This window comes from Ambystoma mexicanum, chromosome 3p (genome assembly GCF_040938575.1).
Source record: "Ambystoma mexicanum isolate Mex_15411 chromosome 3p, UKY_AmexF1_1, whole genome shotgun sequence".
Taxonomy (NCBI): Eukaryota; Metazoa; Chordata; class Amphibia; order Caudata; family Ambystomatidae; genus Ambystoma; species Ambystoma mexicanum.
Window position 1 is genome coordinate 103,899,174 of NC_090925.1, and position 70,093 is coordinate 103,969,266.

The window sequence follows — 70,093 nt, forward strand, 5'->3', positions numbered from 1 at the left end:
GCCTAAACTTCTTGAGTCCCCACAAAATAGCAAAGCATTCTCTTTCGATTGTTGCCCACCTTGTCTCAGGATCCTTCAGCTTACGGCTGATGAAGCAAATGGGGTGCTCCCTACCCTTCTCATCCAGTTAGCTTAGAACTGAACCTATACCTACATTGGAAGCATCCGTTTGTACAATTAAAGTTTGGTGGTAGTCAGGAGCTCTCAGTACTGGAGGTTAACAAAGATCTTTCTTCAGTTTTTCAAAGGCCTGATTGCACTCCTCATTCCATTTGACCTTTTTAGGGAATTTTGGAGAGGAGATTACATTCAGTGGAGAAGCTATGGTCCCATAGTTCTCAATGAAATTCCTGTAATACCCAGTGAGGCCTAGGAAGGCTCTCACTTGGATTTGAGTAGTAGGTGTTGTGCAATTTTGCACAGCTTCAATCTTGCTGAGCAAAGGCCTTATTTCTCCACCTCCTACCTCATGCCCAAGGTAGACCACCTTGCTTTGACCTATCTGGCATTTACTTGCCTTGATAGTCAAATTGGCCTGTCCAAGAGCCTGCAAAACATGTCCTAAGTGGTTCACATGGTCCTCCCAGGAGTGGCTGAAGACTGCAATGTCATCCAAGTATGCCATGCAGAAGTCCTCCATCCCAGCTAGAACTTGGTTCACCAATCTTTGGAATGTAGCAGGTGCATTTCTTAATCCAAAAGGCATGACCTTAAACTGGTACAAGCCAACTGGGGTGGAAAAAGCAGTTTTCTCCTTGGCATGGTCTGTCAAGGCTATTTGCCAATAGCCTGACGTAAGGTCAAATGTGCTGAGGTACTTGGCTGCACCAAGTTTATCCACCAACTCATCTGTCCTTGGTAAACGATGAGCATCAGTCTTTGTGACTGCATTAAGAGCTCTATAGTCCACACAGAATCTCAAGTCTATGGATCCTGCCTTTGGTACTAGCACAACTGGGCTAGACCATGGACTAGTAGAGGGTTCTATTACCCCGAGATCAAGCATCTTCTTGACCTCCCCCTTGATATGGGTTCTCACATTTTCTGACATTCTGTATCCTCTGCTATTGACTGGCAGACAGTCACCAGTGAGTATTTTGTGCTGTCCCCAAGGGGTCAAGCCTGGTGAGAGTGAGAACAGGGAGAAAAACTGATTTAACATAGATTTGCACTCCTCTTGTTGCTCAGGTGTCAGATCTGAAGAGAGATTGACTCCTTCAATTTTCTCATCTAAAGGTACACCTCTGAGGAGATCAGGGAGAGACTCACTCTCTTCTTCCTCTGCTGCTGAAGCTAGGAGCAAGGCTCCTACTTCAGGTCTGGAGACGTACGCTTTCAGTCGGTTGGTGTGGAAGACTCTAGGAGCTTCCCTGGGTCTGCCCAGATCCACCATGTCAGAACCACCACAGCCTCAGCTGTGTCCAGTGTGGGGATTGGGTCTTGTAGGAGCCATAAACTACCGTATTTTAGAACACTGTTGTGTCCACGTTGCAGAACACTGGCTGCGGATGGCAGAAAATGCCATCCGGTAGCCGGAACTACAAGGCTAGTAGAACTGTAGGCTGAGGGCTCCTGCAGGCTGCGACCCGCGGGGCCATTCCCCTCCTGTGATCTCTGCAGGCCCCGCCCCTCCGGCAAGATAAGTGCATTTCCCTTGCTATTTGCAAACTGTTTGTTCACAGAACAAGACAGTAGTGCATGCAACGTTGTGGGAAAAGCCCCCACAACTTTCTAAGCTAATGCGGGCGCCGGACTGAGGAAAGTTCCGGCGATATTTGTTAAGGCCAAGTGGCCGACTCGTAACTCAGTTTAACCACTTCGTCGCCGTGTGAAGCAACATGGCAGTTAACCATTTCGTCGCCGTGTGAAGCAACACAGCCTTTGTAGATTCTTTGGCGAATCATAACCCAGCTTAAACCATTTCGTTGCCGTGTGAAGCAACACGGCCCTTGTTGATTCTTGGGGGAACTCATCAGCTTGTGTGTGCAATGTGATGGGCCCAGTCCGCGACCCAAGCTCATTCTTGTTTCTGATTCCCTTGTAGCGGCATCCCGCTGTATCAGCAGCCTGAACCCGCTGCGCCGTCGTAGTCTAACGGCAAGAACTCTGGCAGTCGCCTGGCACGCAACCCGGTATCATCAAACGAAGCTAAGTGCTCCTTGGGTTATTTCTAAAGGTGTTGGGTGCTAATGATAATGCTAACCTTGTGGGTTGGTAGTGATGAAACTACCAAATCTATGTCAGAAGCTGTAGCGTGTCCATAACGTTTTTTCCTATGGTGTTAAGTCCTAAATGCTGTTGGTGAACCTTGCTTTTATGTCACAGTGTTTTGGGGCAAGTTAGTTAGGAGTGTGGAAGCGTGCATGGGCGGAGTACCGTCGATCTCAGGAGCCGCAGGCAGAACACATCAGGGCGGACCTTTCCTAAATCCCTTCTTATCCATAACCCTTTCCTACCCTTCCTCCCCTTTACCCCGTTGCCCTAACTACCCCCTACCTATCCAATTCAATGGATCCTAACCCTCCTTCCCCGGCGGGTCGCGGTGGCCTGTGTTGTCTACCTAGCCAGGTGCCAAGACCCAACGGGGAGGTAGGTGTACGTGCTACCCCTGCGCAAGATTGAGAACCTGACAGTAGCGCAAGCCCAAGGATCGTGAAGCGCCTGGGTAGCACGACACCATGGAGGTGGTACTAGCGGCCTTGCGAGATTTAAAAGGGGAATTACAGGCTACCCGCCAAGATTATGTAAATCTGGCAGGGCAGGTGCATACACTTACTCTACAAAGTACCGCCCAAGCTACCCCCTTGCCCAGGGATCCTGCTCCACCCACCCCAGTTCAAGTACATGTGTCAACGGAACCTCCTTTACCTTTGGCAGCTCCTGAAAGGTATCATGGGGACCCTCAACGATATAACCAGTTCATTATGCAGTGTCAATTGCATTTTATCACCAAGCCAAACATTTTTCGCAATGCCCAGTCTCGGACTGCGTTTGTGATATCGTATCTGGGAGGAGACGCAGCGTCTTGGGCCACCCCCCTTGTGTCTAAGGATAGTTGGGACACCTTTCTTGAGGAATTTGGAAAAATCTTTAACCGCAAAGCTGCAACCTTAATCAAGGATAGGGAGTTGCTTTCTCTGCGCCAGGGAGGAAAGGATCTGGTTACTTATGTAACCACGTTTTACCGGTTAGCTGTGGAAACAGATTGGCCGGAAGAAAAACGTTTAGCTCTATTTTATCAAGGGTTACGTGATGAGATGAAAGATCTCATTGTACAAGTGGACCCACAGCCAGATAATTGTTCCTCTATGATAGATCTTGCGTTGCGACTGGATCAAAGGCAAAGCGAAAGGAGGCAGGACAAGAGAAAATGGGATGTAAGGCCTGTAGCTAGGTTAGATCAGCAACCCAAGGCAATAAAATCCGAGAAATCAGCTGAAGAACCTATGCAAATAGGAACAGTACGTGGACCTCTAACCAAAGAGGAAAAAGACAAGAGGCGCAGAGAAAAGCTCTGTCTGTATTGCGGTAAGGGGGGACACTTTGTTAAAGAATGTCCAAACAAACCCAAGAAGGATATGCCGGGAAACGAGAGAGCTCGCCAGTGAGGGTGGCCCGGGCGAGCCAACTAGAAAACACCCCGAGACTTTTGGCAAATACCCATCATGTGCTGGTAACTCATGTGACACTTTCAGGTCAGGTTAGTTGGGCAAACCAACAAGTGCCCGTAACCTTAATGGTGGATTCCGGAGCGACAGGCAATTTTATTGATCAAGACTTAGCATCAGAATTACGAATACCTCTTTGCAACAAGGAGTGTCAGGAGGAAGTCAAATCGGTGGACGGATCGCCGCTCACGTCAGGTCTTATAACCAAGCAGACCAGGTGGGTACACTTAGAATGCACCTCTGGACATCATGAGGACATAAGATTCGATGTAATTGCGGCACCACAGTTTGGATTGATTTTAGGATTACCCTGGTTAAGAACTCATAATCCGGAAGTGCCCTGGACTCAGGGCTCCGTGCGTTTTACATCCAGTTATTGTTCAGAACATTGCTGTCGATATTCCGCCGGAATCCCGGAAATCCAACCTGTGTCAAAACAAGGGCATGTGGTTGGGAGCATGGAAGCCCTACCAAAAGTCTATCAAGCCTACAAGGATGTTTTCAGTAAGGCCGCTGCAGAAACCCTACCGCCTCATCGGACGTTTGACTGCAGGATTGATTTAGAGCCTGGAGCAGCGTTGCCATGTAGTCGAATCTATGCTTTAACGGAGGTTGAAAACGAACACCTCCGGAATTACATTGAGACTAATCTGGCTAATGGGTTTATACGACACTCAATGTCACCGGTTTTGTCACCCTTGTTCTTCGTCCCAAAAAAGACCGGGGACTTGAGGACTTGTATAGATAGGGCAATCAACAAAATAACGATTAAGAACCGGTACCCTCTGCCCTTAATACCCACCTTATTAGACCAGGTGCGGAATGCAAAGATTTATACCAAGCTTGACCTAAGAGGGGCTTACCACTTGGTGCGGGTGCGTGAGGGGGACGAATGGAAGACTGCCTTTAGAACCAAGTATGGGCTCTACGAATATCAGGTCATGCCATTCGGCCTCTGTAACGCACCCGCCGCCTTTCAGCATTTCCTGGATGAGGTTCTGCGGGGTTATTTGGACATCTTTGCTATCGTCTACATCGATGATATACTCATCTACTCCCGGAATCTGGAAGAGCATCAAGATCATGTAAAAGCCGTACTACAACGCTTGAGGGAACACAAATTATATGCAAAACTTGAGAAGTGCGTTTTTCATCAAACAACGGTGGAATTCCTAGGATTTATCCTTTCACCAGAAGGAGTAACCATGGACCAAAACAAAGTACGGGCTATAGTTGATTGGCCGTCACCAGCATCAGTTAAGGATGTGCAGACTGTACTGGGGTTTGCAAATTTTTATCGCCGGTTTATTGATGGGTTCGCGAGTAAAGTAAAACCAATTACTCGCCTGTTGAAGAATGGAGTAGTGTTCCAATGGGATACGGCTGCAGAAACGAGTTTTCAAGCTTTGAAGAAGGCATTCACTACAGCCCCAATTTTATTACATGCGGACCCTACTCGCCCCTATGTCATCGAAACCGACGCTTCCAGTTACGCTCTTGGGGCTATTCTGTCCCAACGAGATACCACCGGCCAATTGCACCCAATGGCGTATTACTCTTGCACCCTCTTACCAGCAGAACGTAATTATGTCATAGCGGATAGAGAATTACTAGCCATTAAAGCGGCATTCAGTGAGTGGCGTCACTATCTGATGGGGGCCCAACACACTATAACAATGCTGACTGATCACAGAAATCTGCAATTCCTGAAATCCGCCAAGGCGCTTAGTCCCCGACAATTACGATGGGCCATGTACTTCGCGGACTTCGATTTTGTAGTTACATTCCGCCCTGGAGTGGAAAACAGGAAGGCTGATGTTTTGTCTCGCTACCCAGAACAAGACTCGAAAACCGATCAACCGGAGGAGCCAAAGCCTATTGTACCACCAACTCGCATAATTGGAACTATAGTGGTTGATGACATGTTCACAGAAATCAGGAAAGCACTAACCGCACAAGAATTGGCCCAGTGGAACGACCCAAGCAAGAAGAAAACCGTAAAGGATGGGTTACCCTTATATCTACCCACGCCAGTTATCAGTCAACAAGCCATCAAGTGGTGTCACGATTCTCCTTTTGTGGGGCACCCTGGCAATGCCAAAACTAGTGAATTGTTAACTCGACATTTTTGGTGGCCAGGTCTCAAGCAAGATGTTCAACAATATATACGTACATGTGAATGTTGTTTGAGGAACAAAGCAGACCATCGAAAACCAGCTGGACACTTACGCCCTTTACCCACTCCACCAGTACCCTGGCACACCATATCATTAGATTTCATAGTGGACCTGCCATTAAGTCAAGGATACACCACTATACTAGTAATAGCGGATCCTTTGACCAAATTGGCTCATTTCATACCCTGCAAAGGAATTCCTACGGCTCAGGCTTTGGTTCACCTTTTCCTTCAAAATATTGTCCGCTTACATGGCATACCATTACATGTTGTTTCGGATCGAGGAGCGCAGTTCACTTCACGCTTCTGGCAGGCCTTTTGTGCCACTGTTGGCATGCAGTTGAAACTATCCACAAGTTATCACCCCGAAACAGACGGGCAAACAGAAAGGGTGAACCAGACCTTAGAACAGTACATCCGCTGCATGACATACAATAATGAATCCACGTGGGCGGATGTTCTTTGGCTGGCGGAACTAGCGTATAATAACGTTGTACATAGTTAAACTAAGGTGACACCTTTTTATGGGACCTATGGTTTTCATCCCCGTTTCCAACCGGTGTCTCATTTGCCCAATATTGATGTACCTGCTGTGACCCAGCTCAAAACACATTTAGAGAATGTCTGGCGTGGTATAGTAATCAATCTGGACATGGCTAAAGCTTCCTATAAGAAATATGCAGATATACACAGGGAACCCGCTCCAACATATAGGGTCGGGGACAAGGTATGGCTAAACATGCATAACCTGCATTTGATAGGCCCACGCAAGTTCCAACCCAGGTTTGTAGGCCCGTTCCCTGTAGAAAAAGTCATTAATCCATTAGCAGTCCGTCTCACCTTACCAACACAAATGAAAATCCACCCTGTGTTCCATGTGGCACTACTCAAACCCGCCCCGGCGTCCATACGTTCCAAAAGACCTCCCCCGATAACTGCGAATGGGGTTCCTGAGTTCGAGGTGAAGGCGATTTTAGATTCACGGTTTCGTCTGGGACAATTGTATTATCTGGTGGACTGGTTGGGTTATGGGCCCGAAGAACGCTCGTGGGAACCAGCGTTAAATGTTCATGCACCCCGACTAGTGTGCTTGTTTCATAGAAACAATCCTGCAAAAGCTGGACCTGTTGGGAGGGGGAGTACTGTCAGAACCACCACAGCCTCAGCTGTGTCCAGTGTGGGGATTGGGTCTTGTAGGAGCCATAAACTACCTACTCAATAAACTATTTTAGAACACTGTTGTGTCCACGTTGCAGAACACTGGCTGCGGATGGCAGAAAACGCCATCCGGTAGCCGGAACTACAAGTCCCAGCAAGCTTGCGTGCTCGCGAGCAGAAGAACTACACGGGACAACGCCCGACGGTCCGCGCATGCGCGCGACGAGTACACGGATCCCCACTTGCGCTAACAGACACGGACTGGAGAGGACGTGTAGGCTGAGGGCTCCTGCAGGCTGCGACCCGCGGGGCCATTCCCCGCCTGTGATCTCTGCAGGCCCCGCGCCTCCGGCAAGATAAGTGCATTTCCCTTGCTATTTGCAAACCGTTTGTTCACAGAACAAGACAGTAGTGCATGCAACGTTGTGGGAAAAGCCCCCACAACGTTCTAAGCTAATGCGGGCGCCGGACTGAGGAAAGTTCCGGCGATATTTGTTAAGGCCAAGTGGCCGACTCGTAACTCAGTTTAACCATTTCGTCGCCGTGTGAAGCAACACGGCAGTTAACCATTTCGTCGCCGTGTGAAGCAACACGGCCTTTGTAGATTCTTGGGGCGAATCGTAACCCAGCTTAAACCATTTTGTTGCCGTGTGAAGCAACACGGCCCTTGTTGATTCTTGGGGGAACTCATCAGCGTGTGTGTGCAATGTGATGGGCCCAGTCCGCGACCCGAGCTCATTCTTGTTTCTGATTCCCTTGTAGCGGCATCCCACTGTATCAGCAGCCTGAACCCGCTGCGCCGCCATAGTCTAACGGCAAGAACTCTGGCAGTCGCCTGGCACGCAACCCGGTATCATCAAACGAAGCTAAGTGCTCCTTGGGTTATTTCTAAAGGTGTTGGGTGCTAATGATAATGCTAACCTTGTGGGTTGGTAGTGATGAAACTACCAAATCTATGTCAGAAGCTGTAGCGTGTCCATAACGTTTTTTCCTATGGTGTTATGTCCTAAATGCTGTTGGTGAACCTTGCTTTTATGTCACAGTGTTTTGAGGCAAGTTAGTTAGGAGTGTGGAAGCGTGCATGGGCGGAGTACCGTCGATCTCAGGAGCCCCAGGCAGAACACATCAAGGCGGACCTTTCCTAAATCCCTTCTTATCCATAACCCTTTCCTACCCTTCCTCCCCTTTACCCGGTTGCCCTAACTACCCCCTACCTATCCAATTCAACGGATCCTAACCCTCTTTCCCCGGCGGGTCGCGGTGGCCTGTGTTGTCTACCTAGCCAGGTGCCAAGACCCAACGGGGAGGTAGGTGTACGTGCTCCCCCTACGCAAGATTGAGAACCTGACACACCAGATAGTTGACCTCTCCAAGTTTTCCCACAACTTTGAAGGGTCCCATCCATTTGTCTTGCAAGGCCCTCTGCCTTGTTGGGAGCATAACGAGAACTAGCTGGTCTTGAGTGAACTCAACCATGTTAGCCTTTTGATCATGCCAATACTTGACCAAAGCTTGTCCAGCTTTCAGGTTATCACTAGCTTCTGCCATCATGTGTGACATTCTCCTTCGGAGACCTATCACATAGTCAGTCACTCTGACTGGCTTGAGGGGAGGAGCACCTTCCAATCCCTCCTTAATCAGGGCCAATGGACCTCTGACTGGATGGCCATAGAGAAGTTCAAAGGGAGAATAACCTACTCCCTCCTGAGGGACTTCTCTATAAGCAAAGAGAAGGCATGGCAGTAGAAGGTCCCACTTTCTTTTCAGAGGTTTCTCTAAAGCACCTATCATGCTCTTCATGATTCTGTTAAACCTTTCTACCAATCCATTGGTCTGGGGGTGGTATGCAGTTGAGAACTTGTAAGTAACTCCACAGGTTTTCCACATGGCTTTCATGTAGTGGGACATACAGTTTGACCCCCTGTCGGATAATACTTCCTTAGGAAACCCAACCCTGGTAAAAATACCAAGGAGGGCCTTAGCCACAGCCAGAGCTGTAACAGTCCTCCCAGGAATTGCCTCAGGGTATCTAGTAGCATGGTCTACTACAACAAGGATAAACCTGTTGCCTGAGGAGGTTGGGGGATCAAGGGGACCAACAATGTCAATCCCTACCCTCTCAAATGGGACTCCCATAACTGGGAGAGGCACTAAAGGTGCCACATTCTTGGAGCCAACCTTACTAGAAGTTTGGCAGGTATGGCAGCTCTTGCAAAACTTATCTACTTCTGCTCCCATGTTTGGTCAATAGAAGTAGAGTGAGAGCCTTTCCTTGGTCTTCTTGAAACTCAAGTGACCAGCCAAAGGAATCTCGTGGGCTAAGTGCAAGAACTGTTGTCTGTTTTCTTGAGGTACTACAAGGCGTTTGCAGTCTCCAGGTTCAGCCTCAGTTGGTTCACTGTAGAAGAGGCCATCTTCCCAGTGCAACCTATACTTCAGAGGCTCTTGCCCATCAGCCTGAGCAGCTGCCTGGTAGTGGAGACCCTCCAGAGTTGGACATTCTCTTTGTCCCTTACGGAAAGCTGCCCTGCTGGGCCCACCTTCTGCAGTAAAGACTGCAGCTCAGGATGGTCCTCAGGGTCTAGATCTCCAATAAGTTCTTGGCCTCCCACTAGCTCCTCTTCAGAGTCTAGTTCAACCACACAGGGTTGCACCTCCCTCTCAGCCTCAGCTGGAGGTGGAGTTACAGGTGTAACTGTTGGAAGCACTGGAGTGCTTGCTGCTGACTTTTTCCTAGGAGTCTTGGGTTGCCCCTTTGCTCCTGATCTGGTAGTTACTTCAGTGAGTTGCTCCAGTGGTAAAGGAGTGATCTCTGTCATCATCTCCTGAGATAACCCTCGCAGGGTTTTCTCCCTTACAGGTTTTGTGAGCTCCTGTAACCTTTTACTAGGTGGTCTGGGGGTATGTGACACAACTCCAAGAGCTTTCAGGTCATTACCCAACAGAACCCTACCTGGTACTTCACATTGTACACTGACAGGTATCTTTACAGCCATATCATTACACTGGATGAGAACTGGTAACTGGGGACATATCTACACAGGCCCTCCAGCTAACTTGGTGAGGCATTTGGGTGCCTTAGCAACATCCTCTGCCTTGAAAAATGATTCATCCACCACAGTTATGCTGGCCCCAGTGTCTCTAATGGCAGGAGTCTCCTGACCATTCACCTGGACACTGTCTTTATAATACTCTGTAGTATTATCTGGGGTAGAATTATACACATTTAAGTTCTGTTGTTCTCACAACCCCAGAGAGACTAAAGAAACACTGGCTGAGACACCAATGGGTTCATCAGCCAGCAGTAGAAAGTTTCCACTTGCCATTGGGACTTCCTCTTCTGGAGCGAAGGCTAAGGAGGCAAGTTGGATCCCTGAAGGTTTACCCTTGCATCTGGGATCTCCTTTCACATGGTCAGTAGAGCCACAAACAAAGCATTTACCAAATGCCTACTGGAATGGGGGCTTGTTCTGACCTCCCTCTGGTTTGGCACCAGAGGAGACACTATTCTGCTGTGGTTTCCTTGGTGGCTTACCCTTCTGGTTTTGTTTGGGGCCCTCTTTGGAATTTGCATTATTAGAATTCTCTTTGGAGTCCTTTTTAGGCTGTTTCCCCTCATCCTTTTTCTGAGTTACCCCAGAATCCTTGTGAGTGGCCCTGTTGGCAACCCACAAGTCAGCAGCCTTAGCTTGTTTTCGGGAATCTAATTCCTTTGAATCAGCCAAGTGTTGTCTCAGCTCAGGAGAGCAGGCATCATAAATTGACTCCAACATAAACATCTAAACCTCTTAAGATACTGGGAAGAGGTCTTCCCAAATCTAGCTATCAGAGCTAGTTTCACACATTCATACTCTTTCCTATCCTCCTCCCCCAACTCCATTACCACATCAGTTGCAACAGGGGGAAGCCTAGAGAACAACCAGGTGAGTAAGTCATTTCCTGTGATGTTCTGGAGCCCATGATTATATTCAAACAGAGACAACCAATCCAACACATCCAACTTAGGCCCATGCATACCAACCAATTCTTTAGGCATCCGGGGTCTTTTAGGACTGGAACTTCTAGAGGAGCCAGAGAGAGAAGCATTTTCAACAGATAATTTCTTCATTTCTAGCTCATGCTTGAGCTCCATTTCCCTTAGCCTTAGTTCTTGATTCAGTTCCTGGTGTCTCTGTTCAGCCTGAGTATTCAGTCTCTTGAACTCTAGTTCAAGTTTCATTTTCTCTAATTCAAGATATTGAGGACTAAGTGTGGGACTTGGCAAAAGTCCAGTAGGTACAGCAGGTAGAGCAGGCAGAGGCCTAGGGGGGACAGTCACAGCAGCCTCACCTTTCCTCTTCTGACTCTTCCTCAAGATTGTCACTATTTTGATCAAATATCAATCTCTATACTGTTATCTACATTTTCTGGCATGGTAGGTTCCTCTGAACCATCATCCAGACTTTGGTTAGCTAACAACCTTTCTATCAATTCCATTTTCTTGCCTTTAGTCAGGAGATTCTTATGCTTACATAGAACTCTTAAACAATCAGCAGTTTTTGTAGCAAGGGACTCGTGACTATAATTTTCCATAGTTGACATGTTAGAAAGATTACTTTTTCAGTGCTAAGCTTTGTGGTTAGTTGTACTAAGGTATCCTAAAGCACTCTAAAATGTATACTCAATACACATCCCACCGCTGTACACCAGTGTTAGGCAGAAACCTGTGCAGTTCCCTTGGGGACCACTGCAAAAGATTTAGGACTACAGGTGTTAGCAGTAAACCCATTTGGTAGCAGTCTGTACCACCCAGTTTTACCTGGTAGCTGTGGCCGAGCAGTCAGACTTCTCTCAAGAAGAGTTAGGCAGTATGCAAAGTATACACAATAGGCATTCAGACACACCAATACAAGCAAACACTGACCAGAGCTTTGGTATCAAAGTATATCATTATTTATTTAAAAACACACTGTTTGAAACACTCCAGCACTCTTGTTGTAAAATATGCTAAACACAGTTACTATTGTAATATATACACCCCTTTTTCCTTATCAGATAAGTCTCAGTAAAACACCACTTATTTTAACACAGAGGTGAGCGCTTAACTAGATGGCACTCCAATATGTTTGTGAAAAAGGGAGGGAAAAAGACAGAATATGGAAAGGTACACCACTCTAAGATTCAGGAACACTGTTAGCAAGGCAGAAGAGCAAAAGTCACTGGTGAGCCAAAGTCCAAAGGCTGGGCCCACTCTTAGAGAGAGCAGAGCACAAATGCGCCCAAGATCACACAGTTAGACTAGGCTTAGAAAGTCTTGCAGAGAGTCAGAGAGTTCAAAAAGAGTTTAGAGAGGCTTAGGAAAGTTTAGCCAGGGTGTCCCAGGCTAACCCAGGTTCGAAAGCCGGGGGCTAAATCTACCCTGTACAGTCGGTAGCAAGGGAAGGCAGGTGGGACATGGTACCTTAAGTGGGATGGATCCTCCAGCAGTGGCAGTTGTTCCTGGCAGTGGGTGCAAGTTGCGTTGTCGTCCAGGGGAAGAGAAGATCTCGACTTGGAGGAAAGATGAAGGTCGTTGCACTGCCAGGGAAGAAACCAGCCACAGAGTTTTCCGGTTAAAGGTGGTACCTTTTGTTCGCGGTCGTGGTAAAACGTGGTATCCCGGTTGCCGGGGTGCTTGGCACAGGCAAGGCGGCCACGACGTATGTCGGGAAGGCAAAAAGATGGTGAATCTGGTTATCCCCACCAGTCAAAGGAAGAAGACTCTCTGGGGGGAGATCTCCTCTGTCATTGGGAAAAGTGCTGAGACGGTCCAGCAGGGCTCCACCGGTGGTGTCGTCGTGGCAGGTCAGCTCAGCTTCTCCCTCGTCGGATTCTTAGGTCCTGTGGCGACTTCCGAAGTTCCAGTCCCCAAAGCCCTGCTTGTATGCAGAAAACCCCCATTCACTCAGCCTAGCTGTCACTCAAACATGCTAAGTGGTGAGCCGGCCGGCTTAATCAGGACGGAGTGCGACTTGAGTTGCCTAGGCAGCTCAGTCCAGGGTGCCTAAATCCCCTCCACCCCTCCTAAGTACCCCAGACAGAGTGGCACTACTTTGGAGGGCTTCTGTGGAGAAGCCCGCCAAAAAGTGGAACAAAGGGCTCGACTTGGGTTGGAGTCACAGAAGAGAACACAAATGCCATTTTAGAATCAAGTTTTGGCAAAAAATACCAACCAGAGAATTAATATTAATTAAATAAACCGGCGGTATGTTCGACGCTACCGTAAATAATTAAATAAAGATAGTAGCCTAAAACAATGGGAAATCCCATAGGAAAATATTCGCGGTTGAATATAAAAAGTAGTATCCACTGCCACCAGCCAAAACTCAATCAGGGGGGACGGAGACGTGCCCCCTCGACTAACAGACCCTGGGGCAATTGAATTGCCCCAGCCAGTACGTCCACAATATGATGGTTTTTACTGGTTCTGTTCAGAATTTAAGACTAGTAAAGTCAATAGTGACTTTACATGCCCTGGGAGACAGTAGTCAGTCCCAGGGTATGGAGTCTATACTGGGGGGTCACTATGAAAACCGTGTGTTACTGCACTGAGGATGCTGTGTAACACACATCACAAAAACACATGAAGCCCTACGGGGTAAAAGACCCCATAGCCCATTAAACACATCTAGATTCAACGAAACACACTCAAATCATGCCCAAGAGTGAGGGTAAAAACCCCAAAAATCCAGCAAAGCTGCTGGGGGACTCACTAGGTTAGGAAATTCAGCCTAAACAGAGAATTCTCCCTAACAATCGGTACGCCCTGCTCCAGTTTAGCTGGACAGCCTCTAGTGGCCTATAGTGATCTGCTGGTCGTTGCATCGGGCCACCCCACTCCAGTTTAGCTGGACATCAGTCCGCACTGCTCAAGTTTAGCTGGACAGCCTCTAGTGATCTGCTGGTCGTTGCATCGGGCCACCCTGCTCCAGTTTAGCTGGACATCGGTCCGCCCTGCTCCAGATTAGCTGGACAGCCTCTAGTGGCCTCTGGTGATCTGCTGGTCGTTGCATCGGTCCACCGTGCTCCAGTTTAGCTGGACAGCCTCTGGTGATCTGCTGGTCGTTGCATCGGGCAGCTCTGCTCCAGTTCAGCTGGGCGTTGCATCGGTCCGCCCTGCTCCATTTTAGCTGGACAGCCTCTAGTGATCTTCTGGTCGTTGCATCGGGCCGCCCTGCTCCAGTTTAGCTGGACAGCCTGTAGTGATCTACTGGTCGTTGCATCGGGCCGCTCTGCTCCAGTTCAACTGGGCGTTGCATCGGTCTGTCGTTCTCCAGTTTAGCTGGACAGCCTCAAGTGATCTGCTGGTTGTTGCATCGAGCCGCGCTGCTCCAGTCTAGCTGGACAGCCTCTAGTGATCTGCTGGTCGTTGCATCGGGCCGCCCTGCTCCAATTTAGCTGGACATCAGTCCACCCTGCTCCAGCTTAGCTGGACAGCCTCTAGTGATCTGCTGGTCGTTGCATCAAGCCGCCCTGATCCACTTTAGCTGGACATAGGTCTGTCCTGCTCCAATTTAGCTGGACAGCCTCTGGTGATCTGCTGGGCGTTGCATCGGGCCGCCCTGCTCCAGTTTAGCTGGACAGCCTCTAGTGATCTGCTGTCATTGCATCGGGCCGCCCTGCTCTAGTTTAGAGGGACATCGGTCCGCCCTGCTCCAGTTTAGCTGGACAGCCTCTAGTGGCCTCTAGTGATCTGCTGGTTGTTGCATCGGGCCGCCACGCTCCAGTTTAGCTGGACAACCTCTAGTGATCTGCTGGTCATTGCATCGGGCCGCCCTGCTCCAGTTTAGCTGGACAGCCTCTACTGGCCTCTAGTGATCTGCTGGTCGCTGCATCGGGCCGCCCCTCTCCAGTGTAGCTGGGCAGCCTCTAGTGATTTGCTGGGCGTTGCATCGGTCCGTCCTGCTCCAGTGTAGCTGGACAGCCTCTAATGATCTGTTGGGGATTGCATCGGTCCGTCCTGCTCCAGTTTAGCTAGACAGCCTCTAGTGATCTGCTGGTCATTGCATCGGGCCACTCTGCTCCAGTGTAGCTGGACAGCCTCTAGTGATCTGCTGGGTGTTGCATTTGTCGACCCTGCTCCAGTGTAGCTGGATAGTCTCTAGTGATCTGCTGGGCGTTGCATCTGTCCGCTGTGCTCCAGTTTAGCTGGACAGCCTCTAGTGATCTGCTGGTCGTTGCATCGGGCCGCCCTGCTCCAGTTTAGCTGGACAGCCTCTAGTGATCTGCTGGTCGTTGCATCGGGCCGCCCCACTCCAGTTTAGCTGGACATCGGTCCGCCCTGCTCCAGTTTAGCTGGACAGACTCTAGTGGCCTCTAGTGATCTGCTGGTCATTGCATCGGTCCACCGTGCTCCAGTTTAGCGGGACAGCCTCTGGTGATCTGCTGGTCGTTGCATCGGGCCGCTCTGCTCCAGTTCAGCTGACCATTGCATTGTTCCGCCGGCTCCAATTTAGCTGGACAGCTTCTAGAGATCTGCTGGTTGCTGCATCGGGCCACCCTCCTCCAGTTTAGCTGGACAGCCTCTAGGGATCTGTTGGTCGTTGCATCAGGCCGCTCCACTCCAGTTTAGCTGGACATCGGTCCGCCCTGCTCCAGTTTAGCTGGACAGCCTCTAGTGGCCTCTAGTAATCTGCTGATCGCTGCATCGGGCCGCCCCTCTCCAGTGTAGCTGGGCAGCCTCTAGTGATTTTCTGGGCGTTGCATTGGTCCGTCCTGCTCCAGTTTAGCTGGACAGCCTCTAGTGATCTGCTGGTCATTGCTTTGGGCCACTCTGCTCCAGTGTAGCTGGACAGCCTCTAGTGATCTGCTGGGCGTTGCATCGGTCCGCCCTGCTCCAGTGTAGCTGGACAGCCTCTAGTGAACTGCTGGGCATTGCATCGGTCCGCTGTGCTCCAGTTTAGCTGGACAGCCTCTAGTGTTATGCTGGTCGTTGCATCGGGCCGCCCCGCTCCAGTTTAGCTGGACATCGGTCCGCCCTGCTCCAGTTTAGCTGGACAGCCTCTAGTGATCTGCTGGTCGTTGCATCAGTCCGCCACGCTCCAGTTTAGCTTGACAGCCTCTGGTGATCTGCTGGTCGTTGCATCGGGACGCTTTGCTCCAGTTCAGCTGGGCGTTGCATCGGTCCACCCTGCTCCAGTTTAGTTGGACAGCCTCTAGTGATCTGCTGGTCATTGCATCTGTTCGCCCTGCTCCAGTTTAGCTGGACAGCCTCTGGTGATCTGCTGGGCGTTGCATCGGGCCGCCCTGCTCCAGTTTAGCTGGACAGCCTCTAGTGATCTGCTGTCATTGCATCGGGCCGCCCTGCTCTAGTTTAGAGGGACATCGGTCCGCCCTGCTCCAGTTTAGCTGGACAGCCTCTAGTGGCCTCTAGTGATCTGCTGGTTGTTGCATCGGGCCGCCACGCTCCAGTTTAGCTGGACAACCTCTAGTGATCTGCTGGTCATTGCATCGGGCCGCCCTGCTCCAGTTTAGCTGGACAGCCTCTACTGGCCTCTAGTGATCTGCTGGTCGCTGCATCGGGCCGCCCCTCTCCAGTGTAGCTGGGCAGCCTCTAGTGATTTGCTGGGCGTTGCATCGGTCCGTCCTGCTCCAGTGTAGCTGGACAGCCTCTAATGATCTGTTGGGGATTGCATCGGTCCGTCCTGCTCCAGTTTAGCTAGACAGCCTCTAGTGATCTGCTGGTCATTGCATCAGGCCACTCTGCTCCAGTGTAGCTGGACAGCCTCTGGTGATCTGCTGGGTGTTGCATTGGTCCACCCTGCTCCAGTGTAGCTGGACAGTCTCTAGTGATCTGCTGGGCGTTGCATCGGTCCGCTGTGCTCCAGTTTAGCTGGACAGCCTCTAGTGATCTGCTGGTCGTTGCATCGGGCCGCCCTGCTCCAGTTTAGCTGGACAGCCTCTAGTGATCTGCTGGTCGTTGCATCGGGCCGCCCCACTCCAGTTTAGCTGGACATCGGTCCGCCCTGCTCCAGTTTAGCTGGACAGACTCTAGTGGCCTCTAGTGATCTGCTGGTCATTGCATCGGTCCACCGTGCTCCAGTTTAGCGGGACAGCCTCTGGTGATCTGCTGGTCGTTGCATCGGGCCGCTCTGCTCCAGTTCAGCTGACCATTGCATTGTTCCGCCGGCTCCAATTTAGCTGGACAGCTTCTAGAGATCTGCTGGTCGCTGCATCGGGCCACCCTCCTCCAGTTTAGCTGGACAGCCTCTAGGGATCTGTTGGTCGTTGCATCAGGCCGCTCCACTCCAGTTTAGCTGGACATCGGTCCGCCCTGCTCCAGTTTAGCTGGACAGCCTCTAGTGGCCTCTAGTAATCTGCTGATCGCTGCATCGGGCCGCCCCTCTCCAGTGTAGCTGGGCAGCCTCTAGTGATTTTCTGGGCGTTGCATCGGTCCGTCCTGCTCCAGTTTAGCTGGACAGCCTCTAGTGATCTGCTGGTCATTGCTTTGGGCCACTCTGCTCCAGTGTAGCTGGACAGCCTCTAGTGATCTGCTGGGCATTGCATCGGTCCGCCCTGCTCCAGTGTAGCTGGACAGCCTCTAGTGAACTGCTGGGCATTGCATCGGTCCGCTGTGCTCCAGTTTAGCTGGACAGCCTCTAGTGTTATGCTGGTCGTTGCATCGGGCCGCCCCGCTCCAGTTTAGCTGGACATCGGTCCGCCCTGCTCCAGTTTAGCTGGACAGCCTCTAGTGATCTGCTGGTCGTTGCATCGGTCCGCCATGCTCCAGTTTAGCTTGACAGCCTCTGGTGATCTGCTGGTCGTTGCATCGGGACGCTTTGCTCCAGTTCAGCTGGGCGTTGCATCGGTCCACCCTGCTCCAGTTTAGCTGGACAGCCTCTAGTGATCTGCTGGTCATTGCATCTGTTCGCCCTGCTCCAGTTTAGCTGGACAGCCTCTAGTGATCTGCTGGTCGTTGCATCGGGCCGCCCCACTCCTGTTTAGCTGGACATAGGTCCGCACTGCTCCAGTTTAGCTGGACAGCCTCTAGTGATCTGCTGGTCGTTGCATCCGTCCGGTGTGCTCCAGTTTAGCTTGACAGCCTCTGGTGATCTGCTGGTCGTTGCATTGGGCCGCTCTGCTCCAGTTCAGCTGGGCGTTGCATCGGTCCACCCTGCTCCAGTTTAGCTGGACAGCCTCTAGTGATCTGCTGGTCATTGCATCGGTTCGCCCTGCTCCAGTTTAGCTGGACAGCCTCTAGTGATCTGCTGGTCGTTGCATCGGGCCGCCCCTCTCCTGTTTAGCTGGACATCTCTGCACTGCTCCAGTTTAGCTGGACAGTCTCTAGTGATCTGCTGGTCGTTGCATCGGGCCGCCCTGCTCCAGTTTAGCTGGACATAGGTCCGCCCTGCTCCAGTTTAGCTGGACAGCCTCTAGTGGCCTCTAGTGATCTGCTGGTCGTTGCATCAGTCCGCCGTGCTCCAGTTTAGCTGGACAACCTCTGGTGATCTGCTGGTCGTTGCATCGGGCTGCTCTGCTCTAGTTCAGCTGGGCGTTGCATCAGTCTGCGTGGCTCCAGTTTAGCTGGACAGCCTCTAGTGATCTGCTGGTCGTTGCATCGGGCCGCTCTGCTCCAGTTTAGCTGGACAGCATCTAGTGATCTGCTGGTCATTGCATCGGGCCGCCCCACTCCAGTTTAGCTGGACATCGGTCCGCCCTGCTCCAGTTTAACTGGACAGCTTCTAGTGGCCTCTAGTTATCTGCTGGTCGTTGTATCGGACCACCCCGCTCCAGTTTAGCTGGACATCGGTCTGCACTGCTCCAATTTAGCTGGACAGCCTCTAGTGATATGCTGGTCATTGCATCGGGCCGCCCCGCTCCAGTTTAGCTGGACAACAGTCTGCCCTGCTCCAGATTAGCTGGACAGCCTCTAGTGGCCTCTGGTTATCTGCTGGTCGTTGCATCGGTCCACCGTGCTCCAGTTTACCTGGACAGCCTCTGGTGATCTGCTGGTCGTTGCATAGGGCAGCTCTGCTCCAGTTCAGCTCGGCGTTGCATCGGTGCGCCCTGCTCCAGTTTAGCTGGACAGCCTCTAGTGATCTGCTGGTGGTTGCATCGGGCCGCCCTGCTCCAGTTTAGCTGGACACCGGTCTGCCCTTCTCCAATTTAGCTGGACAGCCTCTGGTGATCTGCTGGGTGTTCCATCGGGCCGCCCTGCTCCAGTTTAGCTGGACAGCCTCTAGAGGCCTCTAGTGATCTGCTTTCGTTGCATCAGGCCGCCCTGCTCTAGTTTAGCTGGACATCGGTCCGCCCTACTCCAGTTTAGCTGGACAGCCTCTAGTGATCTGCTGGTCGTTGCATTGGGCCGCCCAGCTCCCGTTTACCTGCACAGCCTCTAGTGATCTGCTGGTCGTTGCATCTTGCCGCCCCACTCCAGTTTAGCTGGATATCGGGCCGCCCCGTTGCAGTTTAGCTGGACATCGGTCCGTCCTGCTCCAGTTTAGCTGGACAGCCTCTAGTTGCCTCTAGTTATCTGCTGGTCATTGCATCGGGCCACTCTGCTCCTGTTTAGCTGGACAGCCTCTAGTGATCTGCTGGCCGTTGCATCAGGCCGCCCTGCTCCAGTTTAGCTGGACAGCCTCTATTGATCAGCTGGCCGTTGCATCGGGCAGCCCCACTCCAGTTTAGCTGGACATCGGTCCGCCCTGCTCCAGTTTAGCTGGACAGCCTCTAGTGGCCTCTAGTGATCTGCTGGTCATTGCATCGGGCCGCCCTGCTCCAGTTTAGCTGGACAGCCTCTAGTGGCCTCTAGTGATCTGCTGGTTGTTGCAATGGGCCGCCACGCTCCAGTTTAGCTGGACATGGGTCCGCCCTGCTCCAGTTTAGCTGGACAGCCTCTACTGTTCTGCTGGTCATTGCATCGGGCCGCCCTGCTCCAGTTTAGCTGGACAGCCTCTAGTGATCTGCTGGTCGTTGCATCGGGCCGCCCCATTCCAGTTTAGCTGGACATCCGGCCGCCCGGCTCTAGTTTAGCTGGACATCGGTCCACCCTGCTCCAGATTAGCCGGACAGCCTCTTGTGGCCTCTGGTGATCTGCTGGTCATTGCATCAGTCCACCGTGCTCCACTTTAGCTGGACAGCCTCTTGTGATCTGCTGGTCATTGCATCGGGCAGCTCTACTCTTGTTCAGCTGGGAGTTGCATCGGTCCGCCCGGCTCCAGTTTACCTGGACAACCTCTAGTGATCTGCTGGTCATTGCATCGGGCTGCCCTGCTCCAGTTTAGCTGGACATCGGTCCGCCCTGCTCCAATTTAGCTGGACAGCCTCTGGTGATCTGCTGGGCGTTGCATCGGGCCGCCCTGCTCCAGTTTAGCTTGACAGCCTCTAGTGATCTGCTGTCATTGCATCGGGCTGCCCTGCTCCAGTTTAGCTGGACATCGGTCTGCCCTGCTCCAGTTTAGCTGGACAGGCTCTAGTGATCTGCTGGTCATTGCATCGGGCCGCCCTGCTCCAGTTTAGCTGGACAGCCTCTAGTGGCCTCTAGTGATCTGCTGGTCGTTGCATCGGGCCACCCCACTCCAGTTTAGCTGGACATGGGTCCGCACTGCTCAAGTTTAGCTGGACAGCCTCTAGTGATCTGCTGGTCGTTGCATCGGGCCACCCTGCTCCAGTTTAGCTGGACATCGGTCCGCCCTGCTCCAGATTAGCTGGACAGCCTCTAGTGGCCTCTGGTGATCTGCTGGTCATTGCATCGGTCCACCGTGCTCCAGTTTAGCTGGACAGCCTCTGGTGATCTGCTGGTCGTTGCATCGGGCACTCTGCTCCAGTTCAGCTTGGCGTTGCATCGGTCCGCCCTGCTCCAGTTTAGCTGGAGAGCCTATAGTGATCTTCTGGTCGTTGCATCGGGCCGCCCTGCTCCAGTTTAGCTGGACAGCCTGTCGTGATCTGCTGGTCATTGCATCGGGCCGCTCTGCTCCAGTTCAACTGGGCGTTGCATCGGTCCACTGTGCTCCAGTTTAGCTGGACAGCCTCAAGTGATCTGCTGGTCGTTGCATCGAGCCGCCCTGCTCCAGTCTAGCTGGACAGCCTCTAGTGATCTGCTGGTCGTTGCATCGGGCCGCCCTAATCCAGTTTAGCTAGACATCGGTATGCCCTGCTCCAATTTAGCTGGACAGCCTCTGGTGATCGGCTGGGTGTTGCATTGGGCCGCCCTGCTCCAGTTTAGCTGGACAGCCTGTAGTGATCTGCTGTCATTGCATCGGGCCGCCCTTCTCTAGTTGAGCTAGACATCGGTCCGCCCTGCTCCAGTTTAGCTGGACAGCTTCCAGTGGCCTCTGGTGATCTGCTGGTCGTTGCATCGGGCCGCCACGCTCCAGTTTAGCTGGACAGCCTCTAGTGATATGCTGGTCATTGCATCGGGCCGCCCTGCTCCCATTTAGCTGGACAGCCTCTAGTGGCCTCTAGTGATCTGCTGGTCGTTGCATCGGGCCGCCACGCTCCAGTTTAGCTGGACATCGGTCCGCACTGCTCCAGTTTAGCTGGACAGCCTCTACTGATCTGCTGGTCATTGCATCGGGTGGCACTGCTGCAGTTTAGCTGGACAGCCTCTAGTGAGCTGCTGGTCATTGCATCGGGCCGCCCCATTCCAGTTTAGCTGGACATTGGGCCGCCCCGCTCCAGTTTAGCTGGACATCGGTCCACCCTGCTCCAGATTAGCTGGACAGCCTCTTGTGGCCTCTGGGGATCTGCTGGTCGTTGCATCGGTCCGCCGTGCTCCAGTTTAGCTGGACAGCCTCTTGTGATCTGCTGGTCATTGCATCGGGCAGCTCTGCTCCAGCTCAGCTGGGAGTTGCATCGGTCCGACCGGCTCCAGTTTACCTGGACAACCTCTAGTGATCTGCTGGTCATTGCATCGGGCCACCCCGATCCAGTTTAGCTGGACATCGGTCCGCCCTGCTCCAGTTTAGCTGGACAGCCTCTAGTGGCCTCTAGTGATCTGCTGGTCGTTGCATCAGTTCGCCGTGCTCCAGTTTAGCTGGACAGCCTCTAGTGATCTGCTGGTCGTTGCATCGGGCTGCTCTGCTCCAGTTTAGCTGGACAGCCTCTAGTGATCTGCTGGTAATGCATCGGGCCACCCCACTCCAGTTTAGCTGGACATCGGTCCTCCCTACTCCAGTTTAACTGGACAGCTTCTAGTGGCCTCTAGTGATCTGCTGGTCGTTGCATCGGGCCACCCCGATCCAGTTTGGCTGGAAAAGCAGTCCGCACTGCTCCAGTTTAGCTGGACAGCCTCTAGTGATCTGCTGGTTGTTGCATCGGGCCGCCCCGCTCCAGTTTAGCTGGACATCGGTCTGCCCTGCTCCAGATTAGCTGGACAGCCTCTAATGGCCTCTGGTTATCTGCTGGTCGTTGCATCGGTCCACTGTGCTCCAGTTTAGCTGGACAGCCTCTAGGGGCCTCTAGTGATCTGCTGTCGTTGTATCAGGCCGCCCCGATCCAGTTTAGCCTGACATCGGTCCGCCCTGCTCCAGTTTAGCTGGAAAGCCTCTAGTGGCCTCTAGTGATCTGCTGGTCGTTGCATCAGTCTGCTGTGCTCCAGTTTAGCTGGACAGCCACTTGTGATCTGCTGGTCGTTGCATCGGGCTGCTCTGCTCTAGTTCAGCTGGGCGTTGCATTGGGCCACCCCGCTCCAGTTTAGCTGGACATCGGTCCGCACTGCTCCAGTTTAGCTGGACAGCCTCTAGTGATCTGCTGGTCGTTGCATCGGGCCGCCCCGCTCCAGTTTAGCTGGACATCGGTCTGCCCTGCTCCAGATTACCTGGACAGCCTCTAGTGGCCTCTGGTTATCTGCTTGTCGTTGCATCGGTCCACTGTGCTACAGTTTAGCTCGACAGCCTCTAGTGATCTGCTGGTCGTTGCATCGGGCCGCCCCACTCCAGTTTAGCTGGACATCGGGTCGCCCCGCTCCAGTTTAGCTGGACATCGGTCCGTCCTGCTCCAGTTTAGTTGGACAGCCTCCAGTGATCTGCTGGTCGTTGCATCAGGCCGCCCTGCTCCAGTTTAGCTGGAAAGCCTCTAGTGATCAGCTGGCCATTGCATTGGGCAGCCCCACTCCAGTTTAGCTGCATATCGGTCTGCCCTGCTCCAGTTTAGCTGGACAGCCTCTAGTGTGCTCTAGTGATCTGCTGGTCGTTGCATCGGTCCGCCATGCTCCAGTTTAGCTGGACAGCCTCTGGTGATCTGCTGGTCATTGCATCGGGCCGCTCTGCTCCAGTTTAGCTGGGCATTGCATTGGTCCGCCCGGCTCCAGTTTAGCTGGACAGCCTCTAGTGATCGGCTGGTCATTGCATCGGGCCGCCCTGCTCCAGTTTAGCTGGACAGCCTCTAGTGATCTGCTGGTCGTTGCATCGGGCCGCCCCACTCCAGTTTAGCTGGACATCGGTCCTCCCTGCTCCAGTTTAGCTGGACAGCCTCTAGTGGCCTCTAGTGATCTGCTGGTCATTGCATCGGTCCGCCGTGCTCCAGTTTAGCTGGACAGCCTCTGGTGATCTGCTGGTCGTTGCATCGGGCCGCTCTGCTCCAGTTTAGCTGGGCGTTGCATCGGTCCGCCAGGCTCCAGTTTAGCTGGACAGCCTCTAGTGATTGGCTGGTCGTTGCATCGGGCCGCCCTGCTCCAGTTTAGCTGGACAGCCTCTAGTGATCTGCTGGTCATTGCATCGGGCCGTCCCACTCCAGTTTAGCTGGACATCGGTCCTCCCTGCTCCAGTTTAGCTGGACAGCCTCTAGTGGCCTCTAGTGATCTGCTGGTCATTGCATCGGGCCACCCCACTCCAGTTTAGCTGGACATGGGTCCGCACTGCTCAAGTTTAGCTGGACAGCCTCTAGTGATCTGCTGGTCGTTGCATCGGGCCACCCTGCTCCAGTTTAGCTGGACATCGGTCCGCCCTGCTCCAGATTAGCTGGACAGCCTCTAGTGGCCTCGGGTGATCTGCTGGTCATTGCATCGGTCCACCGTGCTCCAGTTTAGCTGGACAGCCTCTGGTGATCTGCTGGTCGTTGCATCGGGCACTCTGCTCCAGTTCAGCTTGGCGTTGCATCGGTCCGCCCTGCTCCAGTTTAGCTGGAGAGCCTATAGTGATCTTCTGGTCGTTGCATCGGGCCGCCCTGCTCCAGTTTAGCTGGACAGCCTGTCGTGATCTGCTGGTCATTGCATCGGGCCGCTCTGCTCCAGTTCAACTGGGCGTTGCATTGGTCCGCTGTGCTCCAGTTTAGCTGGACAGCCTCAAGTGATCTGCTGGTCGTTGCATCGAGCCGCCCTGCTCCAGTCTAGCTGGACAGCCTCTAGTGATCTGCTGGTCGTTGCATCGGGCCGCCCTAATCCAGTTTAGCTAGACATCGGTATGCCCTGCTCCAATTTAGCTGGACAGCCTCTGGTGATCGGCTGGGTGTTGCATTGGGCCGCCCTGCTCCAGTTTAGCTGGACAGCCTGTAGTGATCTGCTGTCATTGCATCGGGCCGCCCTTCTCTAGTTGAGCTAGACATCGGTCCGCCCTGCTCCAGTTTAGCTGGACAGCTTCCAGTGGCCTCTGGTGATCTGCTGGTCGTTGCATCGGGCCGCCACGCTCCAGTTTAGCTGGACAGCCTCTAGTGATATGCTGGTCATTGCATCGGGCCGCCCTGCTCCCATTTAGCTGGACAGCCTCTAGTGGCCTCTAGTGATCTGCTGGTCGTTGCATCGGGCCGCCACGCTCCAGTTTAGCTGGACATCGGTCCGCACTGCTCCAGTTTAGCTGGACAGCCTCTACTGATCTGCTGGTCATTGCATCGGGTGGCACTGCTCCAGTTTAGCTGGACAGCCTCTAGTGAGCTGCTGGTCATTGCATCGGGCCGCCCCATTCCAGTTTAGCTGGACATTGGGCCGCCCCGCTCCAGTTTAGCTGGACATCGGTCCACCCTGCTCCAGATTAGCTGGACAGCCTCTTGTGGCCTCTGGGGATCTGCTGGTCGTTGCATCGGGCAGCTCTGCTCCAGCTCAGCTGGGAGTTGCATCGGTCCGACCGGCTCCAGTTTACCTGGACAACCTCTAGTGATCTGCTGGTCATTGCATCGGGCCGCCCGATCCAGTTTAGCTGGACATCGGTCCGCCCTGCTCCAGTTTAGCTGGACAGCCTCTAGTGGCCTCTAGTGATCTGCTGGTCGTTGCATCAGTTCGCCGTGCTCCAGTTTAGCTGGACAGCCTCTAGTGATCTGCTGGTCGTTGCATCTGGCTGCTCTGCTCCAGTTTAGCTGGACAGCCTCTAGTGATCTGCTGGTCATGCATCGGGCCACCCCACTCCAGTTTAGCTGGACATCGGTCCGCCCTGCTCCAGTTTAGCTGGACAGCCTCTAGTGGCCTCTAGTGATCTGCTGGTCGTTGCATCAGTCCGCCGTGCTCCAGTTTAGCTGGACAACCTCTGGTGATCTGCTGGTCGTTGCATCGGGCTGCTCTGCTCTAGTTCAGCTGGGCGTTGCATCAGTCTGCGTGGCTCCAGTTTAGCTGGACAGCCTCTAGTGATCTGCTGGTCGTTGCATCGGGCCGCTCTGCTCCAGTTTAGCTGGACAGCATCTAGTGATCTGCTGGTCATTGCATCGGGCCGCCCCACTCCAGTTTAGCTGAACATCGGTACGCCCTGCTCCAGTTTAACTGGACAGCTTCTAGTGGCCTCTAGTTATCTGCTGGTCGTTGTATCGGACCACCCCGCTCCAGTTTAGCTGGACATCGGTCTGCACTGCTCCAGTTTAGCTGGACAGCCTCTAGTGATATGCTGGTCATTGCATCGGGCCGCCCCGCTCCAGTTTAGCTGGACAACAGTCTGCCCTGCTCCAGATTAGCTGGACAGCCTCTAGTGGCCTCTGGTTATCTGCTGGTCGTTGCATCGGTCCACCGTGCTCCAGTTTACCTGGACAGCCTCTGGTGATCTGCTGGTCGTTGCATCGGGCAGCTCTGCTCCAGTTCAGCTCGGCGTTGCATCGGTGCGCCCTGCTCCAGTTTAGCTGGACAGCCTCTAGTGATCTGCTGGTGGTTGCATCGGGCCGCCCTGCTCCAGTTTAGCTGGACACCGGTCTGCCCTTCTCCAATTTAGCTGGACAGCCTCTGGTGATCTGCTGGGTGTTCCATCGGGCCGCCCTGCTCCAGTTTAGCTGGACAGCCTCTAGAGGCCTCTAGTGATCTGCTTTCGTTGCATCAGGCCGCCCTGCTCTAGTTTAGCTGGACATCGGTCTGCCCTACTCCAGTTTAGCTGGACAGCCTCTAGTGATCTGCTGGTCGTTGCATTGGGCCGCCCAGCTCCCGTTTACCTGCACAGCCTCTAGTGATCTGCTGGTCGTTGCATCGGGCCGCCCCACTCCAGTTTAGCTGGATATCGGGCCGCCCCATTGCAGTTTAGCTGGACATCGGTCCGTCCTGCTCCAGTTTAGCTGGACAGCCTCTAGTTGCCTCTAGTTATCTGCTGGTCATTGCATCGGGCCACTCTGCTCCTGTTTAGCTGGACAGCCTCTAGTGATCTGCTGGCCGTTGCATCAGGCCGCCCTGCTCCAGTTTAGCTGGACAGCCTCTATTGATCAGCTGGCCGTTGCATCGGGCAGCCCCACTCCAGTTTAGCTGGACATCGGTCCGCCCTGCTCCAGTTTAGCTGGACAGCCTCTAGTGGCCTCTAGTGATCTGCTGGTCATTGCATCGGGCCGCCCTGCTCCAGTTTAGCTGGACAGCCTCTAGTGGCCTCTAGTGATCTGCTGGTTGTTGCAATGGGCCGCCACGCTCCAGTTTAGCTGGACATGGGTCCGCCCTGCTCCAGTTTAGCTGGACAGCCTCTACTGTTCTGCTGGTCATTGCATCGGGCCGCCCTGCTCCAGTTTAGCTGGACAGCCTCTAGTGATCTGCTGGTCGTTGCATCGGGCCGCCCCATTCCAGTTTAGCTGGACATCCGGCCGCCCGGCTCTAGTTTAGCTGGACATCGGTCCACCCTGCTCCAGATTAGCTGGACAGCCTCTTGTGGCCTCTGGTGATCTGCTGGTCATTGCATCAGTCCACCGTGCTCCACTTTAGCCGGACAGCCTCTTGTGATCTGCTGGTCATTGCATCGGGCAGCTCTACTCTTGTTCAGCTGGGAGTTGCATCGGTCCGCCCGGCTCCAGTTTACCTGGACAACCTCTAGTGATCTGCTGGTCATTGCATCGGGCTGCCCTGCTCCAGTTTAGCTGGACATCGGTCCGCCCTGCTCCAATTTAGCTGGACAGCCTCTGGTGATCTGCTGGGCGTTGCATCGGGCCGCCCTGCTCCAGTTTAGCTTGACAGCCTCTAGTGATCTGCTGTCATTGCATCGGGCTGCCCTGCTCCAGTTTAGCTGGACATCGGTCTGCCCTGCTCCAGTTTAGCTGGACAGGCTCTAGTGATCTGCTGGTCATTGCATCGGGCCGCCCTGCTCCAGTTTAGCTGGACAGCCTCTAGTGGCCTCTAGTGATCTGCTGGTCGTTGCATCGGGCCACCCCACTCCAGTTTAGCTGGACATGGGTCCGCACTGCTCAAGTTTAGCTGGACAGCCTCTAGTGATCTGCTGGTCGTTGCATCGGGCCACCCTGCTCCAGTTTAGCTGGACATCGGTCCGCCCTGCTCCAGATTAGCTGGACAGCCTCTAGTGGCCTCTGGTGATCTGCTGGTCATTGCATCAGTCCACCGTGCTCCAGTTTAGCTGGACAGCCTCTGGTGATCTGCTGGTCGTTGCATCGGGCACTCTGCTCCAGTTCAGCTTGGCGTTGCATCGGTCCGCCCTGCTCCAGTTTAGCTGGAGAGCCTATAGTGATCTTCTGGTCGTTGCATCGGGCCGCCCTGCTCCAGTTTAGCTGGACAGCCTGTCGTGATCTGCTGGTCATTGCATCGGGCCGCTCTGCTCCAGTTCAACTGGGCGTTGCATCGGTCCACTGTGCTCCAGTTTAGCTGGACAGCCTCAAGTGATCTGCTGGTCGTTGCATCGAGCCGCCCTGCTCCAGTCTAGCTGGACAGCCTCTAGTGATCTGCTGGTCGTTGCATCGGGCCGCCCTAATCCAGTTTAGCTAGACATCGGTATGCCCTGCTCCAATTTAGCTGGACAGCCTCTGGTGATCGGCTGGGTGTTGCATTGGGCCGCCCTGCTCCAGTTTAGCTGGACAGCCTGTAGTGATCTGCTGTCATTGCATCGGGCCGCCCTTCTCTAGTTGAGCTAGACATCGGTCCGCCCTGCTCCAGTTTAGCTGGACAGCTTCCAGTGGCCTCTGGTGATCTGCTGGTCATTGCATCGGGCCGCCACGCTCCAGTTTAGCTGGACAGCCTCTAGTGATATGCTGGTCATTGCATCGGGCCGCCCTGCTCCCATTTAGCTGGACAGCCTCTAGTGGCCTCTAGTGATCTGCTGGTCGTTGCATCGGGCCGCCACGCTCCAGTTTAGCTGGACATCGGTCCGCACTGCTCCAGTTTAGCTGGACAGCCTCTACTGATCTGCTGGTCATTGCATCGGGTGGCACTGCTCCAGTTTAGCTGGACAGCCTCTAGTGAGCTGCTGGTCATTGCATCGGGCCGCCCCATTCCAGTTTAGCTGGACATTGGGCCGCCCCGCTCCAGTTTAGCTGGACATCGGTCCACCCTGCTCCAGATTAGCTGGACAGCCTCTTGTGGCCTCTGGGGATCTGCTGGTCGTTGCATCGGTCCGCCGTGCTCCAGTTTAGCTGGACAGCCTCTTGTGATCTGCTGGTCATTGCATCGGGCAGCTCTGCTCCAGCTCAGCTGGGAGTTGCATCGGTCCGACCGGCTCCAGTTTACCTGGACAACCTCTAGTGATCTGCTGGTCATTGCATCGGGCCGCCCCGATCCAGTTTAGCTGGACATCGGTCCGCCCTGCTCCAGTTTAGCTGGACAGCCTCTAGTGGCCTCTAGTGATCTGCTGGTCGTTGCATCAGTTCGCCGTGCTCCAGTTTAGCTGGACAGCCTCTAGTGATCTGCTGGTCGTTGCATCGGGCTGCTCTGCTCCAGTTTAGCTGGACAGCCTCTAGTGATCTGCTGGTAATGCATCGGGCCACCCCACTCCAGTTTAGCTGGACATCGGTCCGCCCTACTCCAGTTTAACTGGACAGCTTCTAGTGGCCTCTAGTGATCTGCTGGTCGTTGCATCGGGCCACCCCGATCCAGTTTGGCTGGAAAAGCAGTCCGCACTGCTCCAGTTTAGCTGGACAGCCTCTAGTGATCTGCTGGTTGTTGCATCGGGCCGCCCCGCTCCAGTTTAGCTGGACATCGGTCTGCCCTGCTCCAGATTAGCTGGACAGCCTCTAATGGCCTCTGGTTATCTGCTGGTCGTTGCATCGGTCCACTGTGCTCCAGTTTAGCTGGACAGCCTCTAGGGGCCTCTAGTGATCTGCTGTCGTTGCATCAGGCCGCCCCGATCCAGTTTAGCCTGACATCGGTCCGCCCTGCTCCAGTTTAGCTGGAAAGCCTCTAGTGGCCTCTAGTGATCTGCTGGTCATTGCATCAGTCTGCTGTGCTCCACTTTAGCTGGACAGCCACTTGTGATCTGCTGGTCGTTGCATCGGGCTGCTCTGCTCTAGTTCAGCTGGGCGTTGCATCGGGCCACCCCGCTCCAGTTTAGCTGGACATCGGTCCGCACTGCTCCAGTTTAGCTGGACAGCCTCTAGTGATCTGCTGGTCGTTGCATCGGGCCGCCCCGCTCCAGTTTAGCTGGACATCGGTCTGCCCTGCTCCAGATTACCTGGACAGCCTCTAGTGGCCTCTGGTTATCTGCTTGTCGTTGCATCGGTCCACTGTGCTACAGTTTAGCTCGACAGCCTCTAGTGATCTGCTGGTCGTTGCATCGGGCCGCCCCACTCCAGTTTAGCTGGACATCGGGTCGCCCCGCTCCAGTTTAGCTGGACATCGGTCCGTCCTGCTCCAGTTTAGTTGGACAGCCTCCAGTGATCTGCTGGTCGTTGCATCAGGCCGCCCTGCTCCAGTTTAGCTGGAAAGCCTCTAGTGATCAGCTGGTCATTGCATCGGGCCGCTCTGCTCCAGTTTAGCTGGGCGTTGCATCGGTCCGCCCGGCTCCAGTTTAGCTGGACAGCCTCTAGTGATCGGCTGGTCATTGCATCGGGCCGCCCTGCTCCAGTTTAGCTGGACAGCCTCTAGTGATCTGCTGGTCGTTGCATCTGGCCGCCCCACTCCAGTTTAGCTGGACATCGGTCCTCCCTGCTCCAGTTTAGCTGGACAGCCTCTAGTGGCCTCTAGTGATCTGCTGGTCATTGCATCGGTCCGCCGTGCTCCAGTTTAGCTGGACAGCCTCTAGTGTGCTCTAGTGATCTGCTGGTCGTTGCATCGGTCCGCCATGCTCCAGTTTAGCTGGACAGCCTCTGGTGATCTGCTGGTCATTGCATCGGGCCGCTCTGCTCCAGTTTAGCTGGGCGTTGCATCGGTCCGCCCGGCTCCAGTTTAGCTGGACAGCCTCTAGTGATCGGCTGGTCATTGCATCGGGCCGCCCTGCTCCAGTTTAGCTGGACAGCCTCTAGTGATCTGCTGGTCGTTGCATCTGGCCGCCCCACTCCAGTTTAGCTGGACATCGGTCCTCCCTGCTCCAGTTTAGCTGGACAGCCTCTAGTGGCCTCTAGTGATCTGCTGGTCATTGCATCGGTCCGCCGTGCTCCAGTTTAGCTGGACAGCCTCTGGTGATCTGCTGGTCGTTGCATCGGGCCGCTCTGCTCCAGTTTAGCTGGGCGTTGCATCGGTCCGCCAGGCTCCAGTTTAGCTGGACAGCCTCTAGTGATTGGCTGGTCGTTGCATCGGGCCGCCCTGCTCCAGTTTAGCTGGACAGCCTCTAGTGATCTGCTGGTCATTGCATCGGGCCGTCCCACTCCAGTTTAGCTGGACATCGGTCCTCCCTGCTCCAGTTTAGCTGGACAGCCTCTAGTGGCCTCCAGTGATCTGCTGGTCGTTGCATCAGGCCGCCCTGCTCCAGTTTAGCTGGAAAGCCTCTAGTGATCAGCTGGCCATTGCATTGGGCAGCCCCACTCCAGTTTAGCTGCATATCGGTCTGCCCTGCTCCAGTTTAGCTGGACAGCCTCTAGTGTGCTCTAGTGATCTGCTGGTCGTTGCATCGGTCCGCCATGCTCCAGTTTAGCTGGACAGCCTCTGGTGATCTGCTGGTCATTGCATCGGGCCGCTCTGCTCCAGTTTAGCTGGGCGTTGCATCGGTCCGCCCGGCTCCAGTTTAGCTGGACAGCCTCTAGTGATCGGCTGGTCATTGCATCGGGCCGCCCTGCTCCAGTTTAGCTGGACAGCCTCTAGTGATCTGCTGGTCGTTGCATCTGGCCGCCCCACTCCAGTTTAGCTGGACATCGGTCCTCCCTGCTCCAGTTTAGCTGGACAGCCTCTAGTGGCCTCTAGTGATCTGCTGGTCATTGCATCGGTCCGCCGTGCTCCAGTTTAGCTGGACAGCCTCTGGTGATCTGCTGGTCGTTGCATCGGGCCGCTCTGCTCCAGTTTAGCTGGGCGTTGCATCGGTCCGCCAGGCTCCAGTTTAGCTGGACAGCCTCTAGTGATTGGCTGGTCGTTGCATCGGGCCGCCCTGCTCCAGTTTAGCTGGACAGCCTCTAGTGATCTGCTGGTCATTGCATCGGGCCGTCCCACTCCAGTTTAGCTGGACATCGGTCCTCCCTGCTCCAGTTTAGCTGGACAGCCTCTAGTGGCCTCTAGTGATCTGCTGGTCGTTGCATCGGGCCACCCCACTCCAGTTTAGCTGGACATGGGTCCGCACTGCTCAAGTTTAGCTGGACAGCCTCTAGTGATCTGCTGGTCGTTGCATCGGGCCACCCTGCTCCAGTTTAGCTGGACATCGGTCCGCCCTGCTCCAGATTAGCTGGACAGCCTCTAGTGGCCTCGGGTGATCTGCTGGTCATTGCATCGGTCCACCGTGCTCCAGTTTAGCTGGACAGCCTCTGGTGATCTGCTGGTCGTTGCATCGGGCACTCTGCTCCAGTTCAGCTTGGCGTTGCATCGGTCCGCCCTGCTCCAGTTTAGCTGGAGAGCCTATAGTGATCTTCTGGTCGTTGCATCGGGCCGCCCTGCTCCAGTTTAGCTGGACAGCCTGTCGTGATCTGCTGGTCATTGCATCGGGCCGCTCTGCTCCAGTTCAACTGGGCGTTGCATTGGTCCGCTGTGCTCCAGTTTAGCTGGACAGCCTCAAGTGATCTGCTGGTCGTTGCATCGAGCCGCCCTGCTCCAGTCTAGCTGGACAGCCTCTAGTGATCTGCTGGTCGTTGCATCGGGCCGCCCTAATCCAGTTTAGCTAGACATCGGTATGCCCTGCTTCAATTTAGCTGGACAGCCTCTGGTGATCGGCTGGGTGTTGCATTGGGCCGCCCTGCTCCAGTTTAGCTGGACAGCCTGTAGTGATCTGCTGTCATTGCATCGGGCCGCCCTTCTCTAGTTGAGCTAGACATCGGTCCGCCCTGCTCCAGTTTAGCTGGACAGCTTCCAGTGGCCTCTGGTGATCTGCTGGTCGTTGCATCGGGCCGCCACGCTCCAGTTTAGCTGGACAGCCTCTAGTGATATGCTGGTCATTGCATCGGGCCGCCCTGCTCCCATTTAGCTGGACAGCCTCTAGTGGCCTCTAGTGATCTGCTGGTCGTTGCATCGGGCCGCCACGCTCCAGTTTAGCTGGACATCGGTCCGCACTGCTCCAGTTTAGCTGGACAGCCTCTACTGATCTGCTGGTCATTGCATCGGGTGGCACTGCTCCAGTTTAGCTGGACAGCCTCTAGTGAGCTGCTGGTCATTGCATCTGGCCGCCCCATTCCAGTTTAGCTGGACATTGGGCCGCCCCGCTCCAGTTTAGCTGGACATCGGTCCACCCTGCTCCAGATTAGCTGGACAGCCTCTTGTGGCCTCTGGGGATCTGCTGGTCGTTGCATCGGGCAGCTCTGCTCCAGCTCAGCTGGGAGTTGCATCGGTCCGACCGGCTCCAGTTTACCTGGACAACCTCTAGTGATCTGCTGGTCATTGCATCGGGCCGCCCCGATCCAGTTTAGCTGGACATCGGTCCGCCCTGCTCCAGTTTAGCTGGACAGCCTCTAGTGGCCTCTAGTGATCTGCTGGTCGTTGCATCAGTTCGCCGTGCTCCAGTTTAGCTGGACAGCCTCTAGTGATCTGCTGGTCGTTGCATCGGGCTGCTCTGCTCCAGTTTAGCTGGACAGCCTCTAGTGATCTGCTGGTCATGCATTGGGCCACCCCACTCCAGTTTAGCTGGACATCGGTCCGCCCTACTCCAGTTTAACTGGACAGCTTCTAGTGGCCTCTAGTGATCTGCTGGTCGTTGCATCGGGCCACCCCGATCCAGTTTGGCTGGAAAAGCAGTCCGCACTGCTCCAGTTTAGCTGGACAGCCTCTAGTGATCTGCTGGTTGTTGCATCGGGCCGCCCCGCTCCAGTTTAGCTGGACATCGGTCTGCCCTGCTCCAGATTAGCTGGACAGCCTCTAATGGCCTCTGGTTATCTGCTGGTCGTTGCATCGGTCCACTGTGCTCCAGTTTAGCTGGACAGCCTCTAGAGGCCTCTAGTGATCTGCTGTCGTTGCATCAGGCCGCCCCGATCCAGTTTAGCCTGACATCGGTCCGCCCGGCTCCAGTTTAGCTGGAAAGCCTCTAGTGGCCTCTAGTGATCTGCTGGTCATTGCATCAGTCCGCTGTGCTCCAGTTTAGCTGGACAGCCACTTGTGATCTGCTGGTCGTTGCATCGGGCTGCTCTGCTCTAGTTCAGCTGGGCGTTGCATCGGGCCACCCCGCTCCAGTTTAGCTGGACATCGGTCCGCACTGCTCCAGTTTAGCTTGACAGCCTCTAGTGATCTGCTGGTCGTTGCATCGGGCCGCCCCGCTCCAGTTTAGCTGGACATCGGTCTGCCCTGCTACAGATTACCTGGACAGCCTCTAGTGGCCTCTGGTTATCTGCTGGTCGTTGCATCGGTCCACTGTGCTACAGTTTAGCTCGACAGCCTCTAGTGATCTGCTGGTCGTTGCATCGGGCCGCCCCACTCCAGTTTAGCTGGACATCGGGTCGCCCCGCTCCAGTTTAGCTGGACATCGGTCCGTCCTGCTCCAGTTTAGTTGGACAGCCTCCAGTGATCTGCTGGTCGTTGCATCAGGCCGCCCTGCTCCAGTTTAGCTGGAAAGCCTCTAGTGATCAGCTGGCCATTGCATTGGGCAGCCCCACTCCAGTTTAGCTGCACATCGGTCTGCCCTGCTCCAGTTAAGCTGGACAGCCTCTAGTGGCCTCTAGTGATCTGCTGGTCATTGCATCGGGCCGCCCTACTCCAATTTAGCTGGACAGCGGTCCGCCCTGCTCCAGCTTAGCTGGACAGCCTCTAGTGATCTGATGGTCGTTGCATCGGGCCGCCCCATTCCAGTTTAGCTGGACATCGGGCCGCCCCGCTCCAGTTTAGATGGACATCGGTGCACCCTGCTCCAGATTAGCTGGACAGCCTCTTGTGGCCTCTGGTGATCTGCTGGTCGTTGCATCGGTCCACCGGGCTCCAGTTTAGCTGGACAGCCTCTTGTGATCTGCTGGTCATTGCATCGGGCAGCTCTGCTCCAGTTCAGCTGGGAGTTGCATCGGTCCGCCCGGCTCCAGTTTACCTGGACAACCTCTAGTGATCTACTGGTCATTGCATTGGGCTACCCCGATCCAGTTTAGTTGGACATCGGAGCGCCCTGCTCCAGTTTAGCTGGACAGCCTCTAGTGGCCTCTAGTAATCTGCTGGTCGTTGCATCAGTCCGCTGTGCTCCAGTTTAGCTGAACAGCCTCTGGTGATCTGCTGGTCGTTGCATCGGGCTGCACTGCTCTAGTTCAGCTGGGCGTTGCATCGGTCTGCAAGGCTCCAGTTTAGCTGGGCAGCCGCTAGTGATCTGCTGGTCGTTGCATCGGGCCGCTCTGCTCCAATTTAGCTGGACAGCCTCTAGTGATCTGCTGGTCATTGCATCGAGCCGTCCCACTCCAGTTTAGCTGGTCATCGGTCCGTCCTGCTCCAGTTTAACTGGACAGCTTCTAGTGGCCTCTAGTGATCTGCTGGTCGTTGCATCAGGCCACCCCGCTCCAGTTTAGCTGGACATCGGTCCGCACTGCTCCAGTTTAGCTGGACAGCCTCTAGTGATCTGCTGGTCATTGCATCGGGCCGCCCCACTCCAGTTTAGCTGGACATCGGTCTGCCTTGCTCCAGATTAGCTGGACAGCCTCTAGTGGCCTCTGGTTATCTGCTGGTCGTTGCATCAGTCCACCGTGCTCCAGTTTAGCTGGACAGCCTCTGGTGATCTGCTGGTCATTGCATCGGGCAGCTCTGCTCCAGTTCAGCTGGGCGTTGCATCGGTGCACCCTGCTCCAGTTTAGCTGGACAGCCTCTAGTGATCTGCTCGTGGTTGCATCGGGCCGCCCTGCTCCAGTTTAGCTGGACACCGGTCCGCCCTGCTCCAGTTTAGCTGGACAGCCTCTAGAGGCCTCTAGTGATTTGCTGTCGTTGCATCAGGCCGCCCTGCTCTAGTTTAGCTGGACATCGGTCCGCCCTGCTCCAGTTTAGCCTCTAGTGGCCTCTAGTGATCTGCTGGTCGTTGCATCGGGCCACCGCACTCCAGTTTAGCTGGACATCGGTCCTCACTGCTCAAATTTAGCTGGACAGCCTCTAGTGATCTGCTGATCTTTGCATCGGGCCACCCTGCTCCAGTTTAGCTGGACATCAGTCCACCCTGCTCCAGATTAGCTGGACAGCCTCTAGTGGCCTCTGGTGATCTGTTGGTCATTGCATCGGTCCACCGTGCTCTAGTTTAGCTAGACAGCCTCTGGTGATCTGCTGGTCGTTGCATCGGGCAGCTCTGCTCCAGTTCAGCTGGGCGTTGCATCGGTCCGCCCTGCTCCAGTTTAGCTGGACAGCCTCTAGTGATCTTCTGGTTGTTGCATCGGGCCGCCCTGCTCCAGTTTAGCTGGACAGCCTGTCGTGATCTGCTGGTCGTTGCATCGGGCCGCTCTCCTCCAGTTCAACTGGGCGTTGCATCGGTCCGCCGTGCTCCAGTTTAGCTAGACAGCCTCAAGTGATCTGCTGGTCGTTGCATAGGGCCGCCCTGCTCCAGTCTAGCTGGACAGCCTCTAGTGATCTGCTGGTCATTGCATCGGGCGCCCTACTCCAATTTAGCTGGACATCGGTCCGCCCTGCTCCAGCTTAGCTGGACAGCCTCTAGTGATCTGCTGGTCGTTGCATCGGGCCGCCCTGATCCAGGTTAGCTGGACCTCGGTCTGCCCTGCTCCAATTTAGTTGGACAGCCTCTGGTGATCTGCTGGGCGTTGCATCGGGCCGCCCTGCTCCAATTTAGCTGGACAGCCTCTAGTGATCTGCTGTCATTGCATTGGGCCACCTTCTCTAGTTTAGCTGGACCTCGGTCCGTCCTGCTCCAGTTTAGCTGGACAGCCTCTAGTGGCCTCTAGTGATCTGCTGGTTGTTGCATCGGGCCACCCCGCTCCAGTTTAGCTGGACATCGGTCCGCACTGCTCCAGTTTAGCTGGACAGCCTCTAGTGATCTGCTGGTTGTTGCATCGGGCCGCCCCGCTCCAGTTTAGCTGGATATCGGTCCGCACTGCTCCAGTTTAGCTGGACAGCCTCTAGTGATCTGCTGGTTGTTGCATCGGGCCGCCCCGCTCCAGTTTAGCTGGACATCGGTCTGCCCTGCTCCAGATTAGCTTGACAGCCTCTAATGGCCTCTGGTTATCTGCTGGTCGTTCCATCGGTCCACTGTGCTCCAGTTTATCTGGACAGCCTCTACAGGCCTCTAGTGATCTGCTGTCGTTGCATCAGGCCGCCCCGATCCAGTTTAGCCTGACATCGGTCCGCCCTGCTCCAGTTTAGCTGGAAAGCCTCTAGTGGCCTCTAGTGATCTGCTGGTCGTTGCATCAGTCCGCTGTGCTCCAGTTTAGTTGGACAGCCACTTGTGATCTGCTGGTCGTTGCATCGGGCTGCTCTGCTCTAGTTCAGCTGGGCGTTGCATCTGGCCACCCCGCTCCAGTTTAGCTGGACATCGGTCCGCACTGCTCCAGTTTAGCTGGACAGCCTCTAGTGATCTGCTGATCTTTGCATCGGGCCACCCTGCTCCAGTTTAGCTGGACATCAGTCCACCCTGCTCCAGATTAGCTGGACAGCCTCTAGTGGCCTCTGGTGATCTGTTGGTCATTGCATCGGTCCACCGTGCTCTAGTTTAGCTAGACAGCCTCTGGTGATCTGCTGGTCGTTGCATCGGGCAGCTCTGCTCCAGTTCAGCTGGGCGTTGCATCGGTCCGCCCTGCTCCAGTTTAGCTGGACAGCCTCTAGTGATCTTCTGGTTGTTGCATCGGGCCGCCCTGCTCCAGTTTAGCTGGACAGCCTGTCGTGATCTGCTGGTCGTTGCATCGGGCCGCTCTCCTCCAGTTCAACTGGGCGTTGCATCGGTCCGCCGTGCTCCAGTTTAGCTAGACAGCCTCAAGTGATCTGCTGGTCGTTGCATAGGGCCGCCCTGCTCCAGTCTAGCTGGACAGCCTCTAGTGATCTGCTGGTCATTGCATCGGGCGCCCTACTCCAATTTAGCTGGACATCGGTCCGCCCTGCTCCAGCTTAGCTGGACAGCCTCTAGTGATCTGCTGGTCGTTGCATCGGGCCGCCCTGATCCAGGTTAGCTGGACCTCGGTCTGCCCTGCTCCAATTTAGTTGGACAGCCTCTGGTGATCTGCTGGGCGTTGCATCGGGCCGCCCTGCTCCAATTTAGCTGGACAGCCTCTAGTGATCTGCTGTCATTGCATTGGGCCACCTTCTCTAGTTTAGCTGGACCTCGGTCCGTCCTGCTCCAGTTTAGCTGGACAGCCTCTAGTGGCCTCTAGTGATCTGCTGGTTGTTGCATCGGGCCACCCCGCTCCAGTTTAGCTGGACATCGGTCCGCACTGCTCCAGTTTAGCTGGACAGCCTCTAGTGATCTGCTGGTTGTTGCATCGGGCCGCCCCGCTCCAGTTTAGCTGGATATCGGTCCGCACTGCTCCAGTTTAGCTGGACAGCCTCTAGTGATCTGCTGGTTGTTGCATCGGGCCGCCCCGCTCCAGTTTAGCTGGACATCGGTCTGCCCTGCTCCAGATTAGCTTGACAGCCTCTAATGGCCTCTGGTTATCTGCTGGTCGTTCCATCGGTCCACTGTGCTCCAGTTTATCTGGACAGCCTCTACAGGCCTCTAGTGATCTGCTGTCATTGCATCAGGCCGCCCCGATCCAGTTTAGCCTGACATCGGTCCGCCCTGCTCCAGTTTAGCTGGAAAGCCTCTAGTGGCCTCTAGTGATCTGCTGGTCGTTGCATCAGTCCGCTGTGCTCCAGTTTAGTTGGACAGCCACTTGTGATCTGCTGGTCGTTGCATCGGGCTGCTCTGCTCTAGTTCAGCTGGGCGTTGCATCTGGCCACCCCGCTCCAGTTTAGCTGGACATCGGTCCGCACTGCTCCAGTTTAGCTGGACAGCCTCTAGTGATCTGCTGGTCGTTGCATCGGGCCGCCCCGCTCCAGTTTAGCTGGACATCGGTCTGCCCTGCTCCAGATTAGCTGGACAGCCTCTAGTGGCCTCTGGTCATCTGCTGGTCGTTGCATCGGTCCACCGTGCTACAGTTTAGCTGGACAGCCTCTGGTGATCTGCTGGTTGTTGCATCGGGCAGCTCGGCTCCAGTTCAGCTGGGCGTTGCATCGATGCACCCTGCTCCAGTTTAGCTCGACAGCCTCTAGTGATCTGCTGGTCGTTGCATCGGGCCGCCCCACTCCAGTTTAGCTGGACATCGGGCCGCCTCGCTCCAGTTTAACTGGACATCGGTCCGTCCTGCTCCAGTTTAGTTGGACAGCCTCCAGTGATCTGCTGGTCGTTGCATCAGGCCGCCCTGCTCAAGTTTAGCTGGAAAGCCTCTAGTGATCAGCTGGCCGTTGCATTGGGCAGCCCCACTCCAGTTTAGCTGGACATCGGTCTGCCCTGCTCCAGTTAAACTGGACAGCCTCTAGTGGCCTCTAGTGATCTGCTGGTCGTTGCATCGGGCCGCCATACTCCAATTTAGCTGGACAGCGGTCCGCCCTGCTCCAGCTTAGCTGGACAGCCTCTAGTGATCTGCTGGTCGTTGCATCGGGCCGCCCCATTCCAGTTTAGCTGGACATCGGGCCGCCCCGCTCCAGTTTAGCTGGACATCGGTGCACCCTGCTCCAGATTAGCTGGACAGCCTCTCGTGGCCTCTGGTGATCTGCTGGTCGTTGCATCAGTCCGCCGTGCTCCAGTTTAGCTGGACAACCTCTGGTGATCTGCTGGTCGTTGCATCGGGCTGCTCTGCTCTAGTTCAGCTGGGCGTTGCATCAGTCTGCGTGGCTCCAGTTTAGCTGGACAGCCTCTAGTGATCTGCTGGTCGTTGCATCGGGCCGCTCTGCTCCAGTTTAGCTGGACAGCATCTAGTGATCTGCTGGTCATTGCATCGGGCCGCCCCACTCCAGTTTAGCTGAACATCGGTCCGCCCTGCTCCAGTTTAACTGGACAGCTTCTAGTGGCCTCTAGTTATCTGCTGGTCGTTGTATCGGACCACCCCGCTCCAGTTTAGCTGGACATCGGTCTGCACTGCTCCAGTTTAGCTGGACAGCCTCTAGTGATATGCTGGTCATTGCATCGGGCCGCCCCGCTCCAGTTTAGCTGGACAACAGTCTGCCCTGCTCCAGATTAGCTGGACAGCCTCTAGTGGCCTCTGGTTATCTGCTGGTCGTTGCATCGGTCCACCGTGCTCCAGTTTACCTGGACAGCCTCTGGTGATCTGCTGGTCGTTGCATCGGGCAGCTCTGCTCCAGTTCAGCTCGGCGTTGCATCGGTGCGCCCTGCTCCAGTTTAGCTGGACAGCCTCTAGTGATCTGCTGGTGGTTGCATCGGGCCGCCCTGCTCCAGTTTAGCTGGACACCGGTCTGCCCTTCTCCAATTTAGCTGGACAGCCTCTGGTGATCTGCTGGGTGTTCCATCGGGCCGCCCTGCTCCAGTTTAGCTGGACAGCCTCTAGAGGCCTCTAGTGATCTGCTTTCGTTGCATCAGGCCGCCCTGCTCTAGTTTAGCTGGACATCGGTCTGCCCTACTCCAGTTTAGCTGGACAGCCTCTAGTGATCTGCTGGTCGTTGCATTGGGCCGCCCAGCTCCCGTTTACCTGCACAGCCTCTAGTGATCTGCTGGTCGTTGCATCGGGCCGCCCCACTCCAGTTTAGCTGGATATCGGGCCGCCCCGTTGCAGTTTAGCTGGACATCGGTCCGTCCTGCTCCAGTTTAGCTGGACAGCCTCTAGTTGCCTCTAGTTATCTGCTGGTCATTGCATCGGGCCACTCTGCTCCTGTTTAGCTGGACAGCCTCTAGTGATCTGCTGGCCGTTGCATCAGGCCGCCCTGCTCCAGTTTAGCTGGACAGCCTCTATTGATCAGCTGGCCGTTGCATCGGGCAGCCCCACTCCAGTTTAGCTGGACATCGGTCCGCCCTGCTCCAGTTTAGCTGGACAGCCTCTAGTGGCCTCTAGTGATCTGCTGGTCATTGCATCGGGCTGCCCTGCTCCAGTTTAGCTGGACAGCCTCTAGTGGCCTCTAGTGATCTGCTGGTTGTTGCAATGGGCCGCCACGCTCCAGTTTAGCTGGACATGGGTCCGCCCTGCTCCAGTTTAGCTGGACAGCCTCTACTGTTCTGCTGGTCATTGCATCGGGCCGCCCTGCTCCAGTTTAGCTGGACAGCCTCTAGTGATCTGCTGGTCGTTGCATCGGGCCGCCCCATTCCAGTTTAGCTGGACATCCGGCCGCCCGGCTCTAGTTTAGCTGGACATCGGTCCACCCTGCTCCAGATTAGCTGGACAGCCTCTTGTGGCCTCTGGTGATCTGCTGGTCATTGCATCAGTCCACCGTGCTCCACTTTAGCTGGACAGCCTCTTGTGATCTGCTGGTCATTGCATCGGGCAGCTCTACTCTTGTTCAGCTGGGAGTTGCATCGGTCCGCCCGGCTCCAGTTTACCTGGACAACCTCTAGTGATCTGCTGGTCATTGCATCGGGCTGCCCTGCTCCAGTTTAGCTGGACATCGGTCCGCCCTGCTCCAATTTAGCTGGACAGCCTCTGGTGATCTGCTGGGCGTTGCATCGGGCCGCCCTGCTCCAGTTTAGCTTGACAGCCTCTAGTGATCTGCTGTCATTGCATCGGGCTGCCCTGCTCCAGTTTAGCTGGACATCGGTCTGCCCTGCTCCAGTTTAGCTGGACAGGCTCTAGTGATCTGCTGGTCATTGCATCGGGCCGCCCTGCTCCAGTTTAGCTGGACAGCCTCTAGTGGCCTCTAGTGATCTGCTGGTCGTTGCATCGGGCCACCCCACTCCAGTTTAGCTGGACATGGGTCCGCACTGCTCAAGTTTAGCTGGACAGCCTCTAGTGATCTGCTGGTCGTTGCATCGGGCCACCCTGCTCCAGTTTAGCTGGACATCGGTCCGCCCTGCTCCAGATTAGCTGGACAGCCTCTAGTGGCCTCTGGTGATCTGCTGGTCATTGCATCGGTCCACCGTGCTCCAGTTTAGCTGGACAGCCTCTGGTGATCTGCTGGTCGTTGCATCGGGCACTCTGCTCCAGTTCAGCTTGGCGTTGCATCGGTCCGCCCTGCTCCAGTTTAGCTGGAGAGCCTATAGTGATCTTCTGGTCGTTGCATCGGGCCGCCCTGCTCCAGTTTAGCTGGACAGCCTGTCGTGATCTGCTGGTCATTGCATCGGGCCGCTCTGCTCCAGTTCAACTGGGCGTTGCATCGGTCCACTGTGCTCCAGTTTAGCTGGACAGCCTCAAGTGATCTGCTGGTCGTTGCATCGAGCCGCCCTGCTCCAGTCTAGCTGGACAGCCTCTAGTGATCTGCTGGTCGTTGCATCGGGCCGCCCTAATCCAGTTTAGCTAGACATCGGTATGCCCTGCTCCAATTTAGCTGGACAGCCTCTGGTGATCGGCTGGGTGTTGCATTGGGCCGCCCTGCTCCAGTTTAGCTGGACAGCCTGTAGTGATCTGCTGTCATTGCATCGGGCCGCCCTTCTCTAGTTGAGCTAGACATCGGTCCGCCCTGCTCCAGTTTAGCTGGACAGCTTCCAGTGGCCTCTGGTGATCTGCTGGTCATTGCATCGGGCCGCGACGCTCCAGTTTAGCTGGACAGCCTCTAGTGATATGCTGGTCATTGCATCGGGCCGCCCTGCTCCCATTTAGCTGGACAGCCTCTAGTGGCCTCTAGTGATCTGCTGGTCGTTGCATCGGGCCGCCACGCTCCAGTTTAGCTGGACATCGGTCCGCACTGCTCCAGTTTAGCTGGACAGCCTCTACTGATCTGCTGGTCATTGCATCGGGTGGCACTGCTCCAGTTTAGCTGGACAGCCTCTAGTGAGCTGCTGGTCATTGCATCGGGCCGCCCCATTCCAGTTTAGCTGGACATTGGGCCGCCCCGCTCCAGTTTAGCTGGACATCGGTCCACCCTGCTCCAGATTAGCTGGACAGCCTCTTGTGGCCTCTGGGGATCTGCTGGTCGTTGCATCGGTCCGCCGTGCTCCAGTTTAGCTGGACAGCCTCTTGTGATCTGCTGGTCATTGCATCGGGCAGCTCTGCTCCAGCTCAGCTGGGAGTTGCATCGGTCCGACCGGCTCCAGTTTACCTGGACAACCTCTAGTGATCTGCTGGTCATTGCATCGGGCCGCCCCGATCCAGTTTAGCTGGACATCGGTCCGCCCTGCTCCAGTTTAGCTGGACAGCCTCTAGTGGCCTCTAGTGATCTGCTGGTCGTTGCATCAGTTCGCCGTGCTCCAGTTTAGCTGGACAGCCTCTAGTGATCTGCTGGTCGTTGCATCGGGCTGCTCTGCTCCAGTTTAGCTGGACAGCCTCTAGTGATCTGCTGGTAATGCATCGGGCCACCCCACTCCAGTTTAGCTGGACATCGGTCCGCCCTACTCCAGTTTAACTGGACAGCTTCTAGTGGCCTCTAGTGATCTGCTGGTCGTTGCATCGGGCCACCCCGATCCAGTTTGGCTGGAAAAGCAGTCCGCACTGCTCCAGTTTAACTGGACAGCCTCTAGTGATCTGCTGGTTGTTGCATCGGGCCGCCCCGCTCCAGTTTAGCTGGACATCGGTCTGCCCTGCTCCAGATTAGCTGGACAGCCTCTAATGGCCTCTGGTTATCTGCTGGTCGTTGCATCGGTCCACTGTGCTCCAGTTTAGCTGGACAGCCTCTAGGGGCCTCTAGTGATCTGCTGTCGTTGCATCAGGCCGCCCCGATCCAGTTTAGCCTGACATCGGTCCGCCCTGCTCCAGTTTAGCTGGAAAGCCTCTAGTGGCCTCTAGTGATCTGCTGGTCGTTGCATCAGTCTGCTGTGCTCCAGTTTAGCTGGACAGCCACTTGTGATCTGCTGGTCGTTGCATCGGGCTGCTCTGCTCTAGTTCAGCTGGGCGTTGCATCGGGCCACCCCGCTCCAGTTTAGCTGGACATCGGTCCGCACTGCTCCAGTTTAGCTGGACAGCCTCTAGTGATCTGCTGGTCGTTGCATCGGGCCGCCCCGCTCCAGTTTAGCTGGACATCGGTCTGCCCTGCTCCAGATTACCTGGACAGCCTCTAGTGGCCTCTGGTTATCTGCTTGTCGTTGCATCGGTCCACTGTGCTACAGTTTAGCTCGACAGCCTCTAGTGATCTGCTGGTCGTTGCATCGGGCCGCCCCACTCCAGTTTAGCTGGACATCGGGTCGCCCCGCTCCAGTTTAGCTGGACATCGGTCCGTCCTCCTCCAGTTTAGTTGGACAGCCTCCAGTGATCTGCTGGTCGTTGCATCAGGCCGCCCTGCTCCAGTTTAGCTGGAAAGCCTCTAGTGATCAGCTGGCCATTGCATTGGGCAGCCCCACTCCAGTTTAGCTGCATATCGGTCTGCCCTGCTCCAGTTTAGCTGGACAGCCTCTAGTGTGCTCTAGTGATCTGCTGGTCGTTGCATCGGTCCGCCATGCTCCAGTTTAGCTGGACAGCCTCTGGTGATCTGCTGGTCATTGCATCGGGCCGCTCTGCTCCAGTTTAGCTGGGCGTTGCATCGGTCCGCCCGGCTCCAGTTTAGCTGGACAGCCTCTAGTGATCGGCTGGTCATTGCATCGGGCCGCCCTGCTCCAGTTTAGCTGGACAGCCTCTAGTGATCTGCTGGTCGTTGCATCTGGCCGCCCCACTCCAGTTTAGCTGGACATCGGTCCTCCCTGCTCCAGTTTAGCTGGACAGCCTCTAGTGGCCTCTAGTGATCTGCTGGTCATTGCATCGGTCCGCCGTGCTCCAGTTTAGCTGGACAGCCTCTGGTGATCTGCTGGTCGTTGCATCGGGCCGCTCTGCTCCAGTTTAGCTGGGCGTTGCATCGGTCCGCCAGGCTCCAGTTTAGCTGAACAGCCTCTAGTGATTGGCTGGTCGTTGCATCGGGCCGCCCTGCTCCAGTTTAGCTGGACAGCCTCTAGTGATCTGCTGGTCATTGCATCGGGCCGTCCCACTCCAGTTTAGCTGGACATCGGTCCTCCCTGCTCCAGTTTAGCTGGACAGCCTCTAGTGGCCTCCAGTGATCTGCTGGTCGTTGCATCAGGCCGCCCTGCTCCAGTTTAGCTGGAAAGCCTCTAGTGATCAGCTGGCCATTGCATTGGGCAGCCCCACTCCAGTTTAGCTGCATATCGGTCTGCCCTGCTCCAGTTTAGCTGGACAGCCTCTAGTGTGCTCTAGTGATCTGCTGGTCGTTGCATCGGTCCGCCATGCTCCAGTTTAGCTGGACAGCCTCTGGTGATCTGCTGGTCATTGCATCGGGCCGCTCTGCTCCAGTTTAGCTGGGCGTTGCATCGGTCCGCCCGGCTCCAGTTTAGCTGGACAGCCTCTAGTGATCGGCTGGTCATTGCATCGGGCCGCCCTGCTCCAGTTTAGCTGGACAGCCTCTAGTGATCTGCTGGTCGTTGCATCTGGCCGCCCCACTCCAGTTTAGCTGGACATCGGTCCTCCCTGCTCCAGTTTAGCTGGACAGCCTCTAGTGGCCTCTAGTGATCTGCTGGTCATTGCATCGGTCCGCCGTGCTCCAGTTTAGCTGGACAGCCTCTGGTGATCTGCTGGTCGTTGCATCGGGCCGCTCTGCTCCAGTTTAGCTGGGCGTTGCATCGGTCCGCCAGGCTCCAGTTTAGCTGGACAGCCTCTAGTGATTGGCTGGTCGTTGCATCGGGCCGCCCTGCTCCAGTTTAGCTGGACAGCCTCTAGTGATCTGCTGGTCATTGCATCGGGCCGTCCCACTCCAGTTTAGCTGGACATCGGTCCTCCCTGCTCCAGTTTAGCTGGACAGCCTCTAGTGGCCTCTAGTGATCTGCTGGTCGTTGCATCGGGCCACCCCACTCCAGTTTAGCTGGACATGGGTCCGCACTGCTCAAGTTTAGCTGGACAGCCTCTAGTGATCTGCTGGTCGTTGCATCGGGCCACCCTGCTCCAGTTTAGCTGGACATCGGTCCGCCCTGCTCCAGATTAGCTGTACAGCCTCTAGTGGCCTCGGGTGATCTGCTGGTCATTGCATCGGTCCACCGTGCTCCAGTTTAGCTGGACAGCCTCTGGTGATCTGCTGGTCGTTGCATCGGGCACTCTGCTCCAGTTCAGCTTGGCGTTGCATCGGTCCGCCCTGCTCCAGTTTAGCTGGAGAGCCTATAGTGATCTTCTGGTCGTTGCATCGGGCCGCCCTGCTCCAGTTTAGCTGGACAGCCTGTCGTGATCTGCTGGTCATTGCATCGGGCCGCTCTGCTCCAGTTCAACTGGGCGTTGCATTGGTCCGCTGTGCTCCAGTTTAGCTGGACAGCCTCAAGTGATCTGCTGGTCGTTGCATCGAGCCGCCCTGCTCCAGTCTAGCTGGACAGCCTCTAGTGATCTGCTGGTCGTTGCATCGGGCCGCCCTAATCCAGTTTAGCTAGACATCGGTATGCCCTGCTTCAATTTAGCTGGACAGCCTCTGGTGATCGGCTGGGTGTTGCATTGGGCCGCCCTGCTCCAGTTTAGCTGGACAGCCTGTAGTGATCTGCTGTCATTGCATCGGGCCGCCCTTCTCTAGTTGAGCTAGACATCGGTCCGCCCTGCTCCAGTTTAGCTGGACAGCTTCCAGTGGCCTCTGGTGATCTGCTGGTCGTTGCATCGGGCCGCCACGCTCCAGTTTAGCTGGACAGCCTCTAGTGATATGCTGGTCATTGCATCGGGCCGCCCTGCTCCCATTTAGCTGGACAGCCTCTAGTGGCCTCTAGTGATCTGCTGGTCGTTGCATCGGGCCGCCACGCTCCAGTTTAGCTGGACATCGGTCCGCACTGCTCCAGTTTAGCTGGACAGCCTCTACTGATCTGCTGGTCATTGCATCGGGTGGCACTGCTCCAGTTTAGCTGGACAGCCTCTAGTGAGCTGCTGGTCATTGCATCTGGCCGCCCCATTCCAGTTTAGCTGGACATTGGGCCGCCCCGCTCCAGTTTAGCTGGACATCGGTCCACCCTGCTCCAGATTAGCTGGACAGCCTCTTGTGGCCTCTGGGGATCTGCTGGTCGTTGCATCGGGCAGCTCTGCTCCAGCTCAGCTGGGAGTTGCATCGGTCCGACCGGCTCCAGTTTACCTGGACAACCTCTAGTGATCTGCTGGTCATTGCATCGGGCCGCCCCGATCCAGTTTAGCTGGACATCGGTCCGCCCTGCTCCAGTTTAGCTGGACAGCCTCTAGTGGCCTCTAGTGATCTGCTGGTCGTTGCATCAGTTCGCCGTGCTCCAGTTTAGCTGGACAGCCTCTAGTGATCTGCTGGTCGTTGCATCGGGCTGCTCTGCTCCAGTTTAGCTGGACAGCCTCTAGTGATCTGCTGGTCATGCATCGGGCCACCCCACTCCAGTTTAGCTGGACATCGGTCCGCCCTACTCCAGTTTAACTGGACAGCTTCTAGTGGCCTCTAGTGATCTGCTGGTCGTTGCATCGGGCCACCCCGATCCAGTTTGGCTGGAAAAGCAGTCCGCACTGCTCCAGTTTAGCTGGACAGCCTCTAGTGATCTGCTGGTTGTTGCATCGGGCCGCCCCGCTCCAGTTTAGCTGGACATCGGTCTGCCCTGCTCCAGATTAGCTGGACAGCCTCTAATGGCCTCTGGTTATCTGCTGGTCGTTGCATCGGTCCACTGTGCTCCAGTTTAGCTGGACAGCCTCTAGAGGCCTCTAGTGATCTGCTGTCGTTGCATCAGGCCGCCCCGATCCAGTTTAGCCTGACATCGGTCCGCCCGGCTCCAGTTTAGCTGGAAAGCCTCTAGTGGCCTCTAGTGATCTGCTGGTCATTGCATCAGTCCGCTGTGCTCCAGTTTAGCTGGACAGCCACTTGTGATCTGCTGGTCGTTGCATCGGGCTGCTCTGCTCTAGTTCAGCTGGGCGTTGCATCGGGCCACCCCGCTCCAGTTTAGCTGGACATCGGTCCGCACTGCTCCAGTTTAGCTTGACAGCCTCTAGTGATCTGCTGGTCGTTGCATCGGGCCGCCCCGCTCCAGTTTAGCTGGACATCGGTCTGCCCTGCTACAGATTACCTGGACAGCCTCTAGTGGCCTCTGGTTATCTGCTGGTCGTTGCATCGGTCCACTGTGCTACAGTTTAGCTCGACAGCCTCTAGTGATCTGCTGGTCGTTGCATCGGGCCGCCCCACTCCAGTTTAGCTGGACATCGGGTCGCCCCGCTCCAGTTTAGCTGGACATCGGTCCGTCCTGCTCGGGTTTAGTTGGACAGCCTCCAGTGATCTGCTGGTCGTTGCATCAGGCCGCCCTGCTCCAGTTTAGCTGGAAAGCCTCTAGTGATCAGCTGGCCATTGCATTGGGCAGCCCCACTCCAGTTTAGCTGCACATCGGTCTGCCCTGCTCCAATTAAGCTGGACAGCCTCTAGTGGCCTCTAGTGATCTGCTGGTCATTGCATCGGGCCGCCCTACTCCAATTTAGCTGGACAGTGGTCCGCCCTGCTCCAGCTTAGCTGGACAGCCTCTAGTGATCTGATGGTCGTTGCATCGGGCCGCCCCATTCCAGTTTAGCTGGACATCGGGCCGCCCCGCTCCAGTTTAGATGGACATCGGTGCACCCTGCTCCAGATTAGCTGGACAGCCTCTTGTGGCCTCTGGTGATCTGCTGGTCGTTGCATCGGTCCACCGGGCTCCAGTTTAGCTGGACAGCCTCTTGTGATCTGCTGGTCATTGCATCGGGCAGCTCTGCTCCAGTTCAGCTGGGAGTTGCATCGGTCCGCCCGGCTCCAGTTTACCTGGACAACCTCTAGTGATCTACTGGTCATTGCATTGGGCTACCCCGATCCAGTTTAGTTGGACATCGGAGCGCCCTGCTCCAGTTTAGCTGGACAGCCTCTAGTGGCCTCTAGTAATCTGCTGGTCGTTGCATCAGTCCGCCGTGCTCCAGTTTAGCTGAACAGCCTCTGGTGATCTGCTGGTCGTTGCATCGGGCTGCACTGCTCTAGTTCAGCTGGGCGTTGCATCGGTCTGCAAGGCTCCAGTTTAGCTGGGCAGCCGCTAGTGATCTGCTGGTCGTTGCATCGGGCCGCTCTGCTCCAATTTAGCTGGACAGCCTCTAGTGATCTGCTGGTCATTGCATCGAGCCGTCCCACTCCAGTTTAGCTGGTCATCGGTCCGTCCTGCTCCAGTTTAACTGGACAGCTTCTAGTGGCCTCTAGTGATCTGCTGGTCGTTGCATCAGGCCACCCCGCTCCAGTTTAGCTGGACATCGGTCCGCACTGCTCCAGTTTAGCTGGACAGCCTCTAGTGATCTGCTGGTCATTGCATCGGGCCGCCCCGCTCCAGTTTAGCTGGACATCGGTCTGCCTTGCTCCAGATTAGCTGGACAGCCTCTAGTGGCCTCTGGTTATCTGCTGGTCGTTGCATCAGTCCACCGTGCTCCAGTTTAGCTGGACAGCCTCTGGTGATCTGCTGGTCATTGCATCGGGCAGCTCTGCTCCAGTTCAGCTGGGCGTTGCATCGGTGCACCCTGCTCCAGTTTAGCTTGACAGCCTCTAGTGATCTGCTCGTGGTTGCATCGGGCCGCCCTGCTCCAGTTTAGCTGGACACCGGTCCGCCCTGCTCCAGTTTAGCTGGACAGCCTCTAGAGGCCTCTAGTGATTTGCTGTCGTTGCATCAGGCCGCCCTGCTCTAGTTTAGCTGGACATCGGTCCGCCCTGCTCCAGTTTAGCCTCTAGTGGCCTCTAGTGATCTGCTGGTCGTTGCATCGGGCCACCGCACTCCAGTTTAGCTGGACATCGGTCCTCACTGCTCAAATTTAGCTGGACAGCCTCTAGTGATCTGCTGATCTTTGCATCGGGCCACCCTGCTCCAGTTTAGCTGGACATCAGTCCACCCTGCTCCAGATTAGCTGGACAGCCTCTAGTGGCCTCTGGTGATCTGTTGGTCATTGCATCGGTCCACCGTGCTCCAGTTTAGCTAGACAGCCTCTGGTGATCTGCTGGTCGTTGCATCGGGCAGCTCTGCTCCAGTTCAGCTGGGCGTTGCATCGGTCCGCCCTGCTCCAGTTTAGCTGGACAGCCTCTAGTGATCTTCTGGTTGTTGCATCGGGCCGCCCTGCTCCAGTTTAGCTGGACAGCCTGTCGTGATCTGCTGGTCGTTGCATCGGGCCGCTCTCCTCCAGTTCAACTGGGCGTTGCATCGGTCCGCCGTGCTCCAGTTTAGCTAGACAGCCTCAAGTGATCTGCTGGTCGTTGCATAGGGCCGCCCTGCTCCAGTCTAGCTGGACAGCCTCTAGTGATCTGCTGGTCATTGCATCGGGCGCCCTACTCCAATTTAGCTGGACATCGGTCCGCCCTGCTCCAGCTTAGCTGGACAGCCTCTAGTGATCTGCTGGTCGTTGCATCGGGCCGCCCTGATCCAGGTTAGCTGGACCTCGGTCTGCCCTGCTCCAATTTAGTTGGACAGCCTCTGGTGATCTGCTGGGCGTTGCATCGGGCCGCCCTGCTCCAATTTAGCTGGACAGCCTCTAGTGATCTGCTGTCATTGCATTGGGCCACCTTCTCTAGTTTAGCTGGACCTCGGTCCGTCCTGCTCCAGTTTAGCTGGACAGCCTCTAGTGGCCTCTAGTGATCTGCTGGTTGTTGCATCGGGCCACCCCGCTCCAGTTTAGCTGGACATCGGTCCGCACTGCTCCAGTTTAGCTGGACAGCCTCTAGTGATCTGCTGGTTGTTGCATCGGGCCGCCCCGCTCCAGTTTAGCTGGATATCGGTCCGCACTGCTCCAGTTTAGCTGGACAGCCTCTAGTGATCTGCTGGTTGTTGCATCGGGCCGCCCCGCTCCAGTTTAGCTGGACATCGGTCTGCCCTGCTCCAGATTAGCTTGACAGCCTCTAATGGCCTCTGGTTATCTGCTGGTCGTTGCATCGGTCCACTGTGCTCCAGTTTATCTGGACAGCCTCTACAGGCCTCTAGTGATCTGCTGTCGTTGCATCAGGCCGCCCCGATCCAGTTTAGCCTGACATCGGTCCGCCCTGCTCCAGTTTAGCTGGAAAGCCTCTAGTGGCCTCTAGTGATCTGCTGGTCGTTGCATCAGTCCGCTGTGCTCCAGTTTAGTTGGACAGCCACTTGTGATCTGCTGGTCGTTGCATCGGGCTGCTCTGCTCTAGTTCAGCTGGGCGTTGCATCTGGCCACCCCGCTCCAGTTTAGCTGGACATCGGTCCGCACTGCTCCAGTTTAGCTGGACAGCCTCTAGTGATCTGCTGGTCGTTGCATCGGGCCGCCCCGCTCCAGTTTAGCTGGACATCGGTCTGCCCTGCTCCAGATTAGCTGGACAGCCTCTAGTGGCCTCTGGTCATCTGCTGGTCGTTGCATCGGTCCACCGTGCTACAGTTTAGCTGGACAGCCTCTGGTGATCTGCTGGTTGTTGCATCGGGCAGCTCGGCTCCAGTTCAGCTGGGCGTTGCATCGATGCACCCTGCTCCAGTTTAGCTCGACAGCCTCTAGTGATCTGCTGGTCGTTGCATCGGGCCGCCCCACTCCAGTTTAGCTGGACATCGGGCCGCCTCGCTCCAGTTTAACTGGACATCGGTCCGTCCTGCTCCAGTTTAGTTGGACAGCCTCCAGTGATCTGCTGGTCGTTGCATCAGGCCGCCCTGCTCAAGTTTAGCTGGAAAGCCTCTAGTGATCAGCTGGCCGTTGCATTGGGCAGCCCCACTCCAGTTTAGCTGGACATCGGTCTGCCCTGCTCCAGTTAAACTGGACAGCCTCTAGTGGCCTCTAGTGATCTGCTGGTCGTTGCATCGGGCCGCCATACTCCAATTTAGCTGGACAGCGGTCCGCCCTGCTCCAGCTTAGCTGGACAGCCTCTAGTGATCTGCTGGTCGTTGCATCGGGCCGCCCCATTCCAGTTTAGCTGGACATCGGGCTGCCCCGCTCCAGTTTAGCTGGACATCGGTGCACCCTGCTCCAGATTAGCTGGACAGCCTCTCGTGGCCTCTGGTGATCTGCTGGTCGTTGCATCGGTCCACCGTGCTCCAGTTTAGCTGGACAGCCTCTTGTGATCTGCTGGTCATTGCATTGGGCTACCCCGATCCAGTTTAGCTGGACATCGGTCCGCCCTGCTCCAGTTTAGCTGGACAGCCTCTAATGGCCTCTAGTAATCTGCTGGTCGTTGCATCAGTCTGTCGTGCTCCAGTTTAGCTGGACAGCCTCTGGTGATCTGCTGGTCGTTGCATCGGGCAGCTCTGCTCCAGTTCAGCTGGGAGTTGCATCGGTCCGCCCGGCTCCAGTTTACCTGGACAACCTCTAGTGATCTGCTGGTCATTGCATTGGGCTACCCCGATCCAGTTTAGCTGGACATCGGTCCGCCCTGCTCCAGTTTAGCTGGACAGCCTCTAATGGCCTCTAGTAATCTGCTGGTCGTTGCATCAGTCCGTCGTGCTCCAGTTTAGCTGGACAGCCTCTGGTGATCTGCTGGTCGTTGCATCGGGCTGCACTGCTCTAGTTCAGCTGGGCGTTGCATCGGTCTGCCTGGCTCCAGTTTAGCTGGACAGCCTCTAGTGGCCTCTGGTTATCTGCTGGTCGTTGCATCGGTCCACCGTGCTCCAGTTTAGCTGGACAGCCTCTGGTGATCTGCTGGTCATTGCATCGGGCAGCTCTGCTCCAGTTTAGCTGGACACCGGTCCGCCCTGCTCCAGTTTAGCTGGACAGCCTCTAAAGGCCTCTAGTGATTTGCTGTCGTTGCATCGGGCCGCCCTGCTCTAGTTTAGCTGGACATCGGTCTGCCCTGCTCCAGTTTAGCCTCTAGTGGCCTCTAGTGATCTGCTGGTCGTTGCATCGGGCCACCCCACTCCAGTTTAGCTGGACATTGGTCCTCACTGCTCAAAATAAGCTGGACAGCCTCTAGTGATCTGCTGGTCTTTGCATCGGGCCACCCTGCTCCAGTTTAGCTGGACATCGGTCCACCCTGCTCCAGATTAGCTGGACAGCCTCTAGTGGCCTCTGGTGATCTGATGGTCATTGCATCGGCCCACCGTGCTCCAGTTTAGCTAGACAGCCTCTGGTGATCTTCTGGTTGTTGCATCGGGCCACCCTGCTCCAGTTTAGCTGGACAGCCTCTAGTGATCTGCTGGTCATTGCATCGGGCCGCCCTACTCCAATTTAGCTGGACATCGGTCCGCCCTGCTCCAGCTTAGCTGGACAGCCTCTGGTGATCTGCTGGTCCTTGCATCGGGCCACCCTGATTCAGGTTAGCTGGACCTCGGTCTGCCCTGCTCCAATTTAGTTGGACAGTCTCTGGTGATCTGCTGGGCGTTGCATTGGGCCGCCCTGCTCCAGTTTAGCTGGACAGCCTCTAGTGATCTGCTGTCATTGCATTGGGCCACCCTTCTCTAGTTTAGCTGGACCTCGGTCCGTCCTGCTCCAGTTTAGCTGGACAGCCCTTAGTGGCCTCTAGTGATCTGCTGGTCGTTGCATCGGGCCACCCCGCTCCAGTTTAGCTGGACATCGGTCCACACTGCTCCAGTTTAGCTGGACAGCCTCTAGTGATCTGCTGGTTGTTGCATCGGGCCGCCCCGCTCCAGTTTAGCTGGACATCGGTCCGCACTGCTCCAGTTTAGCTGGACAGCCTCTAGTGATATGCTGGTTGTTGCATCGGGCCGTCCCGCTCCAGTTTAGCTGGACATCGGTCTGCCCTGCTCCAGATTAGCTGGACAGCCTCTAATGGCCTCTGGTTATCTGCTGGTCGTTGCATTGGTCCACTGTGCTCCAGTTTATCTGGACAGCCTCTACAGGCCTCTAGTGATCTGCTGTCGTTGCATCAGGCCGCCCCGATCCAGTTTAGCCTGACATCGGTCTGCCCTGCTCCAGTTTAGCTGCAAAGCCTCTAGTGGCCTCTAGTGATCTGCTGGTCGTTGCATCAGTCCGCTGTGCTTCAGTTTAGTTGGACAGCCACTTGTGATCTGCTGGTCGTTGCATCGGGCTGCTCTGCTCTAGTTCAGCTGGGCGTTGCATCGGGCCACCCCACTCCAGTTTAGCTGGACATCGGTCCGCACTGCTCCAGTTTAGCTGGACAGCCTCTAGTGATCTGCTGGTCGTTGCATCGGGCCGCCCCGCTCCAGTTTAGCTGGACATCGGTCTGCCCTGCTCCAGATTAGCTGGACACTCTCTAGTGGCCTCTGGTCATCTGCTGGTCATTGCATCGGTCCACCATGCTACAGTTTAGCTGGACAGCCTCTGGTGATCTGCTGGTTGTTGCATCGGGCAGCTCTGCTCCAGTTCAGCTGGGCGTTGCATCGGTGCGCCCTGCTCCAGTTTAGCTCGACAGCCTCTAGTGATCTGCTGGTCGTTGCATCGGGCCGCCCCACTCCAGTTTAGCTGGACATCGGGCCGCCCCGCTCCAGCTTAGCTGGACATCGGTCCGTCCTGCTCCAGTTTAGTTGGACAGCCTCCAGTGATCTGCTGGTCGTTGCATCAGGCCGCCCTGCTCCAGTTTAGCTGGAAAGCCTCTAGTGATCAGCTGGCCGTTGCATTGGGCAGCCCCACTCCAGTTTAGCTGGACATCGGTCTGCCCTGCTCCAGTTAAGCTGGACAGCCTCTAGTGGCCTCTAGTGATCTGCTGGTCGTTGCATCGGGCCGCCATACTCCAATTTAGCTGGACAGCGGTCCGCCCTGCTCCAGCTTAGCTGGACAGCCTCTAGTGATCTGCTGGTCGTTGCATCAGGCCACCCCGCTCCAGTTTAGCTGGACATCGGTCTGCCCTGCTCCAGATTAGCTGGACACCCTCTAGTGGCCTCTGGTTATCTGCTGGTCGTTGCATCCGTCCACCGTGCTCCAGTTTAGCTGGACAGCCTCTGGTGATCTGCTGGTCGTTGCATCGGGCAGCTCTGCGCCAGTTCAGCTGGCGTTGCATCGGTGCACCCTGCTCCAGTTTAGCTTGACAGCCTCTAGTGATCTGCTGGTGGTTGCATCGGGCCGCCCTGCTCCAGTTTAGCTGGACACCGGTCCGCCCTGTTCCAGTTTAGCTGGACAGCCTCTAGAGGCCTCTAGTGATCTGCTGTCGTTGCATCAGGCCGCCCTGCTCTAGTTTAGCTGGACATCAGTCCGCCCTGCTCCAGTTTAGCCTCTAGTGGCCTCTGGTGATCTGCTGGTCGTTGCATCGGGCCACCCCACTCCAGTTTAGCTGGACATCGGTCCGCACTGCTCAAATTTAGCTGGACAGCCTCTAGTGATCTGCTGGTCTTTGCATCGGGCCACCCTGCTCCAGTTTAGCTGGACATCGGTCCACCCTGCTCCAGATTAGCTGGACAGCCTCTAGTGGCCTCTGGTGATCTGATGGTCATTGCATCGTTCCACCGTGCTCCAGTTTAGCTAGACAGCCTCTGGTGATCTGCTGGTCGTTGCATCGGGCAGCTCTGCTCCAGTTCAGCTGGGCGTTGCATCGGTCCGCCCTGCTCCAGTTTAGCTGGACAGCCTCTAGTGATCTTCTGGTTGTTGCATTGGGCTGCCCTGCTCCAGTTTAGCTGGACAGCCTGTCGTGATCTGCTGGTCGTTGCATCGGGCCGCTCTCCTCCAGTTCAACTGGGCGTTGCATCGGTCCGCCGTGCTCCAGTTTAGCTGGACAGCCTCAAGTGATCTTCTGGTCGTTGCATCGGGCTGCCCTGCTCCAGTCTAGCTGGACAGCCTCTAGTGATCTGCTGGTCATTGCATCGGGCCGCCCTACTCCAATTTAGCTGGACATTGGTCCGCCCTGCTCCAGCTTAGCTGGACAGCCTCTAGTTATCTGCTGGTCGTTGCATCGGGCCGCCCTGATCCAGGTTAGCTGGACCTCGGTCTGCCCTGCTCCAATTTAGTTGGACAGCCTCTGGTGATCTGCTGGGCTTTGCATCAGGCCACCCTGCTCCAGTTTAGCTGGACAGCCTCTAGTGATCTGCTGTCATTGCATCGGGCCACCCTTCTCTAGTTTAGCTGGACCTCAGTCCGTCCTGCTCCAGTTTAGCTGGACAGCCTCTAGTGGCCTCTAGTGATCTGCTGGTCGTTGCATCGGGCCGCCACGCTCCAGTTTAGCTGAACAGCCTCTAGTGATCTGCTGGTCATTGCATCGGGCCACCACGCGCCAGTTTAGCTGGACATCGGTCCGCCCTGCTCCAGTTTAGCTGGACAGCCTCTACTGATCTGCTGGTCATTGCATCGGGCCGCCCTGCTCCAGTTTAGCTGGACAGCCTCTAGTGATCTGCTGGTCGTTGCATCGGGCCGCCCCATTCCAGTTTAGCTGGACATCGGGCCGCCCCGCTCCAGTTTAGCTGGACATCGGTCCACCCTGCTCCAGATTAGCTAGACAGCCTCTTGTGGCCTCTGGTGATCTGCTGGTCATTACAACGGTCCACCGTGCTCCAGTTTAGCTGGACAGCCTCTTGTGATCTGCTGGTCATTGCATCGGGCAGCTCTGCTCCAGTTCAGCTGGGAATTGATCGGGCCACCCGGCTCCAGTTTACCTGGACAACCTCTAGTTATCTGCTGGTCACTGATCGGGCCGCCCTGTTCCAGTTCATCTGGACATCGGGCCGCCCCGCTCCAGTTTAGCTGGACATCGGTGCACCCTGCTCCAGATTAGCTGGACAGCCTCTCGTGGCCTCTGGTGATCTGCTGGTCGTTGCATCGGTCCACCGTGCTCCAGTTTAGCTGGACAGCCTCTTGTGATCTGCTGGTCATTGCATTGGGCTACCCCGATCCAGTTTAGCTGGACATCGGTCCGCCCTGCTCCAGTTTAGCTGGACAGCCTCTAATGGCCTCTAGTAATCTGCTGGTCGTTGCATCAGTCTGTCGTGCTCCAGTTTAGCTGGACAGCCTCTGGTGATCTGCTGGTCGTTGCATCGGGCAGCTCTGCTCCAGTTCAGCTGGGAGTTGCATCGGTCCGCCCGGCTCCAGTTTACCTGGACAACCTCTAGTGATCTGCTGGTCATTGCATTGGGCTACCCCGATCCAGTTTAGCTGGACATCGGTCCGCCCTGCTCCAGTTTAGCTGGACAGCCTCTAATGGCCTCTAGTAATCTGCTGGTCGTTGCATCAGTCCGTTGTGCTCCAGTTTAGCTGGACAGCCTCTGGTGATCTGCTGGTCGTTGCATCGGGCTGCACTGCTCTAGTTCAGCTGGGCGTTGCATCGGTCTGCCTGGCTCCAGTTTAGCTGGACAGCCTCTAGTGGCCTCTGGTTATCTGCTGGTCGTTGCATCGGTCCACCGTGCTCCAGTTTATCTGGACAGCCTCTGGTGATCTGCTGGTCATTGCATCGGGCAGCTCTGCTCCAGTTTAGCTGGACACCGGTCCGCCCTGCTCCAGTTTAGCTGGACAGCCTCTAGAGGCCTCTAGTGATTTGCTGTCGTTGCATCGGGCCGCCCTGCTCTAGTTTAGCTGGACATCGGTCTGCACTGCTCCAGTTTAGCCTCTAGTGGCCTCTAGTGATCTGCTGGTCGTTGCATCGGGCCACCCCACTCCAGTTTAGCTGGACATTGGTCCTCACTGCTCAAAATAAGCTGGACAGCCTCTAGTGATCTGCTGGTCTTTGCATCGGGCCACCCTGCTCCAGTTTAGCTGGACATCGGTCCACCCTGCTCCAGATTAGCTGGACAGCCTCTAGTGGCCTCTGGTGATCTGATGGTCATTGCATCGGCCCACCGTGCTCCAGTTTAGCTAGACAGCCTCTGGTGATCTGCTGGTCGTTGCATCGGGCAGCTCTGCTCCAGTTCAGCTGGGCGTTAGATCGGTCCGCCCTGCTCCAGTTTAGCTGGACAGCCTCTAGTGATCTTCTGGTTGTTGCATCGGGCCGCCCTGCTCCAGTTTAGCTGGACAGCCTCTAGTGATCTGCTGGTCATTGCATCGGGCCGCCCTACTCCAATTTAGCTGGACATCGGTCCGCCCTGCTCCAGCTTAGCTGGACAGCCTCTGGTGATCTGCTGGTCCTTGCATCGGGCCACCCTGATTCAGGTTAGCTGGACCTCAGTCTGCCCTGCTCCAATTTAGTTGGACAGTCTCTGGTGATCTGCTGGGCGTTGCATCGGGCCGCCCTGCTCCAGTTTAGCTGGACAGCCTCTAGTGATCTGCTGTCATTGCATTGGGCCACCCTTCTCTAGTTTAGCTGGACCTCGGTCCGTCCTGCTCCAGTTTAGCTGGACAGCCCTTAGTGGCCTCTAGTGATCTGCTGGTCGTTGCATCGGGCCACCCCGCTCCAGTTTAGCTGGACATCGGTCCACACTGCTCCAGTTTAGCTGGACAGCCTCTAGTGATCTGCTGGTTGTTGCATCGGGCCGCCCCGCTCCAGTTTAGCTGGACATCGGTCCGCACTGCTCCAGTTTAGCTGGACAGCCTCTAGTGATATGCTGGTTGTTGCATCGGGCCGCCCCGCTCCAGTTTAGCTGGACATCGGTCTGCCCTGCTCCAGATTAGCTGGACAGCCTCTAATGGCCTCTGGTTATCTGCTGGTCGTTGCATTGGTCCACTGTGCTCCAGTTTATCTGGACAGCCTCTACAGGCCTCTAGTGATCTGCTGTCGTTGCATCAGGCCGCCCCGATCCAGTTTAGCCTGACATCGGTCTGCCCTGCTCCAGTTTAGCTGGAAAGCCTCTAGTGGCCTCTAGTGATCTGCTGGTCGTTGCATCAGTCCGCTGTGCTTCAGTTTAGTTGGACAGCCACTTGTGATCTGCTGGTCGTTGCATCGGGCTGCTCTGCTCTAGTTCAGCTGGGCGTTGCATCGGGCCACCCCACTCCAGTTTAGCTGGACATCGGTCCGCACTGCTCCAGTTTAGCTGGACAGCCTCTAGTGATCTGCTGGTCGTTGCATCGGGCCGCCCCGCTCCAGTTTAGCTGGACATCGGTCTGCCCTGCTCCAGATTAGCTGGACACTCTCTAGTGGCCTCTGGTCATCTGCTGGTCATTGCATCGGTCCACCATGCTACAGTTTAGCTGGACAGCCTCTGGTGATCTGCTGGTTGTTGCATCGGGCAGCTCTGCTCCAGTTCAGCTGGGCGTTGCATCGGTGCGCCCTGCTCCAGTTTAGCTCGACAGCCTCTAGTGATCTGCTGGTCGTTGCATCGGGCCGCCCCACTCCAGTTTAGCTGGACATCGGGCCGCCCCGCTCCAGCTTAGCTGGACATCGGTCCGTCCTGCTCCAGTTTAGTTGGACAGCCTCCAGTGATCTGCTGGTCGTTGCATCAGGCCGCCCTGCTCCAGTTTAGCTGGAAAGCCTCTAGTGATCAGCTGGCCGTTGCATTGGGCAGCCCCACTCCAGTTTAGCTGGACATCGGTCTGCCCTGCTCCAGTTAAGCTGGACAGCCTCTAGTGGCCTCTAGTGATCTGCTGGTCGTTGCATCGGGCCGCCATACTCCAATTTAGCTGGACAGCGGTCCGCCCTGCTCCAGCTTAGCTGGACAGCCTCTAGTGATCTGCTGGTCGTTGCATCAGGCCACCCCGCTCCAGTTTAGCTGGACATCGGTCTGCCCTGCTCCAGATTAGCTGGACACCCTCTAGTGGCCTCTGGTTATCTGCTGGTCGTTGCATCCGTCCACCGTGCTCCAGTTTAGCTGGACAGCCTCTGGTGATCTGCTGGTCGTTGCATCGGGCAGCTCTGCGCCAGTTCAGCTGGCGTTGCATCGGTGCACCCTGCTCCAGTTTAGCTTGACAGCCTCTAGTGATCTGCTGGTGGTTGCATCGGGCCGCCCTGCTCCAGTTTAGCTGGACACCGGTCCGCCCTGTTCCAGTTTAGCTGGACAGCCTCTAGAGGCCTCTAGTGATCTGCTGTCGTTGCATCAGGCCGCCCTGCTCTAGTTTAGCTGGACATCAGTCCGCCCTGCTCCAGTTTAGCCTCTAGTGGCCTCTAGTGATCTGCTGGTCGTTGCATCGGGCCACCCCACTCCAGTTTAGCTGGACATCGGTCCGCACTGCTCAAATTTAGCTGGACAGCCTCTAGTGATCTGCTGGTCTTTGCATCGGGCCACCCTGCTCCAGTTTAGCTGGACATCGGTCCACCCTGCTCCAGATTAGCTGGACAGCCTCTAGTGGCCTCTGGTGATCTGATGGTCATTGCATCGTTCCACCGTGCTCCAGTTTAGCTAGATAGCCTCTGGTGATCTGCTGGTCGTTGCATCGGGCAGCTCTGCTCCAGTTCAGCTGGGCGTTGCATCGGTCCGCCCTGCTCCAGTTTAGCTGGACAGCCTCTAGTGATCTTCTGGTTGTTGCATTGGGCTGCCCTGCTCCAGTTTAGCTGGACAGCCTGTCGTGATCTGCTGGTCGTTGCATCGGGCCGCTCTCCTCCAGTTCAACTGGGCGTTGCATCGGTCCGCCGTGCTCCAGTTTAGCTGGACAGCCTCAAGTGATCTTCTGGTCGTTGCATCGGGCTGCCCTGCTCCAGTCTAGCTGGACAGCCTCTAGTGATCTGCTGGTCATTGCATCGGGCCGCCCTACTCCAATTTAGCTGGACATTGGTCCGCCCTGCTCCAGCTTAGCTGGACAGCCTCTAGTTATCTGCTGGTCGTTGCATCGGGCCGCCCTGATCCAGGTTAGCTGGACCTCGGTCTGCCCTGCTCCAATTTAGTTGGACAGCCTCTGGTGATCTGCTGGGCGTTGCATCAGGCCACCCTGCTCCAGTTTAGCTGGACAGCCTCTAGTGATCTGCTGTCATTGCATCGGGCCACCCTTCTCTAGTTTAGCTGGACCTCAGTCCGTCCTGCTCCAGTTTAGCTGGACAGCCTCTAGTGGCCTCTAGTGATCTGCTGGTCGTTGCATCGGGCCGCCACGCTCCAGTTTAGCTGAACAGCCTCTAGTGATCTGCTGGTCATTGCATCAGGCCACCACGCGCCAGTTTAGCTGGACATCGGTCCGCCCTGCTCCAGTTTAGCTGGACAGCCTCTACTGATCTGCTGGTCATTGCATCGGGCCGCCCTGCTCCAGTTTAGCTGGACAGCCTCTAGTGATCTGCTGGTCGTTGCATCGGGCCGCCCCATTCCAGTTTAGCTGGACATCGGGCCGCCCCGCTCCAGTTTAGCTGGACATCGGTCCACCCTGCTCCAGATTAGCTAGACAGCCTCTTGTGGCCTCTGGTGATCTGCTGGTCATTACAACGGTCCACCGTGCTCCAGTTTAGCTGGACAGCCTCTTGTGATCTGCTGGTCATTGCATCGGGCAGCTCTGCTCCAGTTCAGCTGGGAATTGATCGGGCCACCCGGCTCCAGTTTACCTGGACAACCTCTAGTTATCTGCTGGTCACTGATCGGGCCGCCCTGTTCCAGTTTAGCTGGACATCGGTCCGCCCTGCTCCAATTTAGCTTTACAGCCTCTGGTGATCTGCTGGGCGTTGCATCGGGCCGCCCTGCTACAGTTTAGCTTGACAGCCTCTAGTGATCTGCTGTAATTGCATCGGGCTGCCCTGCTCCAGTTTAGCTGGACATAGGTCCGCCCTGCTCCAGTTTAGCTGGACAGCCTCTAGTGATCTGCTGGTCGTTGCATCGGGCTGCCCCGCTCCTGTTTAGCTGGACATCGGTCCGCCCTGCTTCAGTTTAGCTGGACAGCCTCTGGTGATCTGTGTTAGGGAGAATTCTCTGTTTAGGCTGAATTTCCCAACCTAGTGAGTCCCCCAGCAGCTTTGCTTGATTTTTGGGGTTTATTTTTTTTCTCCTGCCAAGAGTGAGACTCTTTTTACCCTCACTCTTGGACATGATTTGAGTGTGTTCCTTTGACTCTAGATTTGTTTAATGGGCTATGGGGTCTTTTACTCCATAGGGCTTCATGTGTTTTTGTGATGTGTGTTACACAGCACCCTCAGTGCAGTAACACAAGGGTGTCATAGTGACCCCCCAGTATAGACTCCATACCCTGGGACTGACTACTCTCTCCCAGGGCATGTAAAGTCACCATTGACTTTACTAGTCTTGAATTCTGAACAGAACCAGTACAAACCATCATATTGTGGACGTACTGGCTGGGGCAATTCGATTTCCCCGTCGTCTGTTAGTCGAGGGGGCACGTCTCTGTCCCCCCTGATCGAGTTTTGGCTGGTGGCAGTGGATACTACTTTTTATATTCAACCGCAAATATTTCTCTATGGGATTTTCCCATTGTTCGAGGCTACTATCTTTATTTATTTAATTACAATAGCCTCGAACATACCGCCAGTTTATTTATTTATTATTAATTCTCCGTTTGGTATTTTTTGCCAAAACTCGGTTTTAAAATGGCGTTTGTGTTCCCTTCTGTGACTCCAACCCAAGTCGAGCCCTTTGTTCCACTTTTTTGGCGGGCTTCTCCACAGAAGCCCTCCAAAGTGGTGCCACTCTGTCTCGGGTACTTAGGAGGAGTGGAGGGGGATTTAGGCACCCTGGACTGAGTTGCCTAGGCAACTCAAGTCGCACTCCGTCCTGATTGGCCCAAGTGGTGAGCCGGCTGGCTCACCACTTAGCATGTTTGAAGGACAACTAGGCTGAGTGAATGGGGGTTTTCTGCATAAAAGCAGGGCTTTGGGGACTGGAACTTCAGAAGTCACCACAGGACCTAAGAATCCGACGAGGGAGAAGCTGAGCCGACCTGCTACAATGACACCACCGGTGGAGCCCTGCTGAACCGTCTCACCACTTTTTCCCAACGACAGAGGAAATCTCCCGCCGGAGAGTCTTCTTCCTTTGACTGGTGGGGATAATCAGTTTCACCGTCTTTTCACCTTCCCGATGCATGTCGTGGCCGCCTTGCCTGTGCCAAGCACCCCGGCAACCGGAATACCACGTTTTACCACGACCGCGAAATAAAGGGTGATACCTTTAACCAGAAAACTCTGCGGCTGGTTTCTTCCCTGGCAGTGCAACAACCTTCATCTTTCCTCCGAGTCGAGATCTTCTCTTCCTCTGGATGACGCCGAGACTTGCACCCGCTGCCAGGAACAACCGCCACCGCTAAAGGATCCTTCCCACTTAAGGTACCGTGTTCCGCCTGGCTTCCCTTGCCACCGACTGTACGGGATAGATTTAGCCAACGGCTTTCGAATCTGGGTTAGCCTGGGACACCCTGGCTAAACTTTTCTGAGCTTCTCCAAACTCTTTTCGAACTCTCTGCAAGACTTTCAAAGCCTAGTGTAACTGTGTGATCTTGGGCGTATTTGTGCTCTGCTCTCTCTAAGAGTGGGCCTAGCCTATGGACTTTGGCTCCCCAGTGACTTTTGCTCTTCTGCCTTGCTAAAAGTGTTCCTAAATCTTAGAGTGGTGTATCTTCACATATTATGTCTTTTTCCCTCCCTTTTTCATGATCTTATTGGAGTGCCATCTATAGTTAAGCGCTCACCTCTGTCTGGAAATAAGTGGTGTTAACTAAGACTTGTCTGATAAGGAATAAGGGTTGTATATATCATAATAGTAACTGTGTTTAGAGTGTTTTACAATAAGAGTGTTGGAGTGTTTCAAACAGTGTGTTTTTAAAATAAATAATTATATACTTTGATACCAAAGCTCTGGTCAGTGTCTGCTTGTGCTATTGTGTCAGAGTGCCTATTGTGTATACTTTGCATACTGCCTAACTCTTCTTGAGGGAAGTCTGACTGCTCAGCCTAAGCTACCAGGTAAATCTGGGTGGCACAGACTGCTACCAAGTGGGTTTACTGCTAACACCTGTAGTCCTAAATCTTTTGCAGTGTTCCCAAAGGGAACTGCACAGGTTTCTGCCGAACAATCTGCTGGGTGTTGCATAGGGCCGTCCTGCTCGAGTTTAGCTGGACAGCCTCTAGTGATCTGCTGTCGTTGCACCGGGCCGCCGTGCTCCATTTTAGCTGGACATCGGTCCGCCCTGCTCCAGTTTAGCTGGAGAGCCTCTAGTGATCTGCAGGTCATTGCATCGGGCCGCCCTGCTCCAGTTTAGCTGGACAGCCTCTAGTGATCTGCTGGTCGTTACATCGGGCCGCCCCACTCCAGTTTAGCTGGACATCGGTCCGCCCTGCTCCAGTTTAGCTGGACCGCCTCTAGTGGCCTCTAGTGATCTGCTGGTCGTTGCATCGGGCCACCCCACTCCAGTTTAGCTGGACATCGGTCCGCACTGCTCAAGTTTAGCTGGACAGCCTCTACTGATCTGCTGGTCGTTGCATCAGGCCGCCCAGCTCCAGTTTAGCTGGACATCGGTCCGCACTGCTCCAGTTTAGCTGGACCGCCTCTAGTGATCTGCTGGTCGTTGCATCGGGCCGCCCTGCTCCAGTTTAGCTGGACAGCCTCTAGTGGCCTCTAGTGATCTGCTGGTCGTTGCATCGGGCCGCCTACACCAGTTTAGTTGGACATCGGTCCGCCCTGCTCCAATTAAGCTGAACAGACTCTGGTGATCTGCTGGACGTTGCATCGGGCCGCCCTGCTCCAGTTTAGCTGTACAGCCTCTAGTGGCCTCTAGTGATCTGCTGTCGTTGCATCGGGCCGCCCTGCTCTAGTTTAGCTGGACATAGGTCCGCCTTGCTCCAGTTTAGCTGGACAGCCTCTAGTGGCCTCTAGTGATCTGCTGGTCATTGCATCGGGCCGCCACGCTCCAGTTTAGGTGGGCATCGGTCCGCCCTGCTCCAGTTTAGCTGGACAGCCTCTTGTGATCTGCTTGTCATTGCATCGGGCCACCCCACTCCAGTTTAGCTGGACATCGGTCTGCACTGCTCAAGTTTAGCTGGACAGCCTCTGGTGATCTGCTGGGCATTGCATCGGGCCACCCTGCTCGAGTTTAGCTGGACAGCCTCTAGTGATCTGCTGTCGTTGCATAGGGCCGCCGTGCTCCATTTTAGCTGGACATCAGTGCCCTGCTCCATTTTAGCTAGAGAGCCTCTAGTGATCTGCTGGTCATTGCATCGGGCCGCCCTGCTCCAGTTTAGCTGGACAGCCTCTAGTTATCTGCTGGTCGTTACATCGGGCCGCCCCACTCCAGTTTAGCTGGACATTGGTCCGCCCTGCTCCGTTTAGCTGGACCGCCTCTAGTGGCCTCTAGGAATCTGCTGGTCGTTGCATCGGGCCACCCCACTCCAGTTTAGCTGGACATCGGTCTGCACTGCTCAAGTTTAGCTGGACAGCCTATAGTGATCTGCTGGTCGTTGCATCGGGCCGCCCAGCTCCAGTTTAGCTGGACATCGGTCCGCACTGCTCCAGTTTAGCTGGTCCGCCACTAGTGATCTGCTGGTCGTTGCATCGGGCCGCCCTGCTCCAGTTTAGCTGGACATCTGTCCGCCCTGCTCCAGTTTAGCTGGACAGCCTCTAGTGGCCTCTAGTGATCTGCTGGTCGTTGCATCGGGCCGCCCTACACCAGTTTAGCTGGACATCGGTCCGCATTGCTCCAATTTAGCTGGACAGCCTCTGGTGATCTGCTGGGCGTTGCATCTGGCCGCCCTGCTCCAGTTTAGCTGTACAGCCTCTAGTGGCCTCTAGTGATCTGCTGTCGTTGCATAGGGCCGCCCTGCTCTAGTTTAGCTGGACATCGGTCCGCCCTGCTCCAGTTTAGCTGGACAGCCTCTAGTGGCCTCTAGTGATCTGCTGGTCATTGCATCGGGCCGCCACACTCCAGTTTAGGTGGACATCGGTACGCCCTGCTCCAATTTAGCTAGACAGCCTCTGGTGATCTGCTGAGCGTTGCATCGGGCCGCTCTGCTCCAGTTTAGCTGTACAGCCTCTAGTGGCCTCTAGTGATCTGCTGGTCATTGCATCGGGCCGCCACGCTCCAGTTTAGGTGGACATCGGTACGCCCTGCTCCAGTTTAGCTGGACAGCCTCTAGTGGCCTCTAGTGATCTGCTGGTCGTTGCATCGGGCTGCCCTACACCAGTTTAGCTGGACATCGGTCCGCCCTGCTCCAATTTAGCTGGACAGCCTCTAGTGGCCTCTAGTGATCTGCTGGTCACTGCATCAGGCCGCCACGCTCCAGTTTAGGTGGACATCGGTACGCCCTACTCCAGTTTAGCTGGACAGCCTCTAGTGATCTGCTGGTCATTGCATCGGGCCCCCCTGCTCCAGATTAGCTGGACATCGGTCTGCACTGCTCAGGTTTAGCTGGACAGTGATCTGCTGGTCGTTGCATCGGGCCCCCCTGCTCCAGATTAGCTGGACATCGGTCCGCCCTGCTCCAATTTAGCTGGACAGCCTCTGGTGATCTGCTGGGCGTTGCATCGGGCCGCCCTACTCTAGCTTAGCTGGGCAGCCTCTAGTGGCCTCTAGTGATCTGCTGTCGTTGCATCGGGCCGCCCTGCTCCAGTTTAGCTGGACATCGGTCCGCCCTGCTCCAGTTTAGCTGGACAGCCACTAGTGATCTGCTGGTCGTTGCATCGGGCCGCCCTGCTCCAGTTTAGCTGGACAGCCTCTAGTGATCTGCTGGTCATTGCATCGGGCCGCCCCACTCCAGTCTAGCTGGACATCGGTCCGCCCTGCTCCAGTTTAGCTGGACAGCCTCCAGTGGCCTCCAGTGATCTGCTGGTCGTTGCATCAGGCTGCCCCACTCCAGATTAGCTGGACATTGGTCCGCCCTGCTCCAGTTTAGCTGGACAGCCTCTAGTGGCCTCTAGTGATCTGCTGTCGTTGCATCGGGTCGCCCTGCTCTAGTTTAGCTGGACATCGGTCCGCCATGCTCCAGTTTAGCTGGACAGCCTCTAGTGGCCTCTAGTGATCTGCTGGTCATTGCATCGGGCCGCCACGCTCCAGTTTAGGTGGACATCGGTACGCCCTGCTCCAGTTTAGCTGGACAGCCTCTAGTGGCCTCTAGTGATCTGCTGGTCGTTGCATCGGGCCGCCCTACACCAGTTTAGCTGGACATCGGTCCGCCCTGCTCCAATTTAGCTGGACAGGCTCTGGTGATCTGCTGGGCGTTGCATCGGGCCGCCCTGCTCCAGTTTAGCTGTACTGCCTCTAGTGGCCTCTAGTGATCTGCTGTCGTTGCATCGGGCCGCCCTGCTCTAGTTTTGCTGGACATCGGTCTGCCCTGCTCCAGTTTAGCTGGACAGCCTCTAGTGGCCTCTAGTGATCTGCTGGACACTGCATCAGGCCGCCACGCTCCAGTTTAGGTGGACATCGGTACGCCCTGCTCCAGTTTAGCTGGACAGCCTCTAGTGATTTGCTGGTCATTGCATCGGGCCTCCCTGCTCCAGTTTAGCTGGACAGCCTCTAGTGGCCTCTAGTGATCTGCTGGTCATTGCAATCGGGCCGCCACGCTTCGTTTAGGTGGACATCGGATCGCCCTGCTCCAGTTTAGCTGGACAGCCTTTAGTGATCTGCTGGTCATTGCATCGGGCCCCCCTGCTCCAGATTAGCTGGACATCGGTCTGCACTGCTCAGGTTTAGCTGGACAGCCTCTAGTGATCTGCTGGTCGTTGCATCGGGCCCCCTGCTCCAGATTAGCTGGACATTGGTCCGGCCTGCTCCAATTTAGCTGGACAGCCTCTGGTGATCTGTTGGGTGTTGCACGGGCCGCCCTGCTCTAGCTTAGCTGGGCAGCCTCTAGTGGCCTCTAGTGATCTGCTGTCGTTGCATCGGATCGCCCTGCTCCAGTTTAGCTGGACAGCTTTTAGTGATCTGCTGGTCATTGCATCGGGCCCCCCTGCTCCAGATTAGCTGGACATCGGTCTGCACTGCTCAGGTTTAGCTGGACAGCCTCTAGTGATCTGCTGGTCGTTGCATCGGGCCCCCTGCTCCAGATTAGCTGGACATCGGTCCGCCCTTCTCCAGTTTAGCTGGACAGCCACTAGTGATCTGCTGGTCGTTGCATCGGGCCGCCCTGCTCCAGTTTAGCTGGACAGCCTCTAGTGATCTGCTGGTCATTGCATCGGGCCGCCCCACTCCAGCCTAGCTGGACATCGGTCCGCCCTGCTCCAGTTTAGCTGGACAGCCTCCAGTGGCCTCCAGTGATCTGCTGGTCGTTGCATCAGGCTGCCCCACTCCAGATTAGCTGGACATCGGTCCGCCCTGCTCCAGTTTAGCTGGACAGCCTCTAGTGGCCTCTAGTGATCTGCTGGTCATTGCATCGGGCCGCCTTGCTCTAGTTTAGCTGGACATCGGTCCGCCCTGTTCCAGTTTAGCTAGACAGCCTCTAGTGGCCTCTAGTGATCTGCTGGTCATTGCATCGGGCCGCCACGCTCCAGTTTAGGTGGACATCGGTCCGCCCTGCTCCAGTTTAGCTGGACAGCCTCTAGTGATCTGCTGGTCATTGCATCGGGCCGCCCTGCTCCAGTTTAGCTGGACAGCCTCTAGCGATCTTCTCGTTATTGCATTGGGCCACTCCATTCCAGTTTAGCTGGACATCGGGCCGCCCCACACCAGATTAGCTGGACATCGGTCCGTCCTGCTCCAGATTAGCTGGACAGCCTCTTGTGGCCTCTGGTGATCTGCTGGTCGTTGCATCGGTCCACCGTGCTCCAGTTTAGCTAGACAGCCTCTGGCGATCTGCTGGTCGTTGCATCGGGCAGCTCTGCTCCAGTTCAGCTGGGCGTTTCATTGGTCTGCCGGGCTCCAGTTTAGCTGGACAGCCTCTAGTGATCTGCTGGTCGTTGCATCGGGCCCCCCTGCTCCAGGTTAGCTGGACATCGGTCCGCCCTGCTCAAATTTAGCTGGACAGCCTCTGGTGATCTGCTGGGCGTTGCATCCGGCCGCCCTGCTTTAGCTTAGCTGGGCAGCCTCTAGTGGCCTCTAGTGATCTGCTGTCGTTGCATCGGGCCGCCCTGCTCCAGTTTAGCTGGACATCGGTCCGCCCTGCTCCAGTTTAGCTGGACAGCCACTAGTGATCTGCTGGTCGTTGCATCGGGCCGCCCTGCTCCAGTTTAGCTGGACAGCCTCTAGTGATCTGCTGGTCATTGCATCGGGCCGCCCCACTCCAGTCTAGCTGGACATCGGTCCGCCCTGCTCCAGTTTAGCTGGACAGCCTCCAGTGGCCTCCAGTGATCTGCTGGTCGTTGCATCGGGCCGCCCTGCTCCAGTTTAGCTGGACATTGGTCCTCACTGCTCCAGTTAAGCTGGACAGCCTCTAGTGGCCTCTAGTGATCTGGTGGTCATTGCATCGGGCCGCCCAGTTCCAGTTTAGCTGGACATCGGTCTGCACTGTTCTAGTTTAGCTGGACCGCCTCTAGTGATCTGCTGGTCGTTGCATCGGGCCGCCCCGCTCCAGTTTAGCTGCACATCGGTCTGCCGTGCTCCAGTTTAGCTGGACAGCCTCTGGTGATCTGCTGGTCGTTGCATCAGGCCGCTCTGCTCCAGTTTAGCTGGACAGCCTCTAGTCATCTGCTGGTCGTTGCATCAGGCCGCCCTGCTCCATTTTAGCTGGACAGCCTCTAGTGATCTGCTGGTCGTTGCATCAGGCTGCCCCACTCCAGATTAGCTGGACATCGGTCCGCCCTGCTCCAGTTTAGCTGGACAGCCTCTAGTGGCCTCTAGTGATCTGCTGGTCGTTGCATCGGGCCGCCCCGCTCCAGTTTCGCTGGACATCAGTCCGCACTGCTCCCGTTTAGCTGGACAGCCTCTAGTGGCCTCTAGTGATCTGCTGGTCGTTGCATCGGGCCGCCCCGCTCCAGTTTAGCTGGACATCGGTCCACGCTGCTCCAGTTCAGCTGGACAGCCTCTAGTGGTCTGCTGGTCGTTGCATCGGGCCGCCCCGCTCCAGTTTAGCTGGACATCGGTCTGCCCTGCTCCAATTTAGCTGGACAGCCTTTAGTGGCCTCTAGTGATCTGCTGGTCATTGCATCGGTCCGCCGTGCTCCAGTTTAGCTGGACATCCTTTGGTGATCTGCTGGTCGTTGCATCGGGCCGCTCTGCTCCAGACAGCTGGGCGTTGCATTGGTCCGCCCGGCTCCAGTTTAGCTGGACAGCCTCTAGTGATCTGCCTGTCGCTGCATGGGGCCGCACTCCTCCAGTTTAGCTGGACAGCCTCTAGGGATCTGTTGGTCATTGCATCGGGTCGCCCCACTCCAGTTTAGCTGGACATCGGTCCGCCCTGCTCCAGTTTAGCTGGACAGCCTCTAGTGATCTGCTGGTCGTTGCATTGGGCCGCCCTGCTCCAGTTTAGCTAGACATCGGTCCGCCCTGCTCCAATATAGCTGGACAGCCTCTGGTGATCTGCTGGGCATTGCATTGGCCCGCCCTGCTCCAGTTTAGCTGGGCGTTGCATCGGTCCGCCCTGCTCCAGTTACGCTGGACAGCCTCTAGTGATCTGCTGGTCATTGCATCGGACCGACCTGCTCCAGTTTAGCAGAGCGTTGCATCGGTCCGCCCTGCTGCAGTTTAGCTGGATAGCCTCTAATGATCTGCTGGTCGTTGCATCACACCACTCTGCTCCAGTTCAGCTGGACGTTGCATCGGTCCGCCCTGCTCCAGTTTAGCTGGACATTCTCTAGTGATCTGCTGGTCTTTGCATTGGGCCGCCCTGCTCTAGTTTAGCTGGACAGCCTCTAGTGATCTGCTGGTCGTTGCATCGGGCCACCCCACTCCAGTTTAGCTGGACATCGGTCCGCCCTGCTCCAGTTTAGCTGGACAGCCTCTAGTGGCCTCTAGTGATCTGCTGGGCGTTGCATCGCTCCTCCCTGCTCCAGTTTAGCTGGACAGCCTCTGGAGTTCTGTGCAG